This window comes from Chelonoidis abingdonii, chromosome 2, assembly GCF_003597395.2.
Source record: "Chelonoidis abingdonii isolate Lonesome George chromosome 2, CheloAbing_2.0, whole genome shotgun sequence".
In the NCBI taxonomy this organism is placed as follows: Eukaryota; Metazoa; Chordata; order Testudines; family Testudinidae; genus Chelonoidis; species Chelonoidis abingdonii.
In genome coordinates this window covers 9,665,224-9,737,312 of record NC_133770.1, presented here as the reverse complement: position 1 = coordinate 9,737,312, position 72,089 = coordinate 9,665,224, and the positions used below count along the sequence as shown (strand labels likewise).

The 72,089-nt window shown below is 42.7% G+C and overlaps 2 protein-coding genes and 1 long non-coding RNA gene across 3 annotated transcripts in view; 1 reads left to right on the top strand and 2 right to left on the bottom strand.

Annotated features, from left to right (window-relative positions):
* The first annotated feature begins 3,888 nt into the window (after positions 1-3,888).
* On the top strand, positions 3,889-5,952 carry LOC116814573 (uncharacterized). Its single transcript, XR_012655168.1, has 3 exons — positions 3,889-4,729; positions 5,105-5,216; positions 5,919-5,952. It is a non-coding gene; the product is annotated as an uncharacterized LOC116814573 (long non-coding RNA).
* Positions 5,953-12,070: 6,118 nt separating this feature from the next.
* Positions 12,071-48,982, bottom strand: LOC142046182 (obscurin-like). The gene is made up of 24 exons (XM_075061933.1): positions 48,966-48,982; positions 48,234-48,370; positions 47,770-47,882; positions 46,045-46,213; positions 45,587-45,668; positions 43,679-43,879; positions 42,928-42,988; positions 40,967-41,044; positions 40,654-40,826; positions 39,675-39,701; positions 38,897-39,049; positions 37,415-37,460; positions 36,853-36,930; positions 32,008-35,197; positions 28,976-29,086; positions 28,611-28,778; positions 27,345-27,467; positions 24,271-24,441; positions 22,152-22,269; positions 20,604-20,843; positions 19,345-19,568; positions 18,343-18,418; positions 15,718-15,867; positions 12,071-15,568 (listed from the first exon to the last, which is right to left on the bottom strand). The coding sequence occupies exons 1-24, from the start codon at positions 48,980-48,982 to the stop codon at positions 15,391-15,393; spliced, it is 6,084 nt and encodes a 2,027-aa protein (XP_074918034.1). The 3' UTR covers positions 12,071-15,390.
* A 13,397-nt stretch (positions 48,983-62,379) lies between these two features.
* OBSCN (obscurin, cytoskeletal calmodulin and titin-interacting RhoGEF) overlaps positions 62,380-72,089 on the bottom strand; it is a 255,381-nt gene continuing 245,671 nt past the window's right edge. Inside the window, exons 104-105 of the mRNA XM_075062167.1 lie at positions 66,657-66,699; positions 62,380-63,911 (exon numbers count right to left, since the gene is read on the bottom strand). Of these exons, the coding sequence (XP_074918268.1) occupies positions 62,408-63,911; positions 66,657-66,699 (1,547 nt within the window). The 3' untranslated portion in view covers positions 62,380-62,407. The remainder of the gene's footprint in view (positions 63,912-66,656; positions 66,700-72,089) is intronic.

Sequence of the window (72,089 nt, the reverse complement as noted above, 5' to 3'; positions counted from 1 at the left end):
TTTACAGGAGATGTTATTGTATAGCAAGCCAAAGTGTGAACATAAGAATGGCCATACTGGGTCAGACCAAGGCCCATCTAACCCAGCGTCCTGTCTCCGAACAATGGCCAATGCCAGATGCTTCAGAGGGAATGAACAGAACAGGTCATCACAGTGGTGGATTTAGAGTTAGTGGGGCCTTGTGCTCAGCTTCATTTTTGGGGGTCCTCTTTGGGATCCCCCACCCCCATTTTTCATTCTTTATTTTTTCATCTTCCTCCTATAAATACTAGGAAGTAAATGAAAATAAAGTGAGGTACCTTGGTTGTTTTTGTAGTCTAACTTGTTTTTCCACAGACCACCTGAAAATTGATGAGGGTCTCGGTGAACCACTTAATGATCTTTCCAAATATTGTTTGTACCACTGGCTAACTATTATAAAGCACTTTGGATAAGAGCGCTTTATGTTGGGTTGCTGGGTCTGGCCAGGACTTAGGGTGTGGGAGGGGGCTTGGGGGGGGGGTGCAGGATCTGGAAGGAAGTTAAGGTACAGGAGCAGGCTGGGGGTTGGGGTGCCCTGTTAGTCTGTATCCACAAAACCAGTCTTGTGACACCTTAAAGACTAACAGATCTATTTGAGCATAAGCTTTCGTTCATGGGGAAATAACCCCGCTCCTTCGATATGATTAGTTAGCTGGATTCCTGTCACTTCTAGTCTTTCCTTGTCTCCCACGATCCTGTGTGTTCTTTGGCTTCCCCCCTCCTCTGCCCCTGCTCCCTGCAGGAGTCTGTATCCTCTGGCCTCCTGCATGGGGGAAGCTCCCAGAGCTGGTGCTTTCAGACTGGGCTCGCCAACCGGGCAGCAGCCCAGCCAGGGCAGGCTGGATCCAAGAACTTTTGGGGTCAGACCCTCAGCTGGTGCAATAGGGCGTCACTCCCTGGCCCAGGATCTGTCCTCCTGCTGTGAGGCAAAGATCAGGGTAGGTCTCCCAGTGCACAGTCTTTCTTCAGGACCAGGAGCATGGCCTTTCTGCACGTCCCAGCTCATCTCTGTGCTATGCAAACGTGGATGTAGCCTGATGGCAGGTTAGCCGTGACCTGTGGTGGCCATGTGAGGGCTCCTTGGTGCTTGAGCCTTGGGATAATGCTGCAAGGAGGGAGTAGTACTGCACTGGAGCTGCGGTGGTAGCTGTGCACCCATCCTGGAGGCCAGCTGAGAAGTAGCAGGATCACAGCACAAATTTGTGGGATTGCAGGATCTTCCTTGAAGATTATTAGCCAGGTGCACAGAAAGTGGCCTCTGTATAAACGGGTCTAGATGGGCTGTCTGGATAAAATCCACATGTAAAAGCTTTCCTTCCTTCTTCCCTCCAACTACCCCCAACCCACTTTTCATCACCTGAACCCCAGCCTTTCATTCATACACCTTTAACACTTGATGCTCTGTGTGAAAAAGGGGAGGTGTTGGGCTAGCAAGGGATAAGATGGTCATTGTTAAAACATTAAATCTGTGTGTGCTCCAGTGATTTGTATTACGTTATCTTTGGCCCACTCTCATTGTAACAACCACCATGGCAAATCTTTTTAACTTGTTCGTAAATATACAAAAAAATGAAAAAAAAGAAGGAAAGGCAGTGTGACAAAGTTCCTCCTCTACCTTGGTGGGTCCTGCGCTTATTGGCGGATTTGCTCACCTCAGTGATCTTCCCCTCTGGTGGAACCCACAGTTGGGAGGTTTGGGGGGAACCCAGGCCCGCCCTCTACTCCGGGTTCCACCCCAGGGCCCTGCGGATCGTAGCTGTCTATAGTACCTCCTGTAACAGCTGCATGACAGCTACAACTCCCTGGGCTACTCGGGAGTGGCGCCAGGGTTTCTGGCGCCCTAGGGAGAATTCGAGGGGGCGGCATTTTGTGCGCTCCCCACGGGGCACGCGGGAGCTTCCAGTTCCAGTCCCATCGCGCCGCCAAAGAAGGACCCTCCTCCAAAATGCTGCAACAGTCATTGAGCATGTTGGCAGAAGGTCTTTCTTCGGCGGTGCCACGGGAGCGGAACCAGAAGCTCCCGAGGGCCCCGTAGGGAGCGCACAAAATGCCGCCCCCCGAATCCTGGCGCCCTAAGTAACCACTTAGGGTCGCCTAATAGAAGCGTCGGCCCTGGAGCTACTTCCCTATGTCCTCCTCCAAACACCTTCTTTATCCTCAGTCCGCCAGCAACACACCCTCTCAGCTCCTTGCGCCTCTTGAATCTCACTGACTAACTGGGAGGCTTTTAACTAGTTCCAGCCAGCCCTTGATTGGCTTCAGGTGTCCCAATCAATGTGGCTATCTCCACTGCCTTCTAGAAGGATCTTAATTGGCCCCAGGTGTCTTGATTAACCTGGAGCAACTGCCATTTGGTTACCATGGTACCAGGGATTTGTTTAGCCTGGGGCTAACATACCTGTTCCTCACTACTTTACTGTAGCCATCTGGCCTTGCCCCATCACAGCAGTTAAAGTATTTGGTCAAGTATGAAGTCAGGCTTTCATCTGAACAATGTCACTTCTAGTCTTTCCTTGTCTGACAGTATTTTCGATGGTACTAAAGCTGTAATTGTCCTTTCTGGGGGAAAGAGAAGTCAGCTGAGATGCTCTGGAGCAGCAGCTGCAGTTATTCAAGTCTACTGCCGTTTTCTTGACAAAAGAAGAAAACAAACCAAGAAAAACACAGAGGACAGAAAAGAACAGCAAAGAGAAAAGGCAGCGTCTGCCTCTGCAACCGCTTAGATGCAGCCTCACTGCTGGAGGAGCACAGGCTTAATACGTCTGATTAACCACTCCTGCCCCAGCAAACTTGTATGTAATCAGGCTCTTTGGGGCATTGCTTTTAGCTGCCTCACTGGCGCCAGAGCTTTATTAAACAGAACAAGGCAGAGATAGGAAAGACAAGTAAGGTGGGGAAGAAGAGTGACACACGAGGGAGCGGGTGGGAGGAGGAACCAACCCTCACATTCTAGGGCTTGTCTACACATCCTGCTCTGCCGCAGCGCATCTGGTGAAGAAGCTCTACACAGAAAAAAAAAATCACGTCTGCAAGTGGCGGTACCTGTGTCCACACAGGCACTTAGGTCGGTGCAACTTATGTCACTCAGGGGGGTGGTTTATTCACCCCTCAGCAACCTAAGTTATGCAGACATAAGCTGTAGTGTAGACATAGCCTAGGTATGGGTCAGGATTCAGGGGAAGCCAGTGAAGGTGGCAGTGTCATCAGTTCTCTCTGTCTGGCCCGCTCTGGGTAGGATGAGGAAGGCTCTGATGGATCCCGAGGTGCCAGGAGACAGTGGGGGTGGCAGCCATGATGGCGATGCCTGCCCCTGTCTCCCCAACTCTCTCCCACTTCCCTGCTTTTCAAGCCTTTTTTTGGCACCCCCGCCCATTTCTGCATCAGACCCCTCCTCAGTGCTTCCCTCACCCCAGTCCTGCTGGGTGCCGGCTTGCCCCTTCTTTCTCGTTCCATGTTCTGCTCAGCGGTCACTTGCTTTCAGTGGTGTGTCCATCTCTCGCGATGCTTCCTCCTGGGGGCAGCCCCGGATTCATGGACCCCTACAGCAGGTGGGTGGGGTCAGAATGGAGCTCAGGGCCGTGAGAAGGGGGCGGAGGGAGATGGCTCACCTCTGCTGCTATGATGGTTGCGGGTCAGAGCTCCTCCCTGTCACCTGAGTCTCATTCTGGGTGTCTCTTGGCAGAGTCTCCCAGAGCTAACACTGTCTCATTTCTCTGCCTCCTTCTTGCCTGCAAAGCCTGCCTCAGCAGAGAAGGGTGAATGAAGCATGGGTGCGAAGAGGGAATTCGGAATTCCTGACTCCATGCCTAGTCGTGGCTGGGCTACCCATGGGAATGCCTGGGGTGGCTCCTGCTCAGGTAGGATATTTGCAGGAAGAGCCTCGTGTGTTGCTTTTGAGCAGCCGGGTTGGGTAGTGACTGTCACGCCAGCTATCAGCAAAGTGATGACTGTCCTGGTTGCCTGCCCAGTGAGGCAGGATCAACTCTTCGACTGGCTCCACCTCCAAGCATGCTCCCAGTGTCCCTGACCCACTCAGGTTTGCTAGCGTCTTCAGTGGGGTCATTCCTGGAGCTGGCAAACCAACATTTTCCCCTTTGATTTAAGGGCCTTGGCTTTAGCCCTCCTGACTGCTGGTGCTGGTCTCCATGAGGCAGGGCCTCCTGCACCTCAAGGCTCTTTGTCCAACATACCAAGCAGAGGGCGAGTCCTATGATCTTCCGGGAAGGATTCTGGCATTACAGAGTAGCATATGCCTGTTGTTCGTTGTTCATGGAGAAAACGCGACCTCTGATGGACTGGGATGAAAGCGGCCTGGATGGAAGAGGAAGGCTGAGAGTATGTAACTCCCATGATTCCAAGTTCCAGTGACGTTCGATGATGTTGCGGTCTATTTCTCTTTGGAGGAATGGGCTCTCTTAGAGCAGGGGCAGAAGGCGCTTTATCAGGACATGATGGAGGAGAATTATGGTCTCCTGACCTCGCTGGGTAAAGCTCAACCCTCCTCCTTTTCCTGGGTGTTGTGTGGGCTTTGAGATGCCCAGGGCCTTTTCTAGATGCCAGGATGCCACTGAGGATCAGCAGCAGCAGAAAGGAACAAGTCACTGATTTCATGAGGGGAAAGGAGTTACTGCGATCCAGGCACAGTATTGCCCTAAGGCAAGTGATTGGAGAGACATCCAGGCTGCTCACATATTGGCTGAGAAATAAGGTGCATGTTTTTAACAGTGACGGTAATTAACCATTGCGGGCTGTGATGGATTTTCAATCACTTGAAGTCATCCAGTCAAGAATGGGTGTCTTTCTAAGAGGTATGCTAGAGCTCAGACAGAAGTTATGGGCTTGATGGTGAGGTTCTCTGACCTGGGTGACCTCCTGCATCACCCAAGGCAAAGAACATCACCCAGTGGCCTCAGATTGTCTGAGGAGGAGGAGGTTAGAGTGGGCATTAGGATTAAGGGAGCATGTTTAACAGTCATGGGGAGTGGCAGGCTAGAGAGAGCTGGGGAAGGTTCAAGGAGAATGGGATGCTGGCAGCAGTAGCCGTGCGGCAACACAACGTAGTCTGCTTTCTCCCCATTAACAGGCTTTGCATGGACCAAACTGAACATTTTCCCAAATGGAGCAGGTGGGAGCAGCAGGGGCGAAGGATCAGCAGGACTCGCTGGAAGAAGAAAGCTCAGAAATCCCCTCCTTTGGTGAGTAATAACAATCCACACCTCCTCCAAGCTGCTTGGCTAAGAGCTGACGACCAGCCGCTCTCCCTGAGCATCTATCCTGTTTGCCTCTCCCTGTGGTGTTTGTTGTTAATTGCTAAGCACACTATTCCTCCCAGTTAGCTCCCAGCCCCTTTGCCTATCCCTGTGCTGGCTCTCTCTGGTGGGAGGAGAGCTCAGTGAGGGGGTGGGGTTATGGAATTTGTTGCCAGGAATTTTTTTTTCACCCCAAAATGGACATGTTTGCTTTGAAATTTTCAGTTTTTTCCACGAAAAAAGCCAAATTCTTTTCAATGTTTCATCCTTGGCAGCAGCACCGGGGAAAGGGGATCATGGGAGGAGAGAGAAAACGGGGATGGGGGTTGGGGGTGACATCCAAAACACCTTTTTTTTTTTTTAACTGAAAGACTTTGGAATTTTGAAAAACAAACAAACAAACAAACAACAACAAAAACCCAATCAACCAACCAGCCAAGCAGTCTGGCATCTTTCACGCAAGCCCTTCTGTGTAGGGAGCGAGTTGGTATTTTGTATTCTTCCCTAATGGAGTCTTTTAGGGTAGGAAATGCCTCAGCTCCTTTAGGCAGTAAATTTCCTTTCCCCACTCCCACAGCAACCTGCACTTTGAGCCTAGATGGCTAGACTGTGTCCCTTGAACTGCCTTCATTTCCACCCTACTTTCAGTTTGTCCTGGATGGATGTCCCCCAAGACCCACCTGTCATAAATAGATAGCTAAGGGTTAATGTTTCTTTCACCTGTAAGGGGTTAACAAAGAGAACCAAACACCTGACCAGAGGACCAATCAGGAAACCGGATTTTTCAAAGCTCGAGGGAGGGAATGTTTGGGTCTGTGTCTTTGTCTGGCTCTCAGCTATGAGAGGGGATCTTTTCTATCTTCAAGCTTCTAATCTTCAGTTTCCAAGTTGTAAGTACAAAGGTAGAAAAATAATAGGCTGTTATTGTTTTTTTTGTATTTATGTGTGTAGTTTGCTGGAATATTTTAAATTGGATATCTTTTTCTTTTAAGCAATAGCCCTGTGTATTGTCACCTTAATGCAGAGATCATGTTTTATGTCTTTTTCTTTATTTTTATATAAAGCTTTCTTTTTAAAACCTGTTGGATTTCTTTCTTGTTTCCCTTGTTTTATCCCAGGGAATTGGGATACCTCACTAGGACTGGTGGAGGGGAGACGGGAGGGGGGAGAGGTAGAATCTCTCTCGGTTTTCCTTGAATCTATGTGCCTCTGGGGAAGGGGATTAGATTCAAAGAGGTTGCATCAGTAACTCTCAGGTTAGCCCAGAGAGGAAATTCTGGGTGGGAGAGAGGTGGGAGGGAATAGTTTATTTCCCTTTGTTAGGAGACTCAGGGCATCTGAGTCTTGGGGGTTCCCCAGGGAAAGTTTTGGGGGATCCAAGTGTACCAGGAACTGGGATTCCTGGTTGGTGGCAGCGAGATCAGATCCAAGCTGGTAATTAAGCTTAGAGGGTTCATACTAGCTTCTCAGTTATGAACGCTAAGGTTCAAATCTGAGTAGGAAAGCTACGACACCACCTCTTTCCAAAACAGGGCTCTGCTAGCACACCACCAGGGAGAGGCGAGGGTGTTTTCTGACTCTTTCTGCATAATTTCTATAGATGTCAAAGGGGAGTTGGAGGCAATCACCTCCCTGCCCACTCAGAGCAGTAAACTTCACAATGATGTCCTTCTGCACTATACGGATACACTGAGTGACCAACAGTGAAACACGTCTTTAAGGCACACATTTCAGGAGAACACAGCTGTATTATGGAGCACGCTCAGTGTCTAAGTAAATCATCTTTGATACACAGTGGTATCCACAGACCTCTAACCCACAAAGGACAAACTGCAAAGTTAAATAGGCTTACTTGGCAGGTTTGGTCCCAGCAGGTCTGGTCCAATCTAGCTACTCTTCTTTGGTTTAGCCTTCTCCAGGTGGATCCAATTCATGGATCCTCACTTTATCTCCCAGACTAGATGAACATTTACATAGGAATCGCCAGATAGGATCAGAACTATGGTCCATCTAGTCCAGTCTCTCATCTCTAACAGTGACCTGCAGCACATGCTTCAAAGGAAGAAACATGAAACCCCACGGCTGGCAGATGTGTTTCTTGCCATCTTTCTATATAGCATGATGGCCTTATGCAATCCTCTTGACGTTAGGGTGACCTGTCCAGGCAACACCACATTCTACCAACATCTGTAGCCCAGATCTGTCCAGACAAAAATAACCACCTTATAAATATCTTTCTTTCAAAACCAACTCAACCAACACCAAGAAAACCAGCTTCTTGAGTGTCTTGGATATGTAAATTTGCTAGCAATTAATGTTGTTCAATTAATGTAGCACAGGGCTGCCTGGGTCAGGAGAGAGGTGTGTATGAGAAGAGCTACTAGGAGAAGATCCACCTGAAGTGTCATAAGACCCTCCACTTCTGGATGAAGCCGTTCAAGTGCAGGAAGTGCTTCCTGCAGACATGGGAGCTGACGATGCACAAGAGGACCCACACAGGTGAGAAGCCGTACAGCTGCAGCCAGTGTGCCAAGAGCTCCAGCCAGATCTCCAACTTCTGGCATTGGCGCATCCACACCAGTGAGCGGCCCTTTTGCCTGCCCCCAGGGTCAGTGGCGCTTTGGCCTCTGCTCTGGCCTCACCACTCACCAGAAGATGCATACCAGGGAGGCCCTGCCTGTGCTGAACACCAGGAAGGCCATTGCAGAGGGTTAGAGAAGAGGAGATTGTGGCTAAGTGAAACCTCTCGCCCCACCATGGAGATAGCACTCTGGTCATACTGTGTGTGTGTGAATGGCTTACAAAGGGTGTAAATGACTCATGTGTGTGACTAACATGTCACAATCATATTGTTATTTATTATTTGTATTGTGGTAGTTCCTGGGTTCCTCAATCACAGACCCCATTGTACCAGGCGCTGTGCAGATGCAGAACAAAAAGACCCGCAGAACTGATGAGCAACAGGTATCCTCCCTAGGGCGCTTAGCTGGCCCCCATCCCTGTCTTATCGGAGCACTTCACAACTAACAATGTTTATCCTCACAGCGCCCCCATGAGGTTGGGAACTGCTATTGTCCCCATTCTGCAGACCTGAGGGCACAGAGAGGATCAGTGACATGCCCAATGCCACCCATGGAATTTGTGCCTGATTAGGGACCTCAACATGGATCTCTCGAATCAGACCTGGCGCACTGGGCCATCCTGCCCCTTACAGAGAGCTAGAAAGCTCACAAGGACATCTGTAGAAGATGTTATAGCTGGTTATGACCAACTTGTTGACCTGTTGGATTCTTTTAACAATTGATGACCCATTTTTTCAAACCTTTTAATCATTTATTAACACATTTTATAAACTGTTGGTAAATGGAACTTCAGTATAAAGCATAAGCAACTTTCTCATAATTGTGTACTGTAGCCTATAGGACTAACCTGCTTGCTTGTGTATATATCTATATAGATCTATCTATCTTTTCTTATACTTTAAGTATTTGGGTTGATTGTAATAGGTTTATAGATTTATATTAAAGTAAGTTTGGTTGTAATGCAAGAGACCGACAGGCCATATCCTATATGTTAAGCTAAGGCAAAGTTAGTAGACTTATATTAAGACCTTTTACTCAGAAAGCAAAGTTGACCTATATCTTGTTACCTAAATAGATGAGTATCTATGCCTATGTCCATGACCTTTTATGTAGACCAATAGACAATGGAGAATGGCATAGAGGAGTTTTCAATGTTATACCCACAGACTTAACAAATCCACCACAAAAGAGTGATGTGTGTACATACCTGTCATCAATATGCACATATATGTTAGCCTATGGGGTAAGTGTACCCTAACATTTCTGTGGGTGAGGAATGAAATTTGGGCATAAAAGGAAGGATTTCCGGCACTTGCCCTATAAAGAGGTGACCCACCTCGATAGAGTACTCCATCTCCATTCTCACTTTACTCTATTCTCACTTACTTCCTCCACTCTATTCTATCTATCTACGATGGCTACTACTATCAGTAGGCTGGACTTGGTCTTCTTAAACTTTAAGTTTCAAGGGAACTAGGCTAGGCTTGGTTTCCCTAAGTTTTACTCTTAATTTATTTGGTTTTGATTTTAAGTTTAAATTAGTCAAGTAAACCCTAAGTTTGCTTTAATAGCTCGTGGAATTAGTTTCTTCTAAGCACTGCATCTCTCACTCGAGAACTGTGAAACCTGAACTGCAAAGCTGTTCCTGTGTCTCTTACTACCAGGTTATCAAGGAAGAATGTGAGTATATTAACCAAAGCTTTGTTGCATATGATACTGTATTATCATATGCATCTTTTGAATAGCAGTAATGCAATTGTAACTTTGTAACTCTGGGTATTTTACCATTTACTTACTATGATTGATTTTAATAAAAAGTCTTTACAACTATATCTGTTTCAGTGTGAGCTTCCCATCATACCCCCAAGGGTCCCTTTATAAATTCTGTGGAGCTTGATTTGGGACAAGAACTTTTAACTTCTGATCAAACAGACTGGCGAGCCTAAAACCCATACTAATTAATATTAATAATTTATTATTATTAAATACATAAATAAAAATTAAATTAATAAATTAAATTCCCGTATTATCCAAATTGATATTATCAGTACACCCTAAATAAGGCTACAGTACGTAGATTTAAATAAGGCTTGAGGAGTGAAAGCTGCTATGATAGAGGCCGAGAGAAATCAGCTGGATCTTCACAGACATGCCAAACCTGTCATCCCCTTCAGTCTCCACCAGGAATTTCACATCAGCAGCAGACAAGAATTTTGATTGGGTTCATGAGTGGGTTTCTCCATTTGTGGGGTGAAGGGTGTCCCATGATGTGCAGCTGAAAGGGCATAAAATCCTCTCCTAATGTTGCTTTTTCGTGAAAGAAATTGCTGGTATTGTCACAAGGGTGTAATGGGATTGCATCCGTGAGAGGGCAGTGTCCAGGAGGCAAACTCTCTGCTAACAAAACTGAGAATCCATGACCAAGCAGGCTCAGGTGAGCTGAACTTCCAGGTGAAAGGAGGAAAGGAGGAGTTGCGTATGGAAGAATCTTGGCAAAGAGGAGTAGAGACCCTGGTAACACAGATCCAGGGTAGCACTAAGCAGGGGACTTATTCCCATATTGCAGGCCAGTGTATCAAACGTGCATGAAGTGTGGTTGCTGGACTAAAGGGAGCTCCGTGGCAACACTGGAGAAGCGATTGAGGATTGAGTTGCGAGCGTCTAATCATGCAACAATTTGTAGTTCAGTTTTGTAGGTGGACCAGTGAGGTTTGAATCATGATTTTTCCCCCCATATTTTCCTGTATGTAAATATTTCCTTCTGAGCTAGTGTAAATTGCCTCTCTCATTATTTGATCCATTTGGTTGATTTAACCTAGAGCTTTGAGTGTCTAGAATAGTCATAAAACTTCTTTCCAAATACCCTCTAGTGTTGTAATTAGAATTCCTTTATAGTTATAATTTTCAGAGGGTCTAATCTCACAATCAGCCACTTCCATAAGAACATAAGAACGGCCACACTGGTCAGACCAAAGGTCCATCTAGCCCAGTATCCTGTCTTCCGACAGTGGCCCAGGCCAGGTGCCCCAGAGGGAATGAACAGAACAGGTCATCATCAAGTGATCCATCCCCTGTCACTCATTCCCAGCTTCTGGCAAACAAGTTATGTGGTATTCTGTTATATCTAATATGAGAGGGTCAAGAAGACAGCTCTTGCCCTCAGTAACATCCAGGCCGAGCTACAGGTTTGGTGGGTAGCACAAATACATTTCAGATTGCTCATTAGCAAAGCCACTACTCATTTTGGTGAGGAGGCTGTTGTGACACACTTGGTTATGGACTCAGGGATATGAAGATCATGTCATCCATCCCACCTCCCTACCACTGGGGGATTGTTTCCCAGCATATGTAGTTTTAGCCACTAGACTGTCCTCAGGTCTATGGCTTCACTGCAGGCTGAGGAAAAGGAGCCAGGAAGGAGCATGAGTCCTTATTTCAAGAAAATGCTGTGACTTAAAAATGAGACAAAACAATGGGGTCTAGGGCTGGAGTCCAAAGGCAACTGCATCACATAATGGGGACTTGGTAGTACTTCTCTCTCTGGCAATGGAGAGACTAATATGCTGCATTCAATCTTGGGCACCGCGGTACCTGAATGATATTGATCCAATAGAAAGAATATGAAGAGGCACAACCAAAATGATCTGGAGGCAGGAATCATCCCAAGGAAAGAACTAAGGATGCATCCAGCTAGGATGTGTTTGTGCTGTGCCTAGAACACAAGGGATCTGAGTCTGATTGAGACACCTGGAAGATACAGTACTATAATTATAGGAAAAGAATAACTGCAAAACATATGGTCTAACTTCTTTGTCAAAATAGTTTATTTAACAAAACAGTATCGAGTGCACAAAAGACTTCTGACATGTTCAAAACGCATGCAAATTAGAGAAGCAAACTCAGTTAATTTGAATTGCATGAGAAAGGGGATATGAGCCCAGGTCTTGATATTTGTTAACTCACATTAAAAATCAAACTCTTAAATGGGTTTTCTCTTCACAAATTGACCCCTCTCCACCTTAAAAATCAAACCAAAGCACTAGACTGTGCCAATCTAAAGCACATCTGATTGCTGTGATATTAAGTTGGAGGGAAGACAGCATCCTGAAAACCTGTGGGCCAGATTCTGATCTAAATAACACCAGTATCAATCCAAAGTAACTCCTCTAGTGTCAATGGAACTCAGCTCAGAATTGGGCCCTAAGACCTAAACACTCTCTCCTACACTTGACTATGGCGACAATGTAACTTTGAAATTCAAAACTTCATAGTCTGTTGAATCTGTGTCTGCTCTCCCCAGCCTAATTAAATGACCTCTAGTTTCAGTCACATTTCCTGTGCTTCTTGCTGTACTGGCATCATAAGGAACCTTAGTGCTATGCATTTTAGGATCTTACCAACGTGCATTAAACATGACTGGAAAGGCTGTCACCTCTATCACTCTTTCACAATCTTATGAAACGGTAGCACATTAGGAACTGATTTCCTCTCCCATCTCCATTAATGCCTCTGGATACAGAACTATGAGCAAAACATCATTTGTAATGAAAGTCACACAATGGTATTTAGTGCAATAAACTGACCACACCAGAACCAATAGATACACGAGTCATTTCACATAAATGCAGAGTTTATATTCAAAAAAGAAATACAATGCTAAGTCCATCAAATGTAAATGAAAATAAACCACAACCGTTTTTAGACACAATGGAAGACACTAAGCTCCAGGATGTTGCGGCCTCTATTTAGAAATCAAACTGAAATACATTTTCCAGTAACTCTGTTCCCAAATCTCCCCAATATATCAAAATATCTAAAATTCAACAGCACAGGCGCCCAAGTGGCAGAACGCCTTTAGACAAATTCTGTGCTTAACGAGGTCAAGGTCTTTGTTGCTTCATGTGCCTTTGACTGCTGTAGAGCTAGTAACTACAGGAGTCTAAGTTAAAGTAGGGGTTAATTACAGTGCACCTGCTGAGCTGATGATTTTCTATTAACATCTTTCATAATGGAAGAGTTGGCATGGACTCAGCAGTACAGTGGTGTGTTCCACTTAGATGCACCTAGAACATTCAGCAGCACGGGGGTGTTCCACCTAATACACCTAGAACATTCATCAGCATGGAAGGGTGTTCCACCTAGATATACTCAATACATTCAGCAGCATAATAGGTGTGGTCTACCTAGAGACACCCAGCACATTCAGCAGCATAACAGGCACATTTTAACTAGACACATCTGATACATTCAGAAGCACAGCAGTTGTGTTCTACCTAGCTACATCTAGCACATTAGGCAGCTCAGCAGGTGTGTTCTACCTAGATATACCAAGCACATTCAGCAGCTGTGCTCCTCTAGATATTCCCAGAATTCTCCACAGCATAACAGGCACATTCTGCCTGGATGTGTCTTGTACATTCAGTGGCATGGCAGGTGCATTACACCCGGACATACCTGGAATAGCCAGCAGCAGGCAAGCACTGCTAACAAACTGTCTAGCATAAGTGATCTTTGCTGTGTAAAAGAATCATAATAGAAAACATTGTGCTACTTTGATTGCTTCAGTGAAAAGGCGTGTGTTGCGTGTGGCTCATTAAAAAGGCTATGGTATGCATTAAGGAAAAATTACCGTAATGTCATCACTGCAGATTCCTGGGTTTATTACATCTCCCCCGAGCATCTGTGGAACTGGTGTCTGTCCAGGAGCAGAGTTGTTCCTGCGAAAGTCACCCAATGAGTGGGCATTTCCTCTGTACCCACAGACACAGAACAGTGCTGCCAACAAAGGTAGCATGCACAGGTCACTTTCGACAGCAAGCCAGGCAGAGCAGTGAGTTCACTGCAATGAATCACTCACTCAAGGACCAAAGTATGGCCCTTTGCAGCTTCAGAACAGTCTCTCCCAGGTGTGGACAAAAGTTTTCTTTTGGAGCGTGCTCATTTGAGTCCTTCCTGTGAGAGAATGCCTCACTCTAAAATCCTAACTGCCGAATCTCTCCCCGCAGGGGCCACCTACCCTACAGAAGTCCATATCAATATATCAAGGCCGCGTACTGCAAAATCAGCATATAATTCCTAACAGCGTGTTTTACATTTTAAGACTGCAGATTCAGATAGAGCAAGTTAAGGTTGCTTTAAGTTACAAGGTGTCTGATATATTTGCCCTCTGACCATAAAGACTGGAGACTTTGATACTTTGCTATCACCATGGTAAGTATCAATCCTTTGAGGATTTTAGTCAATGCTGCATGTATCACAATGCACAGGGGCACGTGTAGACTCCTCAGTGATACATGCTACACATTCTGCCACACTCTTAGTGCACAGCAGAAAAACTGGCTTGTGTCTGGGACGGCACGATCTGGGCCATCCATAGGAGTATCACACGAAGGGCTAATTGGTCTTCCACTGAAAACGCAAGACTCTATCAGTGCCTTTTCTCTTGCATGAGCAGGAAGATGGCCACAAATGGCTGTTCTTGTATCTCCTGTCGTACAAGGTATATGCAAGACTGACTTCCATTGGACACATACGTAGCATGGCTCCTTCTGGCCTGCTTACCTGGGACAGTTACTGTCTATGCACCATGAGCGTCCCCGTTATAGTCTCGTCTGCAGTAATGTGCAGACTGTGCATATAACGCTCCTGTACTGAGTGTGATTGTGCCTCCCTCTAGTGGCTGGCTTAGCAGCCTGCTACTTCCAGAGGGAAGATTTCTCTTTCAGTGTGAGTGGCAGAGGCCTGCGTTTTGTCTTGGGTTCGGTCCCCACGTATGACTGTGGTGGCCGTAGGTGAACACGGCCATGGTACGTTACACACTGGGTCCAGTCACTGGTGCATGCTGATTGTGTCGGTCAACTCTAGCCCCAGCTACTATGGGACAGACACATCAGATGCCCTATTGGACAAGTGTTATTTATAGCTCCAGTTACCTACAACTCTGCCTAGAAGATACACACACACACACACTACATTTCATCTGATAGTCACACAATGGATCTTTTTTTAACAGTGAAGATGTATATACTCTGATTCCATCCTGGGGCACTATCATTCAACAGCCTCCTATGCCCCAGCCCCAGCTCAGTGCTATATTCCAAGGGAAATCTTTTACTGGGTCCATATGGTTTTGAGAGACAGGCTGGAAGACCTGTGTATCATGTGAGCACCGGGGATGAGAAGCTGAGGCTGCTGTTATTGCAGGGAGTAACGTCTGAAAGGCTCATGAAGTGGCTGGGGGTCTGGTATCTCTGTGCTGCTGCTGGAGCTTGTAGGGAGGTCACTGAGCGGTATTATGAGCTGTCTTGGAACTCTAAGGGAAGGATTTTCAATGCCACCTAGCAATCCAATTCCCATTCACTCATGTCTAATGGCACCTGCTCACCCAAATCTCCCTCTAACGCGTCAGGATCACTGGTTTACTGCAGCAGGTCTGTAACCAGAAACGACACTTAGGTAACAACCTCCCAGTGCAAACATTTGTCGGGGCATGCAGGGTGGAATGGGGGAATCTATTCTTCACTGTGTTCTCATCTATTTCACTGTGCAACCATCAGCCCATACTTTGAACATAGCAGGCTCCTTTTCTTCTCCCGTTCTGCTAGGAAACTCCTCAGCTTGGTGGTGGAGAAAGTGACCAACACTTGCTGTCTGTCATCCAAACCTGTCTCCTGGAGCCACGGAAACTGAAGGCATTCCAATACCGATGGCCTCCCCCTACGATAGGAAGAGAGCTAGAGCATCAACAAGACTCTGGATCAGATGGAGACGTGCAGTGAGAGGAAGGTAGGTAGCTAGCTAGCGAGAGAGAAGAGAGCAGGAACTGGGCCCTGAATAGTTTACATGCTGCAAAGCAAACCTCTTACCAGGGATTTGTGCTCAGTGTGCTCTGAAGAAATGCCACGGCCCTCCCAGACAGACCCGCGTAGCATCTGGCAAGTTTCACCTTCCCTTTCTTGGCGATTCTCGGAAAGTCACAGGCCACCTCAGAACTGAGGGGGTAGTCGGCACTCAGCCTAACACAAAATTAAAAGGAGGATAAATCGACACGTGAGGGGAAAGGCTTCTTTGTAAATGCAATTTTCTGTTCCCAGTTCCTTTCTGAGCACTCCTGGGAAGTGCTGTGCTAGCGCGAGGAAGCAGACCACACCTGTGCTGAGAAGCATTGTATGGGAAGAGGAAATAGAAGAAGAGATGATTTATTTGAGGAAGAGTTTAGTTAGAACGCTTTGTTTGCCTTTTTACTTAGCTCTGGTCTACACTGGGGAGGGATCGACCTAAGATATGCAACTTCACTACGAGACTAGCGTAGCTGAAGTCGACGTATTTAGGTTGAATTACACCATGGCGTCTTCACGGCACTGGGTCGACTGCTGCCGCTCCCCTGTCGACTCTGCTTGTGCCTCTTACGGCGCTGGAGTACAGGAGTCAACGGGAGAGCACTCGGGGATCAATTTATCATGTCTAGTCTAGAGGTGATAAATCGACCCCTGATAGATGGGTCGTTACCCACCGATCTGGTGGATAGTGTAGACCTGCCCTTAGTGTAGTTTTAATGTGCTTGAGCTGGTTGAGATTTACTGGAGAGCTGAGCCATATATAAAAAGTGGGCGTGGGTTGATTCTGTGTTGCAGCGTGTCCCCTTGACTCCAATCCTACTGTGCAAAGGGCCTATAAAGGCAGCCCATCGGCCCATCGGGGAGTACCCCTTTCACCTCAGACAGTGCAAAGCCAGCACAGACAGCTTTAAACCACTCTGTTTCACAACCCTCAGTTCTGGAGGTGTGCCAGGGAGGAGGGATGTGGCTGGAATGCTCTGGCTATTCTGAGCTGATGCAGTAGACCCTTAGTGCATCTCTGCTAGTGAATCGCCTCTGAAACCCTAGCGGATTTAAAGCTGCCTTCCACTGATGCAATCCACTGTCGTATAAATGCAGGACTGGAATGGACCTCCATAGGTCATCTAATATAGCACCTGAACTGAGGTATGACCAAGTATTATCTAGACCATCCCTGACAGGTGTTTGTCTAACCTGTTCTTAAAAACTTCCAATAATGGAAATTCCACAATGTTCCTAGGCAATTTGTTCCAGTGCTTAACCACCCTTACAGTTAGCAAGTTTTTCCTAATGTCCAACCTAAATCTCCCTTGCAGCAATTTAACCCATGACTTCTTGTTCCAGCCTCTGTGGTTAAGGAGAATAATTTATCACTCTTCTTTTTAGAGCATTGTGTCTTTTTACATACTTGAAGACAGTTATCATGTCCCCCCTTAGTTTTCTCTTCTCCAGACTAAACAAACACATTTTTTTTCAATCTTTTCTGGACCAGTCACCATTTTTGTTGCTCTCCTCTGGACTTTCTCCAATTTGTCCACATCCTTCCTGAAGGGTGGTGCCCAGACCTGGACACAATACTCCAGTTGAGGCCTTATCAGTGCTGAGTAAAGCAGAATTACTTCTCACGTCGCGCTTACAACATTCCTGCTAAGACGTAGAATCATAGAAATGTAGGGCTGGACAGGACCTTGAGAAGTCATCAAGTCCAGCCCTCTGCACTGAGGCAGAGCCAAGAAAACCTAGACCACCCCTGACAGATGTTTGTCCAACTTGTTTTTAAAAAACTTCCAAGATCTCCTGGTTAAGCCACTGTGGTATCTTACCATAATCTTACCATACTTCCTATCTCTCCTACACATTGGGGTAATTCGCTCTTGTGCCCTTAATAATGTCTCTTTAAAAAACTGCCAATTCTCCTGAACTCTTTTCCCTTATATTTGCTTCCCACAGGATCTTAACTATCAATTCTCTGAGTTTGCTAAAGTTTACCTTTTTGAAATACAATATCTTTAGTCTGCTGTTTTCCTTCCTACCATTCCCTAGAATCATGAGTTCTATCGTTTCACAATCACTTTCACCCAAGCTGCCTTCCAATTTCCAATTCTCAACCAGTTCCTCCCTGTTTGTCAGAATCAAATCCAGAACAGCCTCTGTCCTAGTAGTTTTCTTCACCTTGTGAAATAAACAGTTGTCTCTAATGCATTCCAAGAACTTGTTGGATAATCTGTGTTATTTTCCCAACAGATGTCTGAGTAGTTGAAGTCCCCCATCACCACCGAGTCCTGCATTTTGGATGATTTTGTTAGCTGTTCAAAAAAGCCTCATCCACCTCTTCTTCCTTGGTTAGCTGGTCTACAGTAGACACCTACCATGATATCACCCTTGGTTTTTACCCCTTTTACCCTTATCCAGAGACTTTCAACAGGTTTGCCTCCCTCTTCTATAGCAACCTCAGTGCAAATATACACATCTTTGATATACAAGGCAACTCCTCCTCCCTTTTTCCCTGCCCGTCCTTCCTGAACAAGCTGTACCCTTCTATACCGATATTCCATTCATGTGAATGATCCCAACACATTTCTGTGATGCCAATTGTGTCATCAATGTGACTATTCACTATTATTTCTAGTTCTCTGCAAGGGAACAACTTACATGATGAAAGCGGTGATGCCGACAGCCCAGATGTCAGTCTGCGGGAGGGCTCCTTGCTCTGACAGCAGTTCTGGAGCTGCAAAGGCACAGTGGCGTGAGTGGAGTTTCCTTACAAGATGGAACCTTTATTCCAGCAGAAAAGCTGGGTGCTAGTTTTAATCTTTGCTATGCTCCCAAGTGATGAGGAAGAGGAGGACTGTTACAGAGGACAGGTTGATGCATGACACCCCTTGAACATCCTGAGTCATTTAAGAAGCCAAACAAATGGAGACTTATGAACGTATCTCTAAAAAGCGTTATGTTTACTAGGTATATATTGCAAATCTAGTGCTGTCTTCGTTGCTTTTGCCCATGCAGTCACTGCACTGCATGCATTTTATGGGCATGACTCTCCTCGCACTTATGCTGGGTGTAAATCAGAAGTAACCCCATTAAAGTTCATAGTGATATTGGTGTAAATCAGAAAGGCCTGTGCTCACTGTATGTGGCATATACACTGTGCACTCACTAGCTCTGCCCCCTCCATGCTCATTGTGCTTCACAAGGGTTGTCTCACATTTTAAATAAACCAACGTGAGATTTATGAGTTACCAATTCATTTCACTGAATTCAACGGATCAAGCAAGCTGGGAAGGCTGCTTTTCCCATTCAGTTCTACTCACTGCACTGGCCAAACGCAGGCCAGGGCTAGCACACAGGCAGGCTCAAAACCTTCTGAACTCCAACATTATTCAGACCAGGAAATTCAGGGTGAATTCTGGACACTGCAAAAACATCCAGTTCTATAAACCTCCATTATAGCACAAGTGAGAATAATTTAAGAGAATGCAGGCCGAACCCAATTTCCTGTTAGCTGGCAACCAACGGGAGCATCTGCCAGGCAATGAATGCGAGCCTCTACAAACACATCTGTAAAGTGTCGTTCCCACCATTGTCCCAGTCTGACCTTCCATCTAGCAGGGGCCCGAGGCCATGCTGACGTAGCACTGACACCGTACTCACCCATGGTTTCTACGTAGTCAATGCACCTCTCCATGGTAATGACTCTGTCTGGCGTGTAGAACTGTGCATTCCCAAAGTCCAGGAGTTTAAGCAGGTTGGGTTCAGTAACGATCATGTTTTCAGACCTCAGATCCAAGTGCAGGATGTGGTGTGCGTGGAGGAACTCAACTGCACTGAGGATCTGCCATAGATAGTCTCTGACCTCCACCTCTGAATAGGATGTCCTGGTAAAGGAAACAGTAAACATCATAATTTTCCTTCCGGTGTATTTTAATGGCCTAGTCCTGCTTCCACTGAAGTCAATAGGAAAATTCCCATTAAGTCCTAACATGATCAGGAACAACAATACTCAGCACTTTTCATCAGCTTCAGATACTTCACAAATATTGGCAAAGAGTCTTGTGGCACCTTATAGACTAACAGATGTTTTGGAGCATGAGCTTTCGTGGGTGAATACGCACTTCATCGGACAAAGTGAGTATTCATCCACGAAAGCTCATGCTCCAAAATGTCTGTTAGTCTATAAGGTGCCACAGGATTCTTTGCTGCTTTTACAGATCCAGACTAACACGGCTACCCCTCTGATACTTCACAAATATTATCCATTAATCCTCACGAAGCTCCACTGGGGGTAGGTAGTAAATATTGTTGTGCCTGTGATGGAAACCTGAGGCTGAGAAATTAAGTGACTGGACTACAGAGGGAGTCAGTGGCAGAGTGGGATCAGAATGCAGCTCCTGTGCTTAGATTAGGGGCTCATAACATGTCATCTGATCAGTTTTCAGCCATCAGGCAGAGGCTGAAGGAGAAATGGGAATAGGTGGAAAGGCTGCCTGAACCACACACAATCCCCATGCCATCTATTGTACATTTACATCATAAAGGTAGGATTTACGCTCGGCCAGAATGAGCAGCTTCTTTATGGCCACTCGAGAGCAGGGATTTAACAAGAGACTCTGGGAATCAAGGCAGCAAACAGATGCATTAAAATAAATGATGCCCTCCTCTCTGGTGGCGGAGGGGAAGAGACTGTGGTGCTTCACAGATACTGATTTGTGGCTGATTCACGGAAGCCAAAGATCCAAACTACTCTCAGGGGAGTACAGGAGATATATCACAAGTATAGTAAGAGATAAGACTGGGGGAAAACATGGGTGGAAAAAGTTGCTCCACAATGAAGAGGTGGGCAAAAATCCACAGTACAGATGCCTCCCTAGCTAAAGCAGCCTGAAACCAAGCAAGTACAGTGGGGTGCGCACCTTTCAGCCAAACAGTGGAGTAGCTCTGGCCCTACGCACAATTCCAGGATCAGCACTAGGTGCCGTGGGCTCACGTAGGCTCCTTGCAGCTGAACGATATTTGTGTGATGAAGCTTCCTCAGGATTTGATATTCCTGGAGCACAGCCTGCTTGTCTTCTTGCCGGTAGGGGATAATTTTGGCAGCCTGCGCCTTTCCGCTTAATTTTTCCCTGCACTGTCTGACGATGCTGAAACGTCCCCTAGAGCAACGAAAGTACAAGGGCAAGTTAAACTTTTCCTGCTCTTGGAACATGGTAGCCTGAGCCAGGTTCTGCCCTACCTTAGGATCAACAGCATCCTACTGCTTATTTTGCATCCAGACTCTGTGATGAAAACCATGATCATGCTGGGCTGGTAGGAGAGATCGTAAATCTGCACCTCCTTAAAGTGAAAGCGTATGGCTACTTTTAATGGCAGTAGCAAATGCCTGACCTCTAATGCCTCTGAATAATACCCGCAATGCACAGGTGCAATAATGGGTGTGTTTACACCTGGAGCTGAGGGTGTGAGTCCCAGCTCATGGAGATGCACTCACGCTATCTCTCATCGAGCTAGCATGCTAAAAATAGTAGTGTCGCCAGAGTAGCACAAGCGGAGTCAGCATGGGCTAGCTCTGCGAGTATAAACCTGCCTGAACTCCCTGGGTACGTACTCAGCGTGGCTGGCCCAGGCTGCCACTCATGGCTGTCCATGCTACCCCAGCTACACTACTATTCTAGCATGCGAGCTCGATGACAGCTAGCACGCATACGTCTCAGTGAACTGGGACTCACCCCCGAACTCACAAGCGTAAAGGGAGCCTAAGAAAGAATCCTTTACCAGCCCAGAGTACAGCTGGGCTGTATGTGATTGGGCTTCTTAGCAAGAATCCAGTGTTTAGACCCCAAATTTGGATTCAGTGTCTTTTACCTTTTAGGACACTGACTAATTCCCAGATGTGAAATTCCTTGGGGATGGCCTAGTGTTGGGGGCAGCCTCTACAAGATGATGGGGACTCTTGCCTGGAGTGAACCCTGACTGGACCCATCTTCTTCACCCTCCCACCTTTTGGAAAGCCCCTCTCCTCTGCCACAGTGTGGGGTACAATAAGGACAATGAAATTCTGGGGACCTATGGATTGATGTCCAGATATTGGATTTGAAGTGCTATGAACCCCAAGTGCTCAACGGGAAGCTTTATCTACCTGGAAAGCGTGGGCTCTGCTCTGGTTGGTGAGTACGTGCATGGAGTTAGTGAGTGATCTACACATTTGAGCAGGGTCTGGCTCAGGATTCATTTAATGTTGGCAATATCAAGTCAGACAAGAGGAGGGCAGCCAAGCAATGCTTAGTTCTGAGCTACTGGAGATGTTTTCATTAAAACAAAGTGGTAAATGGGCAGATAACAGTTGGGTGGCCGGTAGGTTTATAAAGGTGACATTTCCGAGTTTCAGAGTCCAAACTGAAGCCGCATGCAGCATTTTCTCCTGAACATTTGAGTGTGTAACTGAGGGTTTCTGGCCTTTATACCTTTTGATCTCTGTTTGGAAGGCGTAGGTATGCTGGGTTGGAAAAGGCTCTGCTAGTGCCATTCTTTCACTCTCACCCTCTGTAGCAGCTGGGAACGTCTTCTTTGCAGATTGAAATGCTAGAAGGAAAGAGAGACATGCACGCAGAAGAGGAAAACAACAACTGGGTTCAGTTCAAATCCTTGCTTTGTCATCCCTGGGTATCTTCTTGTCAATAGGGAGGAAGACAGGCAGCTACCGTATTTCAGACTCCAGCAAGCACATTTGTTAAATGTCTCACACTAGAGGAAACAAATCACGTTCTAGTGCAGCAGTTCTCAAACTGTGGGTCGGGACCCCATTTTAATGGGGTCGCCAGGGCTGGCTTGGACTTGCTGGGGCCCAGGGCTGAAACTGAAGCCTGAGCCCCACCACCCTAGGCTGAAGCCTGAGGGTTTCAGCCCTGCTTGTTGGGACAGAGGTTACAGGCCCCCTGCCTGGGGCTGAAGCTCTTGGGCTTCAGTTTTGTCCCCTACCCCACTGCCTGGATCAGTGGGGCTGGGGCGGGCTCAGGCTTCGGTCCCCACTCCTTGGGCCGTGTAGTAAATTTTATAGTCAGAAGGGGATCGCGGCGCAATGAAGTTTGAGAACCCCTGTTCTGGTGCAAAGAAACACCTTCAGGATTGAACACAGGGCTACTGACACTGGAGCAAGAGGTATAATGTCCAGCTCGGATGGACATTCACAGATTAGCTCTGAACAAGCCAAATCAGCATTGTAGCTGCCACGGCACAAGCCACCCTAAGTATGTACCTAGGTCTCTGACAGGACTGCACTCAGGGCAACTAGCTCATCGTGCCGCTCAAGCTCCAGCAGCTACACTTCTATGTTCAGTGTGGTAGCTCAGTCAGAGCTAGCATGAGTACGTCTACCTGAGCTGGAAATTCCACCTCCAGCCCCAGTGTAGACATGTCCCATTAAGAGTTTCCTCTGGTCTAGCCTATTACATAGACAGTCAGGTTAGAGGACCAGTGGATTTAATAGAAGAACTTGTTGCTCTGTCTCACTGCAAATGGTGAGCAATTAGTCCATATTAGCCTAGCCATTGGTTCTCAACCTGCCACCTGGTCACAGCCCTCAATGAAATGGCAAGACGTTGGCTGGGGACTGGTAACCTGCTTCTGCTCCATGTTTCATTTCATCAGCTGAAGCAGATTTTCTTAACTCACTTGCAGTTGGTTCTTCCTGAATATTCCTCTGGAATAGGAAGCATCGTATGAACCATTATGGCACCTCCTTGGAAGCACTGTGTGTATTGGCATAAAGAAATGCGGAGCGTGGCTCAGGAGAGATTGTGAGATCACAGTATGAAAATGGTTGAGATTCCCTGGCCTAAGGCAAGCACACAGGGTGAAGATTGGTAAGTTACGTTGACAAATTACATTGAGGTGGGCAGGGCTATTTCTTTTGTGTAGTGGAATCCTTTCAATTGGTGGAAAGAGAAATGATATCCTAGATAGGCCATTATCTCAGTTCTCAAAGGAACGCTTTCAGCTGCTGGCAGAGTCCTTGTCATTTAATGGATTTCTTTAAAAATAAGCAACAATACGAACAAAGCATTAAACTATAGAGAAAAACTATGTTGGGATAAGTTTGACTTACTAAGCAGTGAAATAGCCCAAAATGAACAAAAAGAATTTTACAGATGCAAACACCAATTCACATCAATTAGCTACTGAGTTGTGGCTTGTAGACAGCACCAGGGCCACAGCATTTCAATGGACTTTTCACCACTTCCATAGGTGTGCTATTAAGCCCACACTTCACCCAACTGAAACACATTACTCTGATTCTGTTCCCTGGCGAGCACCCGAATTAAATGAGCATGTCAGAAAGCCCATTAAGTGGTCTCTCCTGTACATGTAATCTACAGTTTCAACCCCAGGATGCCAAGACTAGGAGTTCTTACAACTCATCCCACTGTCGGCTAAGGGGGCTATCTGTGAACAGCACCTAGCATTCAAAACCCTAAAACACACTGGAGACAATAGAGTTCCTCCAGACTGATACTCCACTTCCCCTGAAGTACACTCGAAGGAGGTGCGATAGTGTAGATGTTTTACCACCACCCAACAGCTTACCTGTTTGATCTTTTTCACCAATCTTTACTTTCACAGATGGGCTGCTGTACGGTCCCATTCCTGCTTTACTGATGCAGGCTGTCCGGAAGGAGTAAACCAAGCCCCTGGAGAGATTGCTGGCATAGTAGCAACAATCAGCCATGTCAGTAACAAGGGTCTTCCATTCCCCGTCTTGGCCAAGCAAAGGGAAACACAGGTTAGCACTTGTTCTAGGGATTATCGGGTGTCTTTTGTGCCACCAATTACGGCTGTTCTCAGAGTACAGAAAATGGGTGGCATATTTAAATGAAGCAGCTGCATGGAAATGGGGCTGAAAGTATAACCTTACTTTGCCTTATCATGTTTGTAGTGACCTCATATTTTCACTTCTGAAGCCAAGTATTTTATATTAGAGCTATGCAACCAGGGCTGTCGCCTAGGGTGGCAGGATTTGGGGTGTGGCATTTTGCCATCCTCGGTGGAAATTTGGCATTGGGGGTCCTTCCACCCCGGGTCTTTGGCGTCGGGTCCCAGAGCGAGTGAAGGACTCATCGCCGAAGTGCCCCGAAGACATGGAGCGGAAGGACCCCCTGCCGCCGAATGCTCAGAGGAGGAGTGCTGCCACCTAGGGTGGCAAAATCCCTGGTGCTGCTCCTGCATGCAACATTCATTGCAGGAGGTTGGCTGTGAATGCGTTTGTTCATGTAATTTCATATCTATCCTCCCTGAGTTCCACTTTGAGATTTGAGGTTCAAACATGAATCAAACATGAATCCCAAACTCAAACCAAAACCCTGCTCAAAAAAACCGCTGTATGCTCACGATGAAAGCAAGCAAAACTGAAAACATCGCACAACTATAATTAAGAACTATAAATAAATCCCCAGAATAATTTAAACCTAGGCCGAAGCTCACTCAAGGTTTGTGAAGCTCAAATGACCTTTCAAGGACTCCAGTAGGAGTTTTAGATTTGCAATGGAATCCTGATACAGGTGAGTCTCGTGTGATTCTGACTTTTGTTGAGAACATTTCACACAACTCTACTTTTTATTCATTCCAGTTTGCATACTGAAGTTACACATCGTGTTATATAGTATTGTTGTGTCACCAGGGAAATGGATACACCACAGACCCAGGGTTAGGGAACAACAGGAACAGATTTATTCAGGTATAAACCCTCATAGAGGAACAACTCTCTACCTAGCTCATGGATATCCAGAATGAACTACATATGTGGATACAGCTATGGTTCTCAAACCTATATGACTGCACTCTGCTTCTTTGTGTAGTAGTTTACACACACACCCTGCCACACAAGTACATATACTGATTAAAAAAAAATCAATATGAACCTCTCACCCAACATTAAAAACAGAAACATTGATTCAAACAGAGCCATTTAGGCATATAGCAATGTACATTTGAAGTGAGATACTGCTTACTGGCATCACACTGTTGTTACCAGTGCAATGGGTTTGCCTATTTTTTGGAACACAGCAATTCCCATCCTGGGTTGGATGCTTGAAACAGCCCTCCAGAGATCCCCTTCTACCTTCAGTTAAATGGGCACACCACATCGTAGCAAACAGATTAATGTACAGATGGCAATGACTGTGTAATGCTGTGCCAGCTTATCAGAAATCCGTCCGAATGCACAGCACCATCTAGAGTCCAATACACAGGGCCATCCGAGGTCCTGATATGATTCTGGATGAATTAGCTTTGCTACTTATTCATTGCTGTGGGCAAAATGTTTTTTCTCTCCAAAGCTTCTCATGCTCCCTTCTGCCCCCCCAGAATACATTCCATGCCCTCAGGGAGACGAACCCCCCAGTCTGAAAATCTCTGATATCATACACAGACCTAGAGGGAGGCATGGGCCCAGCTACAACTGGGTGACATTTTTTGGACAAAACTTTTTTCTGACAAAAAATGCTGACTGGTGACATCTAAATGTTTCATGAATTTGTTGATTGTACTGAACTGTTTCAACTGAAAAGAAGCTAAAAAAAATCAGAAAAGGTCAAAACATTTCATTTCAATATTTCAAAATCAAACCTGTGAGTTTTGTTTAAAACAATTTTGCGTTTCAAAATTTTATTTTGACCGTTTTTAAGAATTTTAAATTTAAAAAAAGAATAAAAAATGTTTTAAAATGGTCAAAATAAAATAATTTTATTTAATTAATGCCAAAACAATGTTTGACCTGAAATTAAATTAAATTTATTTTACTGTACAATTCACCCAAAATTTCAAAAATCTTTGCTTTGGATTGACTCAAAATGATCTTTTCCCCCTGATTTTTTAGAATTGCCAGGTAATCAAAAATCCGTTAGTTGCACAGTTCTGGGCCCAATGTGGTTGTGACCTGTAGGTGCTACTGCAAGATAAATATTTAATATTATTGTTAATAATAGGAACTCAGAGAGGTCAGGCTCTAAAGGCTCTGATCCAAGGCCAGCTGAAGTAAATGGAAAGATTCCCAGTGACTTCAGTGGGCTTTGCATCAGGCTCTGAATGAGTCAGGTAGTCCAAAATAATACATGATTAGGCCGGGTCTGCATGGAGGGAGTGGGGGAGGAATTAATCTAAATTATGCAACTTCAGCTACATGAATAACGTAACTGAAGTGCATGTACTTAGATTGACTTACTGTGGTGTCTTCACCATGGTGAGTCAACTGCTGCCACTCCCCCATCGACTCTGCCTGCGCCTCTTGTGGCGCTGGAGTACAGGAGTCGACGGGAGAGTGCTCAGGGGTCAATTTATTGCATCTGGACTAGACGTGATAAATCGATCACTGCTGGATTGATCACTGCCCGCAGATCCGGCTGGTTGTGAAGACATACCCTCAAGGTATAACTGTCTCTGAATGAAGGAGATTATCATTGCACAGCTCTTGTAAAGTCAATAGGATTCTAATGGGAAACTTTAAGTTCTTTGGCTCATGGACTGTCTTTTTATTCTGTTTGTACAGCACCTAGTGCAATGAGCCCTTGATGCAGGACTGTGGCTCCTAGGCACTACGATATGACTACTACTACATAATCATGAGAACAATGATGAGAAGTGGAGACTATCAAGTTCTGCTTTACCTTTGCTCTTGCACTGTACAGTATACATAACCACGGTGTTAGATTCCACAGGTTTCCAGACCATTTGCACTCCATCCTCATACACCTCCACAATATCAGGGGCTGGGGGGCTAGCAAGAACTTCTGTGGGGGAGGCATGCAAAATTAGGGGTGTCATAGACAACAGACAGACATGAAGGCTTAGACCCCTCTCCCTCTAACCGATGAGTAATTTTACAGTTGCAGATATTCTTCCATTCCAAATAGCTGATCCCTTTTGGAATGGTAAACTCTGTTTGCCTGATTTCAAACCTTTCAAAAACTTGGAAGTTTGACTCAAACTAGAGGAGAGACTCAAACTTAGGAAAGACTCTGAAAAAAGGAGCAGAGAGAATGAACTCAAGGCAAACTACAGCAAGCATGGCAAAAACAAAACACAGAGAGACTCTGTATAAGGAGCAGAGATAAAGAGAGAAAAATTCCATGGAAAATATAAACACAATCAGTCAGATGCTTGCTTGGTGTAAACTTCATCAACTTTAACAGACTTACATCATGGAAGAATCTGACTCAGTATATACAATGAATACAAGCTATACTTTGCACCACCCTAGTTCTGGGAGATAGGTGACTTCTGTAGGTAAAAACATGTTTTGGCTGTTTTCTAAAACGGAATCATCCTTGAAAAACCCAGGAGTTTAAAAAGATATGCAAATTTGAACTAGTTTTGTGAACAACAGTTTACTAGCCATCAAATTCTATAAGATCTGCCTAGGCTTACTTCTGAATGTCACTTGCTTTAGTTTTTATAATGATCTTGCTAAAAAAAACCAACGGTATTTGTATTTCCAGCCTCTATGTTCCAAGGTCTTCCAGTTTCAACCATCTAAATTAAGATTTCTGCCATCAGCTTCCATCAAGGCACCTTGAAGCGTCTGTACTATTTAGGGCGACCAGATGTCCCGATTTTATAGGGACAATCCCAGTTCTGGTGTCTTTTTCTTATATAGGCTCCTATTACCCCCCACCTCCATCTCGATATTTCACATTTGCTGTCTGGTCACCCTAGTACTATTGGGGTGTTGAGGCTAAAGAACAAACTGAGAGGGATACATCCCCTTTGCTGCCTTCCCATCTGGAACTATCTCTGTGAGTTCCGAGAAAGTGAAGTATCTCTTAGTGGAAGAAAATCTATAATCCAACATGGCTGCTAATTCTGGAGATAATCCTCGAGTGGGAGCTGTACAAACCAGACATCTGCTTCCTTGAATTACTTTCTGCTCTTACCTGCCTTCCTTATGACACAAGAGGTGGATGCTGTACCCAGGGAGCTGCTGGCTGCACATGTGTAAATACCAAAATCCTCGGCCGTAACCACCAATATGGTTAAAAGCTGAAAGTTTTTGAGTGTGGCTGAGATCAGTATCCTACTGCTGCTGCGAATGGGCACCCCATCTATAAGGCAGAAGGAAGAAGTCCTTTAATTCTATTGATATGGCTAAAAGTATCTTCTTTTCCAGGTAGAAGACTCCCCTAAATCCATTCCCTTTAACCTTCTCCTGGAATTTAGATTTCCAAGCATATTTATTGTGCTATAACTCTAGACCCTATTTTTAAATTGTCCCAAGTCATCAAATGAGAGTTTATGTCACCTCTGAACCAGTCAATGTGCAGAGGGAAATTGGCAGACGTTTGGCAGGACAGAGTCACAGACTGCCCCAGGGCAACATCCTGATCCGTGAGCTCGTCTACAAAAGAAGGTGCTGAAAGAAAGAGGGAAAACAGCATTTCAGACAGATTAAGACAACTACATATGTAAATCACAACAAGCAACATACCAGACAGCATCTTTAATCAGACTGGCTATCAAGGAGCGCCAGTGGGGAAAAAACAAACATGTTTCACGTTCTTGTGCTCAGTATGCCGTCCTCCTCTTTTTAGGCCCCAGTGACCACACAGTAATGCGTCAGTTCAAAAAAATGGTCCTGCACGCCATCCAGTCTCTTTTCACTGTGTGCCGGCCCAGACCCTGGGAAGGGACGTTACATTACAAGCAAGCTGCCTAGAGAAGACCCAATAACTTCAGAAGGTAACACAAATATATTAGTGATATGCAGCATACTTTTTCTTTAGTAAGTGTAGCATTTGTAATCAGTTCAACAGCTCTTCGGAAGTACGTTATCGCTTTGATAGGACAGTGATGGGTGCTCTAGAAATTAGCTGATGATAGATAGATAGACAGACAGACCGACAGATATGGAAGTCCTCTCTTTATCCAGTCAGCAGCTATACCATACGCAGCAATAGCGAAAGTCTCCTCCCTGTAGCCTTGCCAAACGTTTCAGGAGACAATTAATGCTAGCCTTCTAGCTAAACTAGAGGACAAGCTAAAAGAGCCAAGAGGGGCTACTGAGAGTCTGAATGTTCATGAAGTCCAATGAAGGAACTAGAAACTCCTATGACTGTGCTTATTTAAGTCCTGGATTTACCTCTACCCAGCTTGAAGGAACGTTCTGAGTGGCACCTGACCGCCATGTTGCCACTTCCAAAATACTGTGCGATTTAAAAGCTCCTAAACAATTGACAGATGAAAAGGCACATCAGGTCCCTCTGAATCCCTTCTTTAGAAACATAACTTTTGTGGCATTTATGGTATCCTGGCTCTGTAGTCCACAACCAAACAAACCTTCCATCAGTTTCAATGGCAGTCTTGCCTGAGTAAGGATTTGAGCCTAGATTTGTGGACATATATTCTGTAAAAGGACATTAAACATTAAATGTCATTTTGTTCTGAAATGTGTTCATCTAAAAAAGCTCTGGAAACCATGGCAGTTATTTTTTCCACCAAAAACAATGGTTTTGCTTTCAGGTCAAGACCTATACTTAAAGCATCTGAAAGCCCCGCAAGGTGATGGAGTTGTGGCAAAGATGGAACAAAGAGAACTCCTGGAATTCCTGCTAGCATGTGTAAATTACCAAGGTTTTCCTCTACACAATTCTTAGGAATCTTGCAAGCTACATCCCTCTCAGCTTCTCTGATACTAGCCTGGTGCAATTATATTCCTCTGTGATATTTCACAATAAAACTAACTGCTAACTCGTGCCATAAAGGTACCTTTCCCCTTTGTTTTGAGGCTTGATAATTTGATAGATTCTAAGGCCAAAACAGACCATTGTGATCATCTGATCTGACCTCCAGTATAACACAGGCCATAAGAACTTCCCCAAAATAATTACTAGAGCAGATCTTTTAGAAAACATCCAATTTTGATTTAAAAAGTTTAGTGATTGAGAATCCACCATGACCCTATGTGTGTTGTTCCAATGGTTAATTACTCCCATTTTAAAAATATATGTTTTATCTCCACTCTGAATTTGTCTAGCTTCAACTTCCAGCCATTGAATCACATTCTCTCTCTCTCTCTCTCTGCTAGACTGAAGAGCCCATTTATTAAATATTTGCTCCCCATGTAGGTACCTATAGACTATGATCAAGCCACCCCTTAACCTTTTCTTTGTTAAACTAAATAGATTGAGTTCCTTGAGTCTATCACTATAACGAATGTTTGCTAATCCTTTAAGCATCCTTGTGGCTCTTCTCTGAACTCTCTCCAATTTATGAACATGTTACTTGAATTGCGGATACCAGAACTGGACACAGTATTCCAGCAGCAATCGCACCAGTGCCAAACAGAGATAAAATAACCTCTCTACTCCTACCCAAGATTTCCCTGTTTCTGCATTCCAGGATGGCATTAGTTCTTTTAGCCACAGCATTGAACTGGGAGCTCATGTTCTCAGAATGAAGGGAATGAATGGATGGATCAATGAAGTCCTGATTTTCTGTTTTAATATCCTGCAGCCCCATTTAGACACTCTCTTTCTCTTTTTATACTCACTTCTTTCCTTCTCGATGCCTGTTTCAAAGAATTTAATGGTAGAAGCCAGTCTACTAAATTAGTGACATTTTAATTGCAGCATATAATTACAGTCTATTATCTGTGGTTCATGTGATTAGTTTAGCAGTAAAAATGCCATGGGGTTCTTAGTCATGAATTGTCAGTTAATACCAAAAGTCATGGCAAGTTTAATAAAAGGTCCTGGGGCTAGGATGATATTAAACTGTATTTGGGCAGATGACCTGTGTCAGAAAGACACATTATTTGGCACAACCTAGGTGCCAGAAAATCAAGAGTATAGACAGATTCTAGTCTCCAGATTCTGGTCTCATTGATATAGATATAAATCTGGAGTAATTCCACTGACTTCAGTGTAGTCACTCCACATTTACATCTACTTCACTAAGTTCAGAATTGTGCCCCATGTTTTACATTCAGGGCTAGGAGAGAATACCAAATATTATACTGAAATAAAACACTTAGCTGCAGAGGATGAAGGGAACTCCACTAGACAGTACAGCTGGATCCTATTCCTATTGATGTCCCTGGGTATTTTGCCACTGGGATCAGGACATGGAGGATTACTCCTTTAGGTAAGGGGAGCGGCTGATGCTATTTCATGCTTAAACTGAGCTTTTAATTTGCATCTGCACTTGATTATTGCACACAAGTCAAATGTATAAACTGATGAATATAGGAAGTGTGGAGGGGAAAGAGGAGAGAGAAGGGGTAACAGAGCCCAATTATTTTGTTAGGCCCATTTACATCCACTGTGAGATTTTTACCTTCCCTTTGCTCCGGTTCAGGGGCTGGCTTTCCTTTTAGGATTCTTGAAATATGGGCAACAGAAGCTTTTACTTTCTTCTTCAGAGTCTGCTCTACTGACTGCTCCATTGAATGCGATCTGCCATAGGGTTTAAAGAGTCCTGATCTGCTGTGTGTGGAACTTCTCTGCTTACCACCTGAGTCTTTTTGGAAGCCATACATTGGCTGGGATTCAGTTGTCACATGGCCCTCAGCTCCTTTCCCTATTGGTGGCTCGGAACCTTTCGCCAGCCTTTGAAGGGGTTGCCTTACATCTTCGGAAATGTTCAATAGGTTTTGTCTGGTTTCCCCTGTCGTGGCATCTTGTGAGTTATCTGCAGGGGATTTAATGTCCTCTCTACTGCACAGTCTTTTATACTGATGCAAATGTTCTTTAGTTGCAGGAGGTAATTTTACCTTTTCACCGAAGGGCATAAATCTTTTACCGGTTGGTTTGGGTGGCGGCTTCTTGATGTTCATAAATTCAAATGGAAAATACACAATGTCGTAGAGATCTGACAGGTTCAAATACGCAGGCTCTACCTCAGATATATCAAATTTTGAAGTCCCACTGCTAATGCTAGGCATCTCTTCTGAGAGGTCTTTAATCTTCACTAAGGAAACTTCAGAGTGTTTGTCAGGTTCCTTGCTATCAGAGCTATGACTAGATCTTTTTCCAGAACCTGAATTATCAGACGGGGATGTGCTTGCTTTGCTGGAACTAGTGCTTTTGATTGCTAAATCCTCCAGATGTTCACATTCAGGAGAAGCCACCTTTTCCTCCTCAGTGACTACACTCAACAGGGTTGACATACTCAACTTATCTTCTGCTGCCGGAATTTGTGCAGCTGATTCTGCAAGATCAGCCCGGTAAATGCCCTCATCTCTTTTACTCTGTGACACCAAATGAGTGGGATATCTGGTGGCTACGTGGTCAGCTAGACCTTGATAGAACATCTCCTTTGGAGGGGAGAAGTGCTTTTCACACCCCTCTTGAGTAGAAACGGACTTTGCCAAAACATTCATATCTTCAGACAGACAAACCATCTCTTCAACCAAATCCTCCAGGACAGCAGATTCTGCCTTGCTGTAAACAGAAGGCTTCTTATGTGAATGTTTCTGGCATTCACCCTCACCAACTGAAACAGAGGAAGTCTCTAGAATAGCTAGGCTTTCACCCTCTGAGTCCGCAGATTTCACCTCACTGCAAACTGAAGGCTCCTGAGGTGACTGTTCCTGGCTGTCACTCTCATAGACTGGAAGCGAGGCAGTTTCTCGTTGTGGAATTGTGAAAATAAATAGGCTTTCGCCCTGGAGAACAGCAGACTCCACCTTAATGTAAACAGAAGGCACCTGACAGGAATGTTCCTGCCTTTCACGGTCACAGTCTGAAACTGGGGCACTTTCTGGTGGTGGTGTTAGACTCATTGGATGTTTGCCCTCCAGAACAGTGGAGGCTGTGCCCAAGTAATCAGAAAGCTTCTGATGTAAGCATCCCTGGGTTTCACCCTGGCAGACTGAAAGTGGAGCAGTTTCTGGTTGTGGAGCTGTTAAAATACTTGGGCTTTCACCTTTACAAGCTGGAATTTGGGCAGTCTCTAGGATAATTGGACTTTCACCCTGTAGATCAGCAGATTCTGTAGCACTGTGAACAGAAGGTTTTGGCTGCTGATGTGCATGTTCTCTTCTTTCACTCTCTTGGGCTGATATTGGGGCTCTCTCTGATTCGGGAACAATCAAAACGGAGCTTTCACCCTGTAGAAGTGTAAACTCTGCACCACTAGGCTTCGGCGTCAGCTTTAAATGCTCCTTACTTTCACATGTGTGAGACAACACTGGGGCTGTGTCCGGGTGCTGAGCAGTTAGAATCAGGCTTTCACCTTCCAGACCAGATGGCTCCACATCAATGTCAATAGAAAGTTTTGTCTTTTGATGTAAATCCCCCTCACTTTCACCTTGGTGGGCTGACACTGGGATCTTCTGTGGTTGAGCAGCTAGACCCTGGCATCCTTCATCACCACACTGTGCAGAAGGGACTGGCTGTTCTTCTGAACAATCTTTCCTTGAGTCCTCCTCCATCGAATGCTCCTCAGGCCAAACCTTGCCAGAGTCAGTAGATATTCCATGCTGGTGAACTAGTCCTGCATAACTCCCCTGTGAAGTTAGATCACAGTCTTCTTCCAGAATGTCTTGCTCCTTGGCTAAACTTATGGCTCTTAGCCTGTAATCATCCAATGAACGGCTTCTGCTGGACACCTGGAAGGTGTGACGTGACGGTTTCCTAGCAGCATCAAAGGAAGCCGATTTCATCAGAGGGCCTGTCACACCTTCTCTGCTTTTTCCATATACTTCATCACCTTCTTCTTCTTCCTCCTCCTCCTCTTCTTTCAATTCAAACTGTTCTAGAAGGGGTTCCCGTAGACCACTCAAGGGTATCTTTAAATACCCTGATTTCCTGAAGGCCCTTCTTGTTCTGTCAAGGTGACTTCTGTAGTCTCTGCCTGGTGAGGCAGGTAGATGTGTAGGAGCCTCAGATGCTTGGCTGTAGAATGTGCTTTTAATGACACTCTCTCTGGGGACACACAAAGGTGGTTTCTCCATTGCATCTCCAGCCTTTACGATTCTGTCTTTGTCAGGTAATAATGTGCCTGGTTTTTCTTTTGGCAGTGCCAAATCCAATGTATCTAAGGTGGCTGCCTTTGCCAACGAAGGCTGCTCTGCATCACTCTCTTGAGACTGATCTGCTCTTTCATCTTTGAGTTCTGAGCTGACTGCCTCTGCTTTCTGAGCAAAGACACCTGCCATTAGTACTTTGCTTTCTGTAGGTGACTTATCATCCAGCTCACTTTTCACTAAAGCATACTTCCGTCTCGTGGGTTTTACTGGAGGCACCAAGATCTTGGAATGTTTCTCTTCTGATGCATAACTTGGAGGTTCCTGATAACTCGGTGCATCAAACACACACAAGTGCAGTTCTGGTGTGGAGCCAAAGTGGCTTTTCCTGGGGAAGGATGCATTCTCATTGTCTGAAGAGGAGCCAGTAGTAGTGGAAGAACTACTTTCTTCAACCAGGTGTCGGGAGATGCCCAGCGATGTGTTTTTGTGAGTTCTCTGTAGGATTTCTGGAATGGATCTCATTACCAGTATAGATTTATAGCACATGAGAGAACGCTGAAAAAGGAAAAAAAATATATAACATAACCAAAAAGCAACGTCGTGATGAGAGTGGTGCAAACATGCACAGCAAGAATTACACTATATATCCTCAGAAACATAACACACATAAGAGCTGCACAGCATATTGGCATGATTTCTTTCTGTACAATATGTTTCGACAGATTCATTCTGGGCTGAACTCTCCTCTCATTCCCCGACTTCAGTGGAGGTGTTGCTAACTTATACCTGTGTGGGTGGAGAAGCAGGCTGCAGGCTGACATTTTCAAAGCAGTGCAGGGGATTTAGCCATAGGTCCATTATTTCCATTGTTTCACTGAGTTTCTTAATTAAACATATTAGGCCAGAGCCTTAGATGAAGTAAAATGGCGTAACTCCACTGTAATCAGTAGAGCTCTGCTGATGTATATCAGCAGAGACGCCGGATCCCCGTGTGCTCCACTATGTACTTCAGTGTTTCTTTGGGAACGCTTTCGTTTCTGTATTGCTATTGCTTGTAGGCCTTAAAATGAATAAAACATTTAAATACATGTAAATACTCGTATTCCACATGTTATGTAACACAAAGGGCATGGGGAATGGCTCAAAGTTCAAAGACCAATTATCAGAGGTTTCCGCTAATAATAATAAGCACCCACATAGTACTTTTCATCTGCAAGGTGCTTTACACATAGCAGCCAATGAGCTTATCGCAACATACCCTGGAGATAGGCAGTGTTATTCAATTTATGCAAAGGGAATAAGTGAGGCTAAGAGGTAAAGAACTTGTTCCTACTGGCAGAACGCATCAGACTCAGAGAGGAGATCAGCAATCAGAAGTTCCTGAGTCCCAACCCCATCCTCACATCAATCTTAAGAATGTGGGTTCTAGCCCACTAAAGCCTATGCCCAAATACTTTTGTTAGTCTCTAAGGTGCCTAAGGACTCCTTGTTGTTTTTTTTTGCTGATACAGACTCTGAAACCTGTCACTAAAATACAGGTATCCAAATTGTTGAGGTAAAATCCTGGCTCCAACAAAATCAATGGCAAAACTCCCATTGATGTTTGTATGGGGATTTCACTCTTGGTCTTTGGTATAATGTAATTAATAATAATAGGAGATATACTTATCTCCTAGAACTGGAAGGGACCTTGAAAGGTCATTGATTCTAGCCCCCTGCCCTTACTAGCAGGACCAAATACTGGTTTGTGCCCCAGATCCCAAAGTGGCCCCCTCAAGGATTGAACTCACCACCCGGGATTTAGCAAGCCAATCCTTAAACCACTGAGCTATTCCTCCCCCTCATTTTGTGCATCAAAGCACAGAAAGTCTTTTTGTAGCTTACGAGACAAGTCATCTAACATTCGGAAGTCACTGGTGACCTCAGGCTCAGTGTCTTTACTCATTGTCCAGAAGGGGCTTCCCTCTTTCAGTGCCCTGGGCTGGAAGAAGGCAGAACACTGGTGAGAGCTGGAAGACCTGTATTTTTTCAGCCTGGATACCTTATTTTTGCCACATCCACTGAACCTTTTCCCTGTGACTGTATTCCTTTCTCAGAGGCACAGCAAAGAGACCTGGGCTGCACACCCGGCACTTGTGCTGCAGTCTCGAAGAGACCTTTTAAAAAAAATAGCTAGACAGAAAGAGCAAAATAGACTGAGATCTGCTGACCTGCCACTTGCTTCGAGCCACAATGAACTTCAGCTGTTTTGTGTTAATAAAATGAGCTGCTTCTAGCGGGAGATTAAGCTGTAAAAAAGAAGAATGAGGGAAAAAAACACTGGTCACAAAATCTCAATGACACTTTCAATGGCGTTTGTTAAGATTTAGAAACACACATATATAGGACTAAAAGAGGCCTCCTGGGTCATCAAATCCAGTCCTCTGCTACTGTAGGAAACTCTTTCCTATAATCCCGGTTAGATTTCACTCTCCAGGGGACACAGCATATTTTAATTCAAGGAAGAGTCCTGTTGTTTAACTGCAATTGGCCAAATCTTGAAATCCTTATTTAGTGTTGGCTCTGTCTCCCATTGTGGACCAATCTGAAGACATTTTGAACAAATTTCCAGTAAGACCAGAATCAGGCCCTCATCATATATATATACACACAGACCCAGTATCAAGGACTGCAGGTTCCAAACCCAGGGTCACAGAGCACTTAGCCTCTAAGAGAGAAACACAGTTGCTAGCTGACTGGGAGAGAGATTGGGTAAAATCCAAGCAAACTTACCAAGAACCAGTCGTGTGAGAGACATTCCAAAGCACTAGGCCTGGCTCTGATGATAGAAGAGATACACATTTCAGCTGTCATCATCAGCATGACAAACCCAAAGGGGTGTAGCTTCCTTGCAGATCAAGTGCTACCCAGATGGCTCTCTAGCTAGGGCCTTAAGACAGCTGAGCTGGAAGTCACTTTAAACAATACCAGCAACAATGCCCTTTACCAGCCAGGTTCTGTTATGGGGCAGTAAAGCCAAACAGCCAACCAGAATGATCCCTTTTAAGCCATTTTTTTCTCCTAAACAGTAAAACACGTCTTCTTTTTCAACCTATAGTATGTTTCCCAATGCTCACACTTCCCTCATGTCCCTCAAGTCAGGGACCATGGAAGTTACCACAGCATTCTACAGGGCCTGCACTGCCTTCCTTCATGATACCAAAGGGGAAGACTGCATTTCATGGGTTTACACTGCACCTGACTCAAGTCTCTGCAGTTCAGTCTTTGCCAAAACAGAAATGACTGACTTGTTTCTAATAAGGAAGGCTGCATTACAGGTCACAGAGGGTGCTTTTAACAGTGGGTTTCGCTTAGTCTTCCACACTGGTAGCTATTTGGGATCAGGCCCTCTCAGAGGTCCAGAGAGGCCTGGGCCACTTTCAGCTTTTGAGGCCCCTCACCATAATAAAAATAAAAAATGACGACACATGAAAACAAAATAAGGCACCAAAAAAAGTGTGACACATAATTTGAAGGGTTTTTTTATTTAACAAATGCTTTTCTAACCTTTTTCTTTGCAAAAAATGTATGTCTTTTACCAAATCACATCTCTTATTTGCTTAAATGTGCAGCTCTAAGCTGAGAGCGTGTGTCACATTTTGCATAAAAACAAGTTGTAAAACTTATCAAATGCCAAAAAATTAACAAGTGTCTAAATCTGAAGCCTCCTTTGAGCTTGAGGCCCAGGTTAAAAGGCCCTCCTGGCCCTCCTCTGACTGGCCCTGTTCAGGATAAGCCTAAACTATGGAGGCACCAGTTATGCAGAGCAAAAAATGAAGCTCCCAGTTTCTTGTCTTCTCTCATGCTTGGAACGTTATTATTATTTAGCTGCGTTCCAGAACAACCTAATTAACGTGGTATGCTATTCTATTTAGGTTCTTATATTGCTGTCATCACCCTAGTAACCAACTTCTCTTTCAAACAATTTCTGAACACCCACCTGTGTAATAACATCAAGACACATTGCTCACTCGATATACACATTCTTATCTTTCGATTATAAACTCTTCAGAGTAGTTTTCTGGTGACTATATAAATATGGATTTTAACCCAGCTGCCTTCAGAGGTGAAAGGCTGATATACTAACTGACCATACCAACTTGTCCAAATTTTGTACTTCTCACAGTGAAGGTAGGTCTGATTGGCTGAGAATTGGCAGCTCATCCCACAAACATCTGGTACAATATTTTTGGAAAACAACAGAAATGTACTCACTCAGGTGAAAGCTGTAAGATCTGTCTGATAAAATCCTTCGCTTCTTCACTTAGGTGAACAAAGTCAGGGATAGTCCATGAAACTGTCCCATTCTGGATATTTAGAAGGGTTGCTCTGTCATTTTCCCCAGCAAATGGAGACTTGCAGGTTAAGCTTATTGTATTAACATTATAAAATAAAAGGAGACATGATTTGTCAGGATTTGATTGCTGCTCAACCTTCCAAAAGCACAAATGCATGACAAAGCTTTTAAAATGGGAGGCAGATTCAAAATGAGAGACACACACCACAAGTAATAATAACATTTGCACTTTGATAACATCCAGCCAAGGTTTGCAAAGCACTTTGCAAAATTATTGATCCCCATTTTACAGATGAGGCATCTGAAGAACAGAAAAATTAAAGGTTTGATTTTCAAAACCGCCCTTGCAACTTAGCTATGTAAACGTGGACCCATGCCTTTACATTAGGGAAGGCCAAAATATGCGTCCATAAGATTGTATGGGTCATTGTGAAATACTTAACCCAAAGCTATGAACTGACAGTTACTGACTATAATATTCATAGAAGCTGTCAGCTCTTTGGAACAGGGACACCATCTTTAGAACTGAAAGTGCTTAGCATGCTGTTGGTAACATACACATTAAATAAATTACTACTGAACAATCATCACAACCTTACACTTTACTCACTCAAAACTCCTACTAAAGTCATTGGAAGTTTTACCTGAGTCAGGATTAAGGAAAGCTAAATAGGACTCTTAAAGCAGATTGTTTACCTTAAATAGCTGATGACCCCAGCAGCCCTGAGAAGAAAAGAAACATACTTATATCAGACAGATGTTCTTGTTTCTCCCTCTACCTCACCACATAGCTTCCTTCATTTCAAGTGACAATAATCCAAATAACTGTACAATAGGATCCTCTTTACCTGCCCTGTAAGGATTAGCTTTTTGAAGGCAAATTCTAACTGTTCCTTTTTGCATTAGTCCTGATTTTTCTTTTAAACAGCACAGGAAACAATTCTGCACAATTTATTTAAAGGTGACAGGAAGGATTTTTAAAAAATTAGGTTTGTGTGCATTTTTTTCTTTATTACGGATAAAGAAGAAATATGTTAATTTTTATTTATTATTTTTTTACTGTAAATGTATCAGGAATGTCAATGCTGGCTTTCCCTGGCTTTGCCGGACTACCTACCGGATGTCTCTTAAACACAGATTTTGTTGTATAGTTTCTCATTAGCGTTTAATACATTTTATCAAAAACAGAGAAAAATCAGAGTTCTTAACATTCTGGCTCAAGTCCTCTTATCCTCTAAATTGCTCAACTTTCATTTTTAACTCTACTTTGTCTCTGTCATTGTACCAGTTCTGCAGAAAAGCACTGGTAGAAATTCCCCTACCATCCTTTTCAAAAAAACCATGCTTCTTTATACTGCATAAATAGATTACAAGCCCAATTTCTTTACCTCTTCAAGCAATTAGCCAGATGTTGCATTGGAAATATTTTGTATATGATCAACACTGGATATTTCTACATATCAGACATTCAATACTACACCATGACTTCAGCAGAACTGAGGATGCTTAGCAACTCACAAGATAAGGCCCTTCCACAGCAAAATTAAAACACATACATGTTTGTAATGTGTTTAACCCTCTACAGTACATGTTCCCAATGTATCAATCAATTCACCCCGAAGCCCCAAAGTTATGTTGTTTGGTGCTATAACTTTTTTAAAAAGTGACAATTTACCAAATATCAGATGCTTTTGACACTGGTGACTGAGAGATAATTTCTGGGGAGACAAACTCTGGAGACCCGTATTTGCTGTACTGAGGCTCAGATGGATTTATCTTTTGAGCGAACCCGAAGTCACAGATCTTAATGTCTTCTCTTTCAGGATAAACCATCAGGATATTTGGAGGCTAATGAATCAGAAAACATGGAGAACGTTTATTTGCAAAAATAAGTAAATCTTTAATATATAGTCTGACTAAAGCACATCAGTCTCCTGATCTACAAGCTGTAATGGCTAAGATAAGGTGGATTTTTCTTTGCGAGTTACCTTAATATCCAAGTGAAGTACATTATGGTCATGAAGATAGCTGAGTCCTTCCAAAAGTTGCTTGATGTATAATTTGACCTTAAAAATCAAAATCAGTTACAAAACATTTTCATTTAAATAGTACGGTGGGTCTACTTAAAATTTTAATTCACATTTCAGAGGGATTACCAATTCCAGAAATATTCTTTGTAAGTAATATGGGGAATACAGCTTGAACCAGTTGTTAAGGCTGACTAGAAAATAATTCCATTTTGTGAAAAGTTTCCGGGTTTCAAAAGTTGTTTTCCTTCCAGTGCAGATTAAAAATGAGACTTTTTGAAATTTTTCACAACCCCCCCCCTACAAGCCATATGAGAGAAAGCTTCAGCCACCCCAGAATAGCCAAAAACCCAACAAACGGGGAGGGATAGCTCAATGGTTTGAGCACTAGCTTGCTAAACCAAGGGTTGTGAGTTCAATCCTTGGGGGCCATTTAGGGATCTGGGGCAAAAATCTGTCTGGGGATTGGTCCTGCTTTTAGCAGGGGGTTAGACAAGATGACCTCCTGAGGTCCCTTCCAACCCTGATATTCTATGATTATGGTACTCAGAGAGAGTACATGAACCTCAGCCTTCCACATTCCAGATCAGCATCCTAACCTCTCATGTACTGGCAATTCTGGAGTGGGACCTGGATATGGACCTATCCCCACCAGTGAAATTCCATTCTAGATCTGAGAAATGGATATATTTAGTGAAAAAACTTCCAACCAGCTCTAATGGTATCACCTCTACAAAAAGGAATACACTTTTTAAGTGAGACTATTTTATGTGAAACCTACGGGGAACTAAACATTAGAACATGGAATTCAGACACAGCAGCTAAGGGTATGTCTACACAGCCCATTGCAACAAGCCTCCCAGCACAGGTTGGGCTACAGGGCTCATACTAGCTCTAAAAATAGCTGTGTAGACAGCACTTTGTAGTTGCAGCTCCTGCTGGATCGTGGGCTCTGAAGCCAATCCCCATTTTCTAGACTTACAAGTTTCTTGATCAAGGCTTGGGGGCTTGCTGACGTGGGCTGCACAGACATACCCTAAATGGTCCCTTCCACACCAGAGTTTTCCAGATATTAGGAAGCCTGAGCTTTACAAACAGAGATGCACTTAACAGGGGATATGAACACCCCCAAACTTTGGGGGAAATTCCAATTCAGATTTCGACATTACATCACAGGCCCTTGTCTAACACAGTTCGTTTGGTCTGCGTAGACCGGGAAAACACATTTTTAAGTAGCGTTAGAAAGCCATTTTTTAGACTAGGCACAGATCCTAATACGAGTAAAATTTCTCTGTGGATGTGGATTTAATATCCAGGCCCAGTGACAAGGTAATTTAGCCTTGCCTCTACAGTTTTATCTGATGCTTCCTCTAAGACCTGAGAAAAATAAAAGCAGCCATTGAAATGTAGGATACTTGTGTTCCAGAACAAGACAGACTACGGGGTTTTTATATTTTGAGCTAGAATGGAGGATACCATCTCAGTTTCAGAGGATACCATCTCAGTTCTTGGCTTGTGGAGCGCCAGGAGGTAAAGAAAAAAACAATCCCTAGTGAACATGAAATTATTACACATGTCAAAACACATGAAAGCTACATGATAGAAGTTGTGGTTTGGGAAAGTGGTAGTGTTACGGAGACAATATGTTCTTGGGTCTAACAAGGAAATATAAAATTTAGCTGAGCACATGTTTACCATCAAAAGCCCTCGGCTTCTCATTTTATTCTGTTGAGAAGCTATCACTGGGAATGCAAGTTTCAGGGTGTGCACTTAATTCATTCTGGCTTGACGGATATTACATGTTTCTGAAATAGTCCCTATATTCAAAATGGATAGTATAAATAAAGCAGCCATATTCTGTAGAACCAGAATGAATTTTGGAGTGCACCTACAGAAATTTTAAAATGAGAAGAAATTGGTACCTCTGCTTCAGTAACAACACTCTTCCTGAATAAACGGTCCAAGAGCTCCTCACCGGAGCACCTAGCAAGGACATTAAGGAAAACAAAGACCATTGGTTTATTATCATCATTTACTAGCATTCTTCAACAAATACAATCTTTGATAATAAAAAAGAACAGATCTCAGAGGGCAGCATATCCTTGGTGATGTTAAATCCTCTCTCTTTGCCAGGAATTGTCTGAAGGTCTGTTATAAAACACCTCCAGTCCCGAAGGAGCTAGGGCAGTCCTCCTATGGGAAATGGTAAACTGAACCACTGAAAATCTTTGTTCCGTAAAAATTAAACGAAACCCATGGAATTAACAAGCTGCTTTGTGTTAAAATTCTCCCGTTAGACATGTTGGTTGGTTGCTCCTCATCATCTTTCCTCTGTGCTTGCATACTGTCCATCTAGGTTATAATCCCATTGGGGCAGGAACCTCAGCTTTCACATATTTCAGTAAAGTGCTTTGGCATGATATAATCAATTGGTTCAAGAGGTATTTTTCTAAGACAGCTTTTTCTATTGTGAATCCACTCATCCTTTGTACTTATATGGCCCCCATTCCCCTTGTATCTGAGCAGTTTACAATCTTTAATATGTTTATGTTGTGCAAATATGTCCCTTTATCTCAGATGAAAAATATAAATGGTTATATTCATATTGACATGGGTTTCCCTTAACTGGCACTCCCAGCATTATCTGAGAAAAAGAAGGGAAGAAAAGGATACAACTCCAAAATCAGAACCAAGGTTTTCCTTGTTTCAAATTCATCCAGCAGCCGGGCAATTTTATCATGGGAGAGCGTGGCTAGGATGTCTCTCTCTTGATAGGACTGGGTTCTCGTTTTGCTTCGCAGAGGTATGAACTTGGCAGCACAGGATACTCTGTTCCCTTTGTGCACAACCCGTTTCACAAAGCTGAAAGAGCCCCTGTACATAATAAAGAAATATACCACATTGAGGTTTTGCCCTGTATCATCCTGTATGTCAGATTCATGACGCTTACATTCATTGTCTACCCCCATGCAATCCTCTCTCAAAGCCTCCCCTCCACATTCACCATAAACTCAGGCTAATGTAATGATCTGACTTTATTGTGTGTGAGATCATGTTTCCCTCTGCTGACTGCCCCCCCAAAACTGAACAGCCTGCTATTCACTGCCAGTTAACAGTTACACCTTCAGCTCCAGTGTTAGGGGCATGTGCTGAAGGCGCCAGGTTCACTCTTGGTGGACAGATATGGTGTCTGTAGGTACACATTCATGGGTCTGCCACACCAAGATAATGCCAAAATAACATATTTGGGGCAAAATTCTGCCCTCTATTATAGCTGTACAGCCCCACTGAACTCAACAGGGTTGCACAAATGTCAAAGCAAGTCAGTGGAATTGCACGGGTGTGACCAAAGGCAGAATTTGGCCTATCAACGCTGTTTTCTCTACACAGTAATACTTCAGCCAACTTTGGGGTACACACTGAGAGTGTTTTATTATCCCTTCCACCCTTTATTAAAAATCTCAGGGAACACCCTGCTACATGGAGCAGGGATGACAATTCCATCAACTCCCACGCTTTAGACATGTCAAAACTTTACAGAACTGGACACAGTTCTGCCCTCAGTTTCTTGGATATAAACCCACTGAAGTCAACGGTATTCAAGTGAAATCCAATGCAGTTGCAAGCATAGAAGTGAAGGAAAAATGCAGAGCAGTGAACTTATACTGCACTTGTGGAAACCACTGGGATCCCACAATACCAAAGACATGGAGTGAAATCCTGACTCCATTGAAGTCAACGGGAGTTTTGTCATTGACTGCATCGGGACTAGGATTTCAGCCACCGTTTTCACCATACTAACTACTGTATTGCAAAGTGGGCAAAAAGAAAAGGTGGGTCAAATAAAGTCCTGGCATAAGTGGGCTTAGCAAGAGAAGAAAGTCAACGAGAACTCTGCCCACTTGTGCCAAACCTGAATGCAGCCTGGATGCTTAACTAAAAATAGGAATGAATAAAACAAGATGTGAATAACAAAATAGGTGATAGCCTGGGGTGATGCACAGAATGTGTCGGGAAGGCCTCCACAATTCACTCAGACCTCCTCTCAGAAGTTAGGTGGTCACCCCACATTCAGGTTTCACAGCTCCTCACACCATCATGTATTAGCTGGGTTATGCAAATTTTCCTGTGAGTGGAAGGGAAACATCTTCTCTGTCACAAGACTGGGATTAATACTGCTTCATGAACTGGCTACCCCATTTCCCCCTTGCCCCTTGAAGAAAAGCTGTCCCCCATCCCCTTTCCACCGGGACTCCATGAGGAGTGAGATACCCAAGCTGCTCCTAATCTGGTATACTTCCACTGCAATGGAATGTGTCCTCCCTTTTTACTGCATATGCCCTCAAACGTCCATGTCTTGGAGACCCTCCTCATGGTCAAGTGAGGGATACAACTTCTTCAGGAGTGCAGTAGTCCTGGTTCCATGCTCTGACCAGATAGCAGGGATAGAAGCCCCCTTCCTTAGAGTTTGTGAAGCATGCCATCTTTAGATCAATAGTTCTGTACATCTTAAAAGAGATCAGACAGGCATTTATACATTCTCCTGCAAGGACATTTTAAAAGTGAAAAAATCACACTTACCTTCCTATCTCCTGCTTCACCTCATAGAAGGAATGGAGTTTTCTTCGGGTGCTCTGTTTCTTGGTCACTTGGTCTTTCTTGGCTTTGGTAACCAAAGAAAAAGTTAGTAGTAGTGTTCAGACAACATGGCCATGGCACAACATGCAAAACAATCATGCTGACAATGTTCTGCGGGAAATAATATGATCCATTTTTCTAAGCTTCTGTTTAGAATTAGGCTATTGAAGGTGTTTGGCACCATAAACATAGGGGCCCAGATTCTCAGCTGGTGTAAATAGCATATCTAGACAGTATATCACAAACCAAGTCTTAGAGTGGCTCCAGCTAGCAAGGTGCTACTAACCCTGGAATACGTCCCCAGAAGCCTAAGCGTCAGACACAAGTCAGCACCCCACAACTGTGGATGTGGCCATATGGCCACGGGGAGCGAATACATCAAACCTAAGAAATGAAGTTACCCTCATGTACAACAAGCTCTGCTTTGCACAAGACCTCCCCTCCTGCATTTTTGGCAATGCAGGTATAGATGCCACCATCTTCTGGGGCAGCTTTGTCCAGGATCAAACTGTATGTTGTGCCTTCTTTCACTTGATGGATCCTGTTGCTGTCAGTCAACAAGGAATTATCCTGGAAAAATGTGACACTACTTCAGTATTAAAGTGCCAGGGTGAAATAGGTACTGGTACACTGCAAGGGTTTAGATCAGTGATACTCAGACCTCAGGAGTTCAGGAGCCAAATTAGCGATCAACATTACCCAAAAGAGCCATACTAGTGTGAATTCATTGTTTCATTTACTCTCTCTCATAGATACATATTTTATTCTCACAGGAAAAAAGTTAATAATTTAGTGCAAGTTGGTAAATTAATCGGTTAATAACATAGTAAAAGCATCCTGATTGGTCAATAACTTAGATTGGTTATAATTAAATCACACGGTGTTTTAATATCATGTGCTGCAAAGAGCTGCAGGAGACACATTAAAGAGCCTCTTGTGGCTGGAAAGCCTCAGTCTGAGTATCACCGGTTTAGGTAGAACAACAGTAGTTAAAATGGAGATCTACTGTGCACTTAGAATAGAGAAGTTTATATTCCAGAGAAAATTTTCTATGCCCTGGTACTGATACTCTGTTTTCAATAGCAACTTGGATGGAGTAAACCCAGTGCAGATAAAATAAGAATGAACTCAAACCTTTGCCTAAAAATCTAAATCTGAAACCTTTTTTTAAAACTCCCAACTTCTCGGTTTTAGCCAAGACCAAAAGCAGAAATACTACAAAAAAGGTGGAGATCTTAGTATTGTCCATTCATTACCAAACAGTAATGGAAGTCTCATAATACAGGCTTTTTGTGTGAGATTCCCAGCTCAATTTCAAGACCAAAAAGTCAGGATAAGCAGGGGTTTAGTGGTTAGAGTAGAGGACTAGGAATCAAGACTCCTAGGTTCTATTTCTTATTCTGACACTGGCTTCCTTTGTTCTCTTGGGCAAATTTCTTAATCTCCCTGTGTCTCTTTTCCCATTTGTAAAATGGGGATTCTTTTTACCTGATTCCTAGGGGTGCTGTGAGCCTTAATTAATGACTGCAAAGTTCTTGAGATCCCCAGATGAAGAATGCAGTAGATGAATAAATTATCATCATTAACACAGTAAAGATCTGCTGTTGTGCGAGTCTTCTGGAAGCCTGTCAGCCATAGTCCAGCAATGTCAGCTGTATCTCCATAACAATGGGAAGACGTTTCTCGTTTTGTACTACTGGTTCATTCTCAGTTAATGGCAATGACCTTTACAAGCCCACTTCTGACTCACAGGAGCTAGGAAGAAGCCTCCCCTATGGCCAAGTTATTCCATAATTGCCCAGTCCCACTGTGTGTCTTGCACCTTCCTCTGAAGCAGCTGTACTAGATGAGATGGAGCACTGGTCTGACCCAGCCCGGAAATTCCTATGTCCCTATATTTGTATTATTCCTTAATTGACTTAACAATCAGAAGTTTTAACCTTGAAAGTTCATCACTTCTTTGCCTGCAAATAAGACCAGCCATTCTTGGCCCAATGATAAATACAGGAGGCTATTTGAGCCTATTATGGCCAATTGTTTTCTAACTTCTCCGTTATTTGTTAATTTCTCTTCACACCATTCCTTTCTGTGGCACTCATCAGTTATGGGAAATATCTTCTACCTACCTTATACCATGCGATAGTAGGCTGGGGATTTCCTTCAATAACTGCATGAAATTTGGCAAACTCCCCAGACTGAACCTGCACATCCTCAATGGTCACTTGCATAAATGGCGGGCCTGGGGAGACAAAAGGTTTACACTGCTTAAAAGAGAGCTCAGTTATGTTAGGATCAAGCTGGGGATCAGCGAGCGGGAATTACGATTACATTGTGTGAGCTGCTCAAAGAATTGCCAACCCAAGAGGCCCTCAAAGTCACGTGATTGGCTTAAAACCATGAGGTTTAAAAAATAATACATCTGCACTTCTTTTTATTGGCTTTTGGCCCTTTAGGCTTCCAGTTTTCAAGCTCACCTGAGCTGGAGCTTTAAGAAAGCCACCAAATATTGTGATAAATTTGCAGCTGTTGGCAAAACAATGAGACGACCATGGGAACTGAGACAGAAGGGTAAAACGATGCAATTTCTTACTTGCTGCACTCTTCTCATCTGTTTTATAAACGCAGGTTCTTTCTGTGGTCTCAATATAAATTTGACTCTGGACATCCCAGACCACGTCTGCCCCTTCTCTTCTACACCAGTCTGCTCCCTCCGTGACTGCTGATGTTCTTGTTACATAAACCAAGAGGCAGAGTCATTACCCAGACAGTCTTCACCTCAGACAATAATAAGCAGGGCCTAAAATGCAACTTAAACAGACCAGACCACAGCATCCTCAGATGCCACGCACTCACTGACTCACTCTCATAATGACATGTTAAAAGACATCCCCACCAGTTGGAGTATAGAATAATAGTAATCAGAGCCAAGTGGTGCTACCATTATTCACTGATCATGGACATTTTAGGATATAAATTATGGCAGAGAAAAACCCTGCTTTGTTTTGTCCCTGGCGCAGACATAATCAGCTACAATGTAAATGTGTTTTGAAACTCTAGCTGCTCTGTTCTCCCTGCAATCAGGGACGACTCCAGGTACCAGCATGCCAAGCACATGCTTGGGGCGACAAGCCACTGGGGGTGCTCTGCTGGTCGCTGCGAGGGTGGCAGGCAGGCTGCCTTTGGCAGCTTGCCTGTGGGAGGTCCACCAAAGATGCGGGACCAGCGGACCTGCCGCGGGACCAGCGGACCCTCCGCAGGCAAGCCGCCGAAGGCAGCCTGCCTGCCGTGCTTGGGGCGGCAAAATGCCTAGAGCCACCCCTACCTGCAATGTGCATTCATATCTCCAAATACAAGCAATGAATTTCACACGCATGAAACAGAAGGGATAATACAGCCTTTTAGGATTATATCTTGCCATTGTTCTGGGTGTTTAACTACCAGTGAAATCAATATTTATTTAAAACTGATTCCAGGATAGTTTTGATTTGGGGACTTAATTACTCCCCGTGTAGTGTACCTCTCCACTCTCCTCTGTCTTTTAACATACAACAACCTTGCACAAGACTTTAAAGATCATACTAAACCCCAGTAACAGTAATGGGGGATTCGATTATTAGAAATATCTATACTCTCTAGTTGGGTGATGACCAGAAGAACAGCATGGTAAATTGCTTGCTTGTGTGAAGACTGGGGACCTCTCAAGACATTTGGAAAGACTTATGTGCGGTGCTGGGACAAAGTCAGTGGTTGTGGTACATGTAGGTACCAATGAAAAAGGGAAACATAGGAGGAGAGAACCTGGAGGCCAAATTTAGGCTGTTTCCCACAGCTCCAGTTGGCTGGGAATGGCAAGCCACAGACACTGGGAGCTGCGGGGGAGCGTGCCTGCAAATGGTCAATGTAAACAAATGTCTTGCAGCCCACCAGGGGATTACCTTGATGGGCTGCGTACCGAAGGTTGCCGACTCCTGCTCTATAGCCTACTAAAGAGGAGAGGATAGAAGTTAATAAAGTACAGGTAGGAACTGAAGAGAAAGTCAGACAAAGAGCGTCCCATTCAATTATATTGAACGAGGCAAATAACTAAATATTGACAAATTTTATAAGTGCTTGTTTACAAATGCTAGATGTCTAAACACTAAGATGGACAAACTTGAATGCCTCATATTAAATGAAGATATTGATATAACAGGCATCACATAAATTTGGTGGAACTGTGATAATCAATGGGACAGAATAATACCAGGATGCAAAATACACAGGAATGGTAAGGGTGGTCACACTGGTGGGGAAGTGGCCCCTAGACATAAAAGAAAACAGAGTCAAATATAGTAAAGATCTTAAATGAATCAAACTGTACCACAGAATGTCTACAGATAGAAATTCTATGCTTGAATAATTACAGCATGGCCATAGGAATGTACTACTGACCATCTGACCAGAATGATGACAGTGACTGTGAAATGCTCAGGGAGATTAAAGAAACAAAAACAGAAAACTCAGTACTAATGGGAGATTTCAATTACCCCCATATTGTCTATACAGGTTACCTCAGGAAGGATGCAGAGATAAAATTTTTAGACACCATTAATGATTGTTTTGCAGAGCAGCTAGTCCTGGAATCCACAAGGGGAGAGGCAATTCTTGATTCAGTCCTAAGTGGTGCACAGGATCTGATCCAAGAGGTGAATATATCTGAATCACTCAGTAATATCAACCATAATGTAATTAAATTTAACATCCTTTCAGGGACAAAACTACCAAAGAAACCCATCACAGCAGAATTTAACTTCAAAAAGGGGAACTACAAAAAATGAGGATGCTAGTAAAATAGAAACTAAAAAGAAAAGTCACAAGAGTGAAATTCCTGCAAGATGCATGTAAACTACACTTCTACCTCGATATAACGCTGTCCTCGGGAGCCAAAAAATCTTACCGTGTCATAGGTGAAACTGGGTTATATCGAACTTGCTTTGACCCACCGGAGTGTGCAGCCCTGCCCTCACCAAAGCGCTGCTTTACCGTGTTATATCTGAATTCGTGTTATGTCAGGTCGTGTTATATCGGGGTAGCGATGTATTTTAAAACACCACGATAGAGGCTCAAACTAAATGTATACCCAAAATGGAAAAAAAAAAAAAAAAAAGCCAGAAGACCAAAAAAATGACACTGGGTCTAACCAAGAGAGTAGAAGAGGTGGTTAATAACTGGAAGTCAAATCCTACTGGGAAAAATAGAAAGGAGTATAAACTCTTGCAAGAATAAAAACATAATTAGGTAGGCCAAAAAAAGAATTTGAAGAACAACTAGGAAAAGGCACAAAAATGAACAGCAATTTTTTAAAAGTATATCAGAAGCAGAAAGCCTGCCAAACAATCACTGGGGCCACTGGATAACTGAGGTGCTAAAAAAGCTCTAGAGGAAGATAAGGCCATTACAGAGAAACTAAATGAATTTTTTGCATGAGTCTTCACTGCAAAAGATATGAGGGAGATTCCCACATCTGAGCCATTCTTTTTAGGTGATAAATCTGAGGAACTGTCCCACATTGAGATGTCAGTAGAGGAGGTCTTGGAACAAATTGATATATTAAACAGTAATAAATCACAAGGACCAGATGGTATTCACCCAAGAGTTCTGAAGGAATTCAGATACAAAACTGCAGAACTACTAACTGTGGTATGTAACCTATGCTTAAACCAGCCAACCAGATGAGAACAGGATAGTAATGTAATGCTGATTTTAAAATAAGACTTCACAGGTGATCCTAGCATGCCGGTACAGCTAACTTCAATACTAGGCAAGTTGGTTGAAATTATAGTAAAGAACAAAATTATCACACATATATGAATACTGTATGTTGGAGAAGAGTCAACATGGCTTTTGTAAAAGGAAATCAAGCCTCACCACTCTATCAGAATTTTTTCAGGAAAACAACAAACATGTGGACAAAGGTGATCCAGTTGACGTAGTGCACTTGGACTTTCAGAAAACCTTTGACAAGGTCCTTCAAAAAGGCTCATAAGCAAAGTAAGCAGTCATGGTATAAGAGGAACAGTCCTCTCATGGATCTGTAACTGGTTAGAAGACAGCAAACAAAGGGTAGGAATAGATGGTCAGTTTTCAGAACTGAGAGAAGTAAATAGTGGTGTACCCTGGGGGGTCTGTACTGGGACCCATACTGTTCAACATATTAATAAATGGAAAAGGGGGCGAACAACGATGTGGGAAAACTTGCAGATGATACAAAATTACTCAAGATAGTTAAGTTTAAATCTGATTGTGAAGAGTTACAAAGGGATCTCACTAAATTGGGTGACTGGACAACAAAATGGCTGGTGAAATTCAATGTTTGTAAGTGAAAAGTAATGCACCTTGGAAAGCATAATCCCAACTACATATACAAAATAATGAGTTGTAAATTAGCTGTTATCCCTCAAAAATGAGAACACAGAGTCAAAAAGTTAAGAGAATGTTAGCAACTATTAGAAAAGGGATTATAAAACAGAAAACATTGTGATATGCCTCTGTATAAATCTATGGGACAGCCACACCTTGAATACGGTGTGCAGCTCTGGTTGCCCCATTTTGAAAAAAGATCTATTAGAATTGGGAAAGGTACAGAGGACGACAAAAATGATTACAGGTATGGAACAATTTCCATATGAGGAGAGACTAAAAAGACTGAGACAGTTCAGTTTAGAACAGAGATGGGGGGAAGGGAGAGATATGACAGAGGTCTATAAAATCATGAATGATGTGGAGACAGTGAATAAGGAAGTGCAATTTACTCCTTCACATAACACATGAACCAGAGTTCACCTGATGAAATCAATGGGCTGCAGTTTTAAAACAAACTATTTAAAACAAATAACTACTTCACACGACACACAGTCAACCCGTGGAACTTGTTGCCAGGGGATGTTGTGAAGGCCAAAAGTATAACTGGGTTCAAAAAAGAATAAGATAAGTTCATGGAGGATAGGTCCACCGATGGCTATTAGCAAAAATGGTCAGGGACGCAAATCTATGTTTTGGATGTCCCTAAATCTGGGACTGCCAGAAACTGGGACTGGATGACTGGGGATGGATCACTCAATAATTGCCCTGTTCTGTTCATTGCCTGTGAAGTATCTGACACCGGCCAGTGTCGGAAGACAGGATACTGGGTTAGATGGACCATTGATCTGATCCAGTACGGTCGTTCTTATGTTAAATCTACTCAGCTCAGTTCAAGCTACTAGCTAAAACATTACTGAGAACTGCATTGTAGGGCAGCTTTTTCAAGGACAAAGACACATTCAGAATTCCATTCAACGCTTTGAGCGTCATGACATTTACGCTTACCTGGTAATGGGAATAGTGCGTTCCTGACCTCCTGCAGCGCCAGCAGTCGTCTCTTTTTGTGAAGTGGTTGGGCTTGACTTTGTTTCACTCAGTTTCTCATCCAGAATTTTCCCAGTGCTGTCTTGCTCTTTGCCTGACAGCAAAACAGGACCTGTTAGACTAGTTACATAGGAGAGCAAGGCCGAAACCAAGGGTGCATCTTTGAGATCAATTTCTGCTCTGAGTTCCAGCAGAACAACCCATCAGACTTCAGTGAGGTTCACTCACCATAACTAACAGGAGAATTTGACCCTTTTCAGAGGACTATGTAAAATGAAGTGTTCTCAGTGAAATAAAAATTATCTACGTTTGAATATGACTGACTGGGCAAAAGCATCAGGATTTTTGTTGTGAGCAAACACCCAGGCATGAAGAGGAAAGGTACAAAGAAAATTTAAATAGAAATGAAAAAAGCTCCAGCATGTGTGAAGCAAACAAGTTGATCAATTACATACATTCAAGGGAAATAGTCGGCTGAGTTTGTCCTCCAGCTTGCAGATTGAATGAAAATGACAAATTTTGACTCTTGATAAATTTCAATGCTTCCATTAGTAGGGTACACCAACAATTACTGGACTGATTATCTACTTACACTGGTGTAAACCAGAAGTAGCTCCAATGAAGTCAATAGGATTATACTGATGTAAAACCAGTGCAAAGGAGATAAAAAATCAGGCCCTAATGTGTGCTACTACTGTAAAGAGGGCCTAGTTCTGATGTCACACCTTTTACATTGTTATAACTCCATTGACTTCAGTGGAAGTTCTCACTTACACTGCTAGGAGTGGGAGCAGAATAAGGTCCAGAATCTCTTTACCAGAAATATTACGAAATGAAAAGATGGGTGGTTTCTTTAATCAAGATGTTTCCTCCAAAATGGGCTTGATAGTCTATTCCAGCAAGAACTAATCGCCTTGTGATATGTACCATCAGGGTTACCTATAAGGGTGAAGAATGCCATCTCCTGTGTGCAATGGAAGTGTGCAAAGTGCAGAGGAAGAGAAACATTGTCATTCTTTGGTAGAGTGGCTGGGAGACCATTAGTGATGGCTTGTATTGGAAAGAGAAGTGACTCTTCCTAGTAAGCTAACTGGGCAGCTTTACTAAAGAGCACCGTTATATAACGGCATCCAACAGAAGACCACAGTTCATCGATGAGTAGGAGCTTCATTCAGAAGACCACAGTTCATCGATGAGTAGGAGCTTCATTCAATGCTTTCTTACTACCAGTGCTATTGAAATATTTGCCTTCTTGTTCTTATTCAAAATCAGGTGATCAAAGGGACACATCAAGATAATAAGCATCTATTTCTAAAAACCACATACTCATGTTAATAATGTCTTAAGTCATTGAAAATGAAAGAACTTTAAAAATACTTAATTTACTTTTTCACCTTTGTATGCCGCTGGTTTCCTTCTTTGCACTTCCCTGAGCTACTGTCAAGGAACTAAACTATTCTGTTTCACTTTCTGCTTATAATCATTTTTTTGGTTCTCCTGCATTGGCAGAATGCTACTGTTTTGGGTTTCCAACACTGCAGAGGAAAGACTTTGAATAAGTAGCAAACAAACATTTTCATGTAATTTATTTTGTTTGATTCCATGAAATGTTTGCACTCTCATTATGTTGTGTAACAAAAATCTAGATTTGGGGACTGAAAGCTACTTGACAGTGTCCCTTTAAGATCACACTGGATAAAGAACAATTATGATGACTTGACACAAAATGACAATGGGTTACACAAAACGGTTCTGTAGTTATTATGGCAGCTAGTAAAGCTGAAGAATGAAAGGGCTGTAGTATTCATCAGGCTCTTTACAAGATTTAAGAAGCGAAATGTATTTACCATTTTTTTAAAATAACATACAGTAACACAAACATGAAAGCTTTTGTTCTCTTTGCAAGACATAAATTTACTCTAGTTATACAGAGCATTATTTTTACTCATGAAGAAAATGCCCCAAATTCCATTAGGGCTACAATGTAAATCAAATGCAAATAAATCCTTAATATCCTTCTAGCCTAAAAAGTCTGTAGCGCTTAGCCAAGGCATGTCAGGTAGAAAGGCCTGAATCACCATGTTGTTTATGACAGTAAACATAAATAATATATTTAGGGTCTAAAATTCAAGATGACCCCACACTAAGACCCCAGACATGGAACCATCCCCCATCCATGAACTTTGGGGACGTTCAAAGTCCAAACTCAGCTTCAGATCCAAATTTGCAAATGCCCCCCATTTACATCACGAGCCCTGGTCTGGATACCTCCACAATATGTGGTGAATGAATTTTGTATCTTTGACCCCTCTCTGTTTAGAACACAAAGAAATACAGAATTGAGAAGAGCTTCATTTTTTGGTCTGGGCAACATTTGTGTCTAACATCCATGGGATGTTTCCCAAACTCAGCCCAAACCTACCAGCACTTTGGGTTTGCGTGCTGACTTCATGAACTATCACAGGATGTCTATTTTCTGTATCTGAAGCTGTGGACTCAAGAACTCCAAAGCCACCAGCCTTTCCTCTCATGCTTGGAGGAAGAGTCACGTGCAGTGATGTGGAATCGACGAGTTTCTTCAGGGCCATCCTTATCTCCTTATCTGCACGTTCAAGTGAGGCCCGGACAGAATTCTCCAGCTCTGACTGGGGTGAGACCTCTCCTACAGACAAGAAGAATAGCTTTTCTCTCTTCAGAATAAAAAGAAAAGTTCAGTATCGATCGACCCACAATGTAATTCAGAGCAAACATTTGCATTCAAGTTCCCCCCCCCCCGCCTTCTGCAGTACAGAGCTAATGTGCAAATGTTTATTTTCAGAAAGATGGAGTCTAGCTACACTTCACAATGAATGTCCAGTAGACTCTGCTCATCCTGCTGAAAATGGCTCAACACACTATGTACACTCACATCTTCTCACTAGATGCGACGGAATTTAGGTGATACATAGTGGTGGAGGTGACCAAACTGGTGACTCAACCTAGGGAGGATGAGTGAGAGGAAAAACACACAGTGTTAAGTTAATCAGATCAATAGAAGGAAACCTGGCTTGACCTCCTGTGCTAACGGTGTTTTGTGCAACAAAACTGAAGCTATTATTTTAAATTAAAGCTATACCACTTGTTTCTTGCATGGAGAGAAAGGAGGAGTGAATGGGTTACAGGATGACTTGTGCATTGAGAGAGGAGAGAGGTAAGGGTTTGTGTCAATGTTGTTACCCCATCACACTTAGAGGGGCATGGCTGGGGAGCATGTGGAACTGTCCCCAATGCAATATTTTGATTATTTATTAGCCTGTGATATCATATTTAATGTTACCATTTGCCTCAGGGATACCCGAGAGAAGCAGTGGACTTTGCACTATGGAACATCTGAGAGTTATTTTTAATTTATTTTTATTAGATTTGTTTCTAAAGCAACATGCCTGTGCAGCACACTGCAGTGGCTGGGCAGTATCGCGCGGCAACACAGGACTTAAGGGAGGCTCTGTGGTGGAGCAGCCCTTCAGAGGAAATGTAGAACCCAAGTGTCTCTGTTGCTGATGGCTGGTCTATGAAATTATTTGCTCAGTGGCAGCAGAGTATGGAGGAAGACATGGTGCCTGGCTCAAGGAGCTCACAGGCATAGGCAGAAGGTATAAATCTCCGAAAATAGCCAATATTTTTCTCACTCATTTAAATTGGTTCTCAAGCCCAAGGCTCAGTCTCTGAGCAACAGCTGAGTACATAGTGGAGTTTCCCTTCACAGTTACAACACAATCAGTATCTAACTCAGTTTAAATCTATGAGATTTTATGGGTATGACGAGCTGTACAAGTGTTTGCAAGGTGTAAAAAAAGGGACAGGCTCTTCCACCCCCCAGGTAAATGCCAGAGGTCAGTCAATGAACCCAGGAGAAGGCTGGACACTGTGTCTGCAATTTGACTCCCATTTTGTAAGGCACGCTGGGATGTCTCAAGTGTAAAATGAACAATGCAAACCAAATGATTATTTACTCCATGTTAAGGTTGCCTAACAGTTTTTATTAGAGCCATCCATTTTCAGTTGCTCATAACTTTGTTATTCTAAATATACTTCTCACCTTAAAATAGAATTTTAAAAAATTCTGTTCCTATGAAACTGGTGCGCCTGTGAAAAAGAATAATTTACAGGCATGCCAGGCATCAATCCTGATTGGTCACTACACAATGTAGACCCTACACAGAATGATCTATAAATGACAGAAGGGCCAATCCTACAAGCCCACTGGAGTCAATGTGTAAGGACTGCTTTCCGATCAGGGTGAGAGAAAGAGAGAGAATGTTCTCATGCATGAAGTAGGAAATACGATTACTAGTTTTATCGGACAAGCAAATATTGTTACCAATAAATATGACTCCTGTGGAATGGAGAAAAAATTAACTGTGTTAAAAGCAAGATGGTCGTATCACCAGTATCAATAACTCTTTACCACTAATGGACTGTACCAAATGTCTACATCTATAGAATCCTCACTGGAAAACATCATTTTCTTCAGTCTATCTTTTCCTGTGAAGTTCTCTATGCTTCATTCATGGGGAGTCCCAGCCCATGAATTCAATTGTTTTTAGTATTGGTCAGGAGTGCAGACGTGTTTTATTTCATATTCACAGAAGAAGAAACACTGTAGCTTTTGTTCTGATTCTGCTCCCTTCCCCTCTTAAAGGAAATTAATAGGGCAACATGAACTTTAACACAAACCTACAGGAGAAAAAAAGGCAGGTCCCACCTTGGGTCAGCCCTCTTTGATGGTGTCACCTCTTAATTTCTTTTTAATTTTCTTCATGTGAGTATAGTGGTGATGAAAGGTGCTAGACCTGCAGACTGAAGCCCTCTGTTTACCCACAGGACAGTCAAGCTCCCCTCGATTGCATACCATACTGCCCCACCTGTGTGGGTTAATACTGATCTGGAAGCACCATTTCTGAGACTACCCACCAATTAGTGTAATGTTGGTTTCAGCACCCACCTGTAAGTGAACTGTTATGAAATGAGTGAAATATACTTAGTGGTGAACATTGTCCCTTTAGGAGAAAATTTACTCTGATTTAAGTAGGATTAATTTCACAAGGATAATTAAACATGATCAGACATAAACAATGGACACTGTAGACAAAATGTACCCAATTCTTCAGCAGCACAAGCTTAAATCTTCTTACCTCACTGCCATGTTAGCTTGAGGGATAGCTTGAGTGTTGTCCCTAACTTAATTTCAATGAACACCCAAAAGTGTCTACCTCCAGTTAAATGGTGCTTTACACTTAAGCTAGCTGAATCATGGGAGCTGCTGGCTAATAATGCAGTGGGAACTCATCTACTCTGTGTTGCTAATACAAACACTCTGCACAGCAGGAGTGCTCTGCAATGTGACTGCTCTCACTTCAGCGAGGCTGACCCAAGAGAGTTTACTCTAGTGCACGTAACTAGAGCTAACAATGCAGTGACGACAAACTCTTAGTGCACCTTCAATTTCCTGGTTGTAAAACCCTGAACTATTTATTGTAAACCTTAAACCTGATGTGTCCCTTTCAATGCACTGTACATTTAACCTGATAACGAACAGCAGTAGCTCAAACATGCTGAAGTTCAAATTCAATTCAGAGAAGCCCCAAGATGCTGACACAAAGTTCCCAAAAATTCTTCACTTCACAAAACTGTGTGAAAATCTCCCTAAAACAGGCTCTCTCACAATACTTCAGCACTTTTGTAACTCAAGTGCAGTAGCCCTGAAATACATGAGTGCAGCTGGGGTCCCAACTAACTCCTACTGACGCTCATGGATTCTCATTAACTTCAAGAGAGAACCAGTTACCATGAAGAAACAAAAACACAGAAGCAAGTGAGATCAATGACAGCTGATGCAAGACATTTATTGATATGCACTAGAGTATCTAATAACATATCTTGACTTAGATTTATTTTAGCTTTTTGTCTCTCAAACAAACTGAAGTTTCCACCTTTTTCACACCCTTTGCCTGTGAGAATTGCAGTAAAGCATTCTTTGTGTTAATTTTAATACAGTGTTATATCTTCATCTACAGGAAATAAACCCCCACACATATCCTTAGTTATCTACAAATTTTAAATCACTTACAAGCATGCTTTTTAACCTCTAGGAAAATACTTTGAAAATAAACATAAAGGACTTTTAATATTTTTTTCATTTTTTAAAAAATAGAGTACCATGACAGGATTTTCAATTCCTTTTTCACTTATATTTTTTGTTTAGATTTCCAAAGAAAATGTAAACAGATGTTATTTACTTTTGGTTGATCAACAGAAATATAAGTATTTCTTTGCTACAACCATTTGAAGTGCAACTCTACTTTATTACCAAAGTCATTACTAAGCAAAAACCAGGTCAAGAGAAAATTAACTCCACTGTATATCTTGACAGACCTAGATCTATTTTATTTCTGCTTAAAGAGGGCTATGGGCTAAATTCCTTTCACAGTTGCAGCTGTGTAAGTTTGACTTCAATGGAGTTATTTTGGATTTGCATCCCAGTATCTGAGATCAGAATATGGCACAATAAAATAGAAATATTTTCAGTTCAGAAATATTTTCTCTCCATGTATGTCTGTTACTCAGGGGCGGCTCCAGGCAACAGCACGCCAAGCATGTGCCTGGGGCAGCAAGCTGGGGGGTGCTCTGCCGGTCGCCACGAGGGTGGCAGGCAGGTTGCCTTCGGTGGCATGCCTGCGGAGGGTCTGCTGGTCCTGCGGCTTCGGCAGACCTCCCGCAGGCAAGCCACTGAATCCGCGGGACCGGGGACCTCCCGCAGGCAAGCCGCCAAAGGCAGCCTGCCTGCCATGCTTGGGGCGGCAAAATACCTAGAGCCGCCCCTGCTGTTACTCTTCAATGTACAGTAGTGCAATATTTCTCATAAGTGATGAACTAATATATAGCCATTGTATAGCTTAATTATAAAATATACAGTATAAACCAATGAGGTGTTATGGAAAAAATGATAGTACCATAAAAGAGGTTTTATTTCTTTCACCACCTATAGTCACTGAGAAATTTTCAAACTTAAAAAATTTAGTGCACGTTTATGTACAAAATATACCCTTTAGATACTGAAATGAAAAAGAACATTAAATTACTGAATTGATTTTAGCCATCACATGTTCCAGGTTCAGCTGTTTAAACAAGAATCGTAATTTTTTTGAAGGCACCTTTTTTAATTTAGATGTACCTTTTCTTTAGGCAGTGCTCTGCAGAACACTGGATCAAGTTTCACATTATCTAGTTAGGTAACATCAAGACTGAAAACATTGGCATGTGATGTTCTAAGAGAAAACTCACTTAATCCTCTTTAAGATGATTAGCAAGCAAACTGTCTCTTAGCATTCTTCTAACATCCTGGTCTGTACCATACAGATAAAAAGTATTATTTTTTCTAGCAACATTACTACGTGACTCAGCTTATATAAGGTTTTGTTTCTTTTGCTCATATCTTCTGTCACATAGACAACGTCAGACATGCCGGGCCAATTCCTGGTCCTATTGGTATGTCTATACTGCATTTAAAAACTAATGGCCGGCCCATGACAACTGACTCAGGTTTGTGGGGTTCAGGCTGACGGGATGTTTAACTGTGGTGTCGATATTCAGGCTCTGGCTGGAGCCTAGGTTCTACAAGTCTGTGAGGGGCCCAGAGCTCGGGCAAGCCCGAACGTCTACACTGCAGTTAAACAGCTGCTTAGCCCAAACCTTGAGTCAGCTGGCACAGGCCAGGGGTGGTTTTCTAATTGCAGTGTAGACATATCCATTGAGAACAATGGCAAACTTTAACTGACTTCAAGTGAGACAAGAACCTAGCTCTAAGAACTAAGTCTTATCAAGGAACTGAGCACCTTCTGAAAGTGCTGTGCAACATCAATTTTCACTGAAGCTAGTGATAGCTGAGGGTGCTCAAGACCTCTCAGAGGCACTCAGCACCTTGCAGAATTATACCCTTACTGGATTAGCCACCATCATGCATTTGAGATCTCTGTGTCAAAGCTCTAGAGAAACACACCCGTCTATGACAAAGGGTGACCTCTGCAACATAGCTAATCCAAAGTGGCTACAGTATAAAGGTACATCTTGCATTGATAGTGTATTCAAATGGCATAGTTCGTTAGAATCTCATAAAAAAGTTGAAGCACAACCCCCCAGAATTTCTGTCAAATGTATTCTTTAAACAGTTGTGTCTTGAAGAGAGTTTTAATTGAATTAGTACTCCTGCAATTTTGGTATGGTTCATAGGTTAGCAGATTAGGAAACTTTATCACTAATGGTGAAGTTTAACCATTAACATGTACGGGAGACATAATTAACCATTCTACTCACACAGTAATTGTTCATTTATGAAATAATTTATTTGTGGTTCTACACGTTTTTAATCTGGATTATAGATATTTCATTAACTTGTCCATTCCTTTAATCAATACTCTTTTAAGTTTAGATAACGCAAACCTCTATCACAATTTAGATGATTTATAGCGTTACTGAACTTGAATAAAGAATGCAGAGCCATAGAAATGCATACATCTTAAAAGATTAAAAAAAGTAGTTGATTAACAATGACGGCCTTTTTTAATAAAGGTGGAATGCAGTTGTACTCAAGGAGTGAGACTGGGCTCTGTTGAAGTCAATGGGAGTTTTGCCATTGACTTTGGTAGGGTCAGAATTTCACCAAAAATGTTTCAGCGGTCTCTTAAATCATAAGTCAGTAGTGTTGCCAAAAAGTGTAGTACCTTCTATAGGTTTCACTCTCTGGAAAATATATAATAATAATTTAAATAGATTGCATATCCTAAAAGGTTTATAAACACATTTTTGGTAGAGCTAATTTGTCCCATCAGCATTTAGTAAAAGTAAAGCAGTGCAAACTCTTTTGCTGGCTGTCTGGCATGTACAGTGACAGAAGATATGCTTACATGAAAGTATCCTCCCTTCTCTTGATTGCTGGGCGGTATTGCCAAGCTGAGATACCTTAGATGTCTCACTACTGAGTGACTTCGCAGTCTGAGAGAAGAAGTAATTATTAAACTTTCGAAGAAAAACATGCTTGCTTATTTATATTTTTGTCACAAGTAGAGAGGCAGGTCACTTACTGAACCTGCCTCTCACCACTTCTCTATGGAATGATATGCTTTCACCAGCATCAATTATAAACTGAACTGATAATAGAGTGTTCCCTTTAAGACTGGAAAAGCTCTACATATCACAGTCTATAAGTTTTCCTTCAGGTATTTTTCTTTTAGGTGTTTCCCTATAATTCTCACCACCAATTTCACCCACTCTAGAATGTTTTGGTTTGTTTGTTTGTTTATGTATTTTTTATGTGATTTTAAGAATGCTGCTTCTATCTGCTCAGCTTTGGGAGGGGTCTTCCGTGCTGATGTGCAACATAACAGGCTCGCCAATAGTTCCATAGCTGAGGGTTCTTGTGGAAACTTCAGTTTTAAAGCTGGACTGTCCATTGTCTGCTGACAGCTGGACTCCGGTACAGAAAGATGGTTTCAGTTTGAAGGAAGGTCCAGGTGAGGCTGCTGCCACTGCTGCATGCACACCAGGGGTGGCTGCTGCAGTGCATGTCTCACTCACATGGAAAGAAATGTTAGATGGACCCACGGACTGCGCTCCTGTTACTCTGGATGCGGTCATGAACATTCCTTCAGGACGGTGCTCTTTGAACTTGCTGAAAAAGCTTTGCCTTGGTTTAGGAACAACAGGTCTCCTGAGATTTAGCAACACAGGCTGCCCCACCGTCGGTTCATTAATTTCTGTCTGGAGCACAGAGATCTCACAGGGTTTGTCTTCTGTATAGTTTTGATCATCACATCCATAGGTCTCACCTTCCTCAGGAAAGTAATCTTCAAGGTCTTCCAGAGTTAGTACTTTTCCATTGTGGGTCAGGATTTTGGGATCTCGGTTGCCAAAGTCATCCGTCTCTAGCTCCTCTGGCTCATCAATTATAACACTATCTTCCTCTGGAAGATCCTCATCTTGTACTGTGTCAGGTACACCCCCTTCAGCAGTCCAAGACTTATCTAACTCAACAGCTTCTTCCTTATCCCCTCGGCTCACCGGTGAAGGTGGAAGGTCAGGCTCACCTGTATCAGCTGTCTCCAAGCTAAAGACAAAGGGTTCACCCACACAGGCAAGCAGTGGGGAAGTATCTTCTGAAACATCGTCATTGCTTGCTTCCTGCGTGCAGCTCTTTCCGTCAGTCCCATAGTCAATGAATGAACTACTTCCTAACTGTTCAGACCCACATTGAGAACTTATGTCTTCTTCACTGTTGACTGCAGCTCCTTCCTGGTCAGCTCCATATGCAAGGGTCGGGATGTTGACATCTGAAAGACTGTCTCTAGGCAGGGACGACTTGGCTTGCTCCACTAATTTATTGTTGGAGTTGTTTGTGTTTGGGTCATCTTCAGAGGAATGCCTAGGTTTTGGGCCAGGCATAGTGAATGTCAATACTCCTGAATCATCTTTTTCTGGCTTTGCTGGGGAAGCTGCTCTTTTTGTCGTAGGCTTGGGTGATTTTTTCACCTTGAATTCAATTATTTCCTCCACTTCGACCCATTTGGGTTTTTGTTCTTCCCCCTTGGTTTCTACGACAACAGCTCTAGCTGCTGCTCCTTGTCTGTCCTCTGGCTCTGTCACAAACAGCGTAGGGATGACAGTCTTCCGTGTGGCCTCTGGTTCATGCCTATGTATAGGCTGCCTGACCTTTGTCACATAAACTGGCTCTGGGGTCAGCAGCTCTGATCTTGGAGAGCGGGAGAGAGAGTAACCTGAAGGAGGACGGGCGGGAGACGTCTTTCGCTTTTGCTTTGGGGTCTTCACCACAGTTGTTATCGTTTCCTCTCTGATGACAAAAATGGTTGAAATGGAGTTTGCATGAAGCAAAAAATCATTCTGGGATCCACACTCCCTCAGCATACGCCCATTGTGGACAAAGCCACCAAGGTGGAGTTAGTTTTGTGAGCACTCAGTTTTGTGAGCATTTAAGTTTCAGAGGGACACACACATACTCAACTCACTTTCAGAATCAGGTTTTCTGTCAAGAGAGCTCTGCACTGTCCCATCCAAATGGTTTCCAAATCCATTCACACTTGGAGTGCACGGAAGCACACTGAGTATGTCCAGCTAAGGAGCTCTCTTTTAGATGCCTGCTATATTGCATGCTGCTTCACTGACTAGTATCAATGATTTTCTTAGAACAGTAACAGTGTTACTTTGCAGTCATATAGCAGTTTCATCCAAAGATCCCAAAGACACTCAACCCATTTTCCCTGATCCAGTCTCCTTGGGTAAAATGCTGGAGCCAGTGAAGTCAATGACAAAAATCCCATTGACTTCAACAGGGTCAGGAATTCACCTTTTATTTATAAATGTATTCTCTCTTTTTGTACCTTAAAGTGAATGGTCACAAAGAAAGGGTTTGTTTACCTATCAATCAATAGCATGGATCACAGATCTGCATTTTCACACACACAAAAGCAGTGTTAGAAGTTCATTAAGCACATGGGGGAAGCCAAGGAAAGGAAAGACAGTTGAAATATTTCCTGAAGAAGCTATTCATGCCAAGACATTAGTATTCCCTCTTGCCATGTGTGTGTGTGTGCGCACACATTTATTTTTCTCTTTATTTTTACAGTAAAAATGATGATTGGCTAGCATACTGCACAAAACCTGATCCTACCCTCAGTATGAGTTTTACCTACGAAGTACAGGATCAGGTCCCTAGTGCATGTTCACTATTTCTCAGAATAATTTACCAGCTTTGCTGTAGATATGGTGAGGTGCCCAGAACAACAGAGACTCCTGCACATTGAGGTCTATATTATCTACACTTGGATACATACACACTGATGTCAATGGGATGCGCCTATCCCAGGGCAGAATTTGACCTTAAACATGCTGCAGTAGAGATTGGGATAAATATCAGCTTCCCCTAGACTTCTCAAACAAATCAGTCCTTTTCCCCTGACTTTTTCCTGTAGACGTAACATTGAAAAAGCCACAAGGAAAGCCACATGTAAAAATGTGCATTTCAAATAGCACAACAGCCTGGATTTAAAGAGTCTCAGCCCCAAATTTAGAGGTGGCTGATCCAGGTGAAACAGAAGAGACAAAGCCAAGTTTGTTTTTCATTGAGATACAGTCTCTAGCATTGAGCGCAGAGCCAGAGGCCGAAAGGGAAGCAACTGAAAGATAAATAAAAGAGGACTGGACCCAGGAAGCAATGAGTATGAATTTATATTTTCAGCCTCACTCCCCAGCTACACATGGCAGTTCCACGCCTCAGTCTATAGCAAGATGGGCCTGCTGTCACAGATTTATGCATTAACTTGCTCCATGTTGGTAAAGTTTGAACATTGCCATCCTCATAGATACATACTTAGGGCATGACTCATCTCCCATTGAAGGCTTCATTAAGCATTGGGTAAAGCCCTCAGAGATTTAACTCAGTATTCTCTGTAGAATTTACTTATCAGGACCTTAGTAATCAGTTTACTGAATGGCATTTTGTGTTGGTGGAATAATATTTAACAAAGTGTATTACTGCTGGAGAGAATGAGACAATTTAAAAAGGAGAGAACTAGAACAAGATTGCTGACATCACCAGATGACCGAGAAGAAATCCAAAACAAAATGCTTTGTCCTTCTGTCTGCTGATATATTGCAGCAGAGGCTCACAAGAGTAAAAGCTTTAAACTTTAAACTGTTGCATGGCCTGACGCCAAGCAATCCCTGGAAGAGCAACAAGGACTCCTTTTCTTGGGCTACTTCTGAATCTGTTATCTAAAACTGTGTCTTGGATAATCTCTAGCTAACCCACTGGTATTTCACACACGGTACACAACCATTTGGTACGGACAGTAATGCTAGGGGTTCTGCTCCTTGCAGAAGTAAAACTTTAGCACCACTGCCCAAAGAGCCCAATCTAGCTGCCACTGAGGTCAAAGGAAAACAGCAAAAGGCAGCACCTCTTCCCCACTTTACCCATGTCTGTCTATTGGCTATTTAGTTTGAAGACTCTTAGGTGCCTGGATCTGTTGTCTTACACACCTACGTGGAGCCACTGGTACTCAATGTGCTATATACATGAATAGAAGACTATAAGAATATACAGGAATAATAAAACAAGTAAAAGCTGGCATTCAGCTTTTGTTTATATGTATATTTCAGCTGTTGTTTCATACAAGCTCATCATAATTTAACAAGGCTACAAAGAATTCAATTATTAGTATCTGCTTTCATGTCCAAGCCATGAACTTGCTTCTAATAATGTCACATCTCATGTTATTGAGCCAAATTCCACCTTCTCAAACTCATGTGCAATTTCCTTTGACGTCAGTGGGATCTGTGCTCATATAGCTGAAGGAAGAATTTGGCCCAGACTGAGTCTAAACGCTAGTGTTCCTGCTTTTTGAGAGGGATGAGAACATTTTTCAGGTTGTTACATTTTATAACACAAAATACCCAGAATTCGGATGGGATGGGAATGAACACACCTGCACGGCCAATAAACACAGGCTTGTTATTGGATCATGCGTAGGCAGCAAGTAAAAACGTGACTGTTAAAAAAAAAAAAAAAAGCACTTACATGATGATGGTTTTCTTGGGCACTTTAGTCTCTTGTTCAGTGACTACAAAGAAAACAGTATGAACAGCATGGGGTTAAAGAAAGGCAAAAGCTGAAATGATTAAATTAACTTTGTTAAGTTAATCAAGAGAAACTTGAGTGAAAAAACACATGTATCATCCCATCCATGCTTTCTGTGGTTATCTGCAGTGTTATCCTTAGCGTCTCTGATCGGTACTGGGGATTCCCAATGTTGCCTATGCGAGGAATGGTTTTGAGCTGATGTGGATTCTTATGGAGACAATGTTATAAAACGAAAGGAACTGTTTTTTCCACCTTGATATCCTGGCATTTGTCTTTGGAAGATCAAAACTTCTGCAAGATGCCATGTGAGAGATCATAATCTGACTCTGCAGGGTATATTCAGCAGAGCTGGAATCCTTTGACCTATGATTGTCATGTTTCTGGAAAAGGAGTTTCCTGGACTAAATAATCAGTCAGTTTTCAGGCTTCTGCAAACTGGATTCAAGATCCAAAGTTATCAAAATGAAAAAAAAAATCATTACAGAAAACTAGCACAAAAAAGCCCCACAAAATGAGAGTCCATCTATATGCCTACAACATGAATATGTCTGCTCCATCCATGCATATTAACTCTGTATAGCTCTTTATCTATGCCCCCTGGATAAAATACTGCTTTAGAGGTGACTACATAAAGATTTCAGATAGGATAGATTAATCAAAGATTTTTTGAAGTTAGAGATTTAATAAAAAAGGAAAAGCAAAGAGGTATAATGCTTCAAAAGCTAATAGAGATTTTCATCATTTTCTCTACCAATTTGCTGGTACAGCATCATGACACCATATGAACTAGCCTGTATTTAATGCACTCAGAACTACAGGTGGGATTTTGCAAAACAAGATCCCAAGCTCCATTCTTTGTTCAGTGACAAGTTAGTGAGCTTCTAAAAGGCTAAGTTTTTCTCTGAATTATATTTCCAGCAACCAGCTTAAGAAAGCAAATAAGCTCCAGTATTATTATTATTTAGTTTGTATAATTAAAAAAACACTTTAAAAGTGAACTGCAAAATTTTCATTGTAGTTTTTCAAAGAAAGCTATTTATTGTTCCAAGTCATTATCTGTATAGTAACAATGGCTGCTGTCCAAAAATTACAGAGATATCACAGATAGTTCCTGTTCAAAATACGGGGTGGGGGAATCTAATCTCTGATACATCTTTTAAATAGTTAGCAACATATCTATACACTAAAAAATTCAAAATATATTTAAATTATAAGACAAGATATTTGAAATTTAATTCCACTGTCAGTTAATTTACAAGGGCCCTATCCTGCCATTGAGCTAAGTATGGAAATCCCACTGAGGTGAACGAGAATTTTGTACAGAAGTTGATGTCAATATTGCATGTTTTCTCTGCTGGAGTGCTAGTTTCACGAACGCCTAAAAAAAAAGAGCAGGTGGTTGTTCCATGCTGTCTTCCAGTTTCTGTTAAGCAAACACAGATGGCCAGATTCTGCTCTCAGTGACACCTATGTAAATCTAGATTTTTTTTCATTAATTTTCAATGGAGTTACACTACATTTACACTGGTTTAAATGAGACCAGTTTTGGACTAGAATCTAGAATTTGGACTGTAGCTATTAAATATAGGAAGAAATTATTTTCAAATGTTTTGTCTTCAAAATTCAATACAATTTTAAGCCTAGATATATATTTCATTAGTAACTTGGAAAGCTTTTGAAACCATTGAAAATTTGCTTTACATGGACGTTGGACTGGGCCTGTAAACAGTATTTTGCTTTTGCATCCAGATCAGACATGTTCATAGAATCACGAACCCTTTAAGTCAAGATTCCCAAATAGATAAACAATTTGCATATAACAGACTAATAGAAATACTCCTCCAGATGGGACCTATTCTTCTAATTCCAATAGGGTTACTCCTGGTTTAAACCAAAGTAAGCAAATGAGAATCAGGTCCAATATATTTATGAAGATTAATTAGTGTGCAATAGATATACGATGTAAAGCAGGGGCTTGGACTAGATGACCTCCTGAGGTTCCTTCCAACCCTGATATTCTATGATTCTAAACAAATATATTTTATGAGGTTCTTTTAACAGTTATTGTATGTTGAATACCAGTTGATCATTAAAAATGTATTTAATGAGTATCCAAAATTGTCTAACAGAAAAGAACTGTGTCAGATGTTCAGTTAGGAAATATCAATAAATGTGTGTCATTAGTAACTGGTATTTTATTGAACTGCACCTTATTAAACCTAAATTAATACACTGCCAAGCCTAAATACACTGTTCTCTGGCCTTGCACACAATGCCCATTATCAGTGTCTGATCTTGCACTCCTTCCAACTGACGACAGTTCCAGTCGTTCTGTATAACTCCCAACTGGTCTCAATGGAGATTCTGTACACAAAAGTTCTGCAGGACTGGGCACAAGAGTGCCAATCATAAATTAAATGGGGTATAGGGGCCCTAAATATTTAAATTAAAATTTTAATTTAGTGCACGGCAGTTTATATAGATTCTCCGAGGTCTGATAGGTTCGCAGCAATCCCGTATGAAGGCTAGAACCACATGAAAGTAGGATGAGGGAATTCGGGAACATTCCTGCATCAGTACTATTTGTAGGATTTATCATTTCAACCTTTTTGTAGCATTTTAGAAAAACAGCTTTGCAAAGCAGGAGATTCTGATAAGCAGATTAACAGCTCTAAGCATTAGGTTCAGCCAACGACTCTACGTTTTTGTTAATATGTTAAACCAACAGCTCACACATCATGAAAGGATTATAGGAATGTGTTTGAAGGCAAATAGAACCCTCATAATTGTGAGATGCATGAAATATGATTTCCAATGTGATTTTTATTACAATCTGTAAATTCCACCTTCTCCCCCTCTGAAAACCATAATATTCCATTGCGCAGGACGCACTGAGCCTGTATATCAAGAAAGATGATTACTGAATTTTCCTGATCCTTGGTGCTAATTTTACCAATTAACACATAATGTTACTCATTATTTTTTTTGTTTTTTACAAATCTACCATCAACTGTTAAATCTAATTACACTGCAGACAATTCATAAACAGAAAAGAATTTTCTAAACTGCTTTGTATGAAATACAAATATTGTACTTTTTCTCTAAAGAAAAACAACTGGGCTGGGAAAAGCAAAATTATAGCTTTAGAAGCCTTTACTTGGAAACAATACTGTGCGTTTGCTATGATTGAGATGTTCTCGTGCACAGTACAGTGCTGAACACATTGCCAGCCCGAAACTAAATATAAACATCAATAATAATAGCAAATTAATAATAAGAGAAAATGAAAAAAATAATAATATCCTGACGTTCACCCTAAAAATGGAACTATTAAAAAGTCCAGGGAGCGAACCCACATTCTCTAACTCTTGGGCAGGTCAGTGGAAAAAATAGAACTAAAAATACTTTGTACTTCTACAGCTATCTTGCCTTTGAGAATCTCAGAACATTTAATATTATTCTGTGAGACAGGTATTACCAGGTAAACTGAGGCACAGAGTGATTAAGTAACTTGCCAAAGGTCTTGCATGGAGCCAGCCGCAGAGATAAGAATGGAACCCAGGAATCTAGATTCCCATTTCCCTGTTATAAACACACTCCATCCCGTGTTCACTCTTCTCCAAAAGCTTGCTTATTTCCACGTGTGCTTATGATTATTCCTGCTAATAAAAAGCTTTCCATTTGTCATCTCCTAGTCTGTACCATGCCAGTCAGAGATGATGGGAATTCAATAACTTTCAGAAATGTTGCAGTTTTGTTTTTAAAAGTGAGCTGATTGCAAGTTAGTGAACCTGGGTTGAATAATTTGCTGTATTACGATGTTAAACATGAAAGCTAGAGTCATGGCAAATCCGCATGTCTTTAAAGATTTGTGACATCTAAATTAAGCAGCAAGGAGTTTGGTTGCAAAGCAGATATTCAACTTGAACTCAGATAGAAAGGTTATCTCTCTCTCTCTCATTTTAACACTACAAATAATTGTGTGAAAGTCCTAAAATTCTTCCTGAATTTGGATTTCTGTTTTTAAATCAGTTCTCAGTTGACTTCAACGCAGTGGCCAGGTGCTAGCTGAGGGCAGAATTTAACCCTACACATTGCAGGCTTGGTGCCTGGATTGCTAATTGCGCACAACAGGATTTACCAATTTAATACTGTGAGTAATAAACAATGTTTGGCTCAGTGAAATAAACAGAGGTAACAGTACAGAAAAGCAAGGAAAAAAACAATGGCAACAAAAATTTCTGTGAGAGTCACAGGAAGAACTGGCAACAATCACACCATACAGCCAACTGCAAACAACTATTAAAATAGGTAAAACTCTTAAAAACAGTGCTGGTGTGTGGGAGTGGGCCAGGCCCAATGCCTGCTCTCCAGTGTAATAATATCACACTGTGATAGCTTATCTTCCTGCTGAAGTCACAAACAATAACATTGCCACCAATACGCAGAATCATAAGGATGGAAAGAGATAGCTCTCATCAAGTCTGTCCGTCCTTCTGTTCTTTGCCAGGGGAGCCTAGCTTCCCAGCAGATATATCCAGATAGATTACTGGATGTTATATAACCAATAGTGCTTTCCTCAGTTATACGTATAAGGCTAAATTCATCTTTGGTGCAACTCCATCGAATGCAATGAAGATGTTACAGGGATGACTTTGGCTCATTTTAACATTTTGCTCTGCAAGGCCCTGACCCATCTTTCACTGACTAACCAGAGTTGGATTGGGACTTTATTTCCTTTGACAATGCCCAATAACCACTAGTCACAACCAGTATCTCTCCAGTTTAAACAACAAATTGTTTTATTTCACAGTACTTCAGGTGCTCCTAGGCAGCTGCCGTGTTAGATTTCTTCAATCAACACCACCAAAAAAATTATTTTACATGACCTATACAAATGAATGATATAAAAACATAAGTAATTCCCAGGTGAATTTAAATGCTTACAATGCTATAAACTAAACAACACTTTTAGTGCAGTTTTGCAATTCTTACTTTTTATTATAACATTTTCCTCTAATTTGCTTTAAATGTTAATAAATTGCAGTTTAGCCTCCTACAAGGTGAATGCAAGATATGCCACTCTGGTGGTGTTTTGTACATTTTTATCAGCATTCTGGGTTCAACACATTCACTCCCTGAGTAGGGCATATTATGGAGACAGCACCCCTCCAGCCAATTAAGTTATGATATTGATAATCCCAATAAAGTTCTCCCCTGCAGTCCTCAATGATATGATCACCATAATACAAGGCCACAAAGGAAGTGAGCATAAAGCAGAGGAAAATAATTATGTGAGTATGTATGAGATTACTGGGATTTCTATAAGGATTCAGAAGCTTAGGGGAACTAATGAATAAATTCCAACTT

Coding starts and splice junctions, on each gene's coding strand:
- LOC142046182 (XM_075061933.1), bottom strand. Junction 42,989..43,678: donor TTGGTTCTGATTTTGGAGTT/GTATCCTTTTCT, acceptor TGTCCTTGCTAG/GTGCTCCGGTGAGGAGCTCT. Junction 41,045..42,927: donor GTGTTGTTACTGAAGCAGAG/GTACCAATTTCT, acceptor TTGATTTTTAAG/GTCAAATTATACATCAAGCA.